General features: G+C 43.5%; 1 protein-coding gene across 1 annotated transcript; it reads right to left on the bottom strand.

Moving 5' to 3' along the window:
* Positions 1–30,905: 30,905 nt before the first annotated feature.
* LOC142576108 (uncharacterized) lies at positions 30,906–34,282 on the bottom strand. The gene is made up of 3 exons (XM_075686061.1): positions 34,203–34,282; positions 31,887–32,145; positions 30,906–30,954 (listed from the first exon to the last, which is right to left on the bottom strand). Coding segments are annotated over exons 1-3 (264 nt in total). The 5' UTR covers positions 34,206–34,282; the 3' UTR covers positions 30,906–30,952.
* Between the last annotated feature and the right edge of the window lie 37,807 nt (positions 34,283–72,089).

Below are 72,089 nucleotides of genomic sequence, written 5' to 3'. Positions count from 1 at the left end.
TTAAAAAAGGCGTTGAAAGTTTTGCTTTATTAAAGGAATGATTGTCTTTAGCGGCGTATATATATTTCAGCTAGGATAATTAGGCACCGTGCGTTGTTTGATTGCGTAATTCTATAGAGAACAACGCCATCTACCACCCCATGTAGGGTGGAATAGATGCCTATGTACAAGCCAATTCGTTGCAAGAGTGATGTTCTTTGTGTGAGCTCTTTGTCCAGAGAGCTGTACCGAGCAGTATCGGTCAGTGAGGCTGTGGAGGAATGCCGAGAAAGCTTCGCTTATCATACCACAGAACTGCGTACGCTCTTTCCATGCGAAAACGAAATCTATTGCTGATATGAGCCGCACACTCATTATTGCGCTGTCGCAATCCGTTAAAGCGCTTTTCTCTACAAGCGACTTTATAGAGAAAAGGAAAGAACAACGACATATTATCGATCTTCCGGCTGTGCGCGTGCTCGCCACGCAATTGTAATTCAAGAAGGTTGTTTTAAAGTATGTTCTTTGTTCTTCGCACTACTCCTGTGCGTGCCATAACTGCAGATTGGCTTCCAGAGGGATCAAATAACGAAGAACTAAACAAGAGAAAGGTTAAAGAAAGCACGCGGCAATATTAATGGTGAGTGGTGTCGAGTAATCGTTAATCACATAGCAGCATGCGCGATGAAACAGCGAGCCTCCGTCAGTAAAGGATAGCCTGCTTGTCGACTGACGATTTGTCAAACGCATTAGCAGGCATGGCAGAAGCGCAGAAAGCTAGAATTTCTTCCTCTCCCACTTTCTCTCTCTCTCTCTCTCTCTCTCTCTCTCTGTGATTCGCATTAGTTGAACGCCTAAAGAAAGTGACGCTGTTGCATGAACAGTGACTGGTATAATTGAGCAACCCGGAGCCATAGGGGGTGTTTCACGGTCCATATAGCTTTCAGACCTATTACAGACAGCCTAGTTGGGGTGTTCAGAACCATTGTGGACACCTTCAGGTTATTAAAGCAGGTTTTTCCAGGTCACATTTTTCAGCTTTTTCCACATTCCGCATTCATCGCAACGCATCCACTTCTTAAAGAGGATTCGATCCCGGCGGCCGTCCTTGGCGCACAGAAAGCGACCTAGTGACTTCCCATCACGCAGATCACTTCCTTGAAGGTGAACAGAATGATTCGGTGGAACACTACACTGGAACTGACATCGAAGAAAAGGAAATATTTTCTGAAATTCACAAAGCCCTGTATGTTAAGCTGCTGCTTAGTGAGTATGGTTTGCTGCTGTCTGAGGGTTCAAATGACAACTACACTCAGTTTAGCTGCCAGTAAGCGCTTTAAGGAATGCCGGCAACTCTGCAGATTTTTAACGGTTTTGTGCATCGATCACATTGACCTCAGCTTTCCTAATAGCGTCGCGTTAACTCCAAAAATAAGCGTGACGCCGTTTATCGCATATTTGAAAGCATTTTACAGTTTTGTGAAATGTGCTTTATAACGTTATAACCGGTAGTCAAAACTTGTGATTCTATTGACAGCACAGATTATCCAGCCCGGTTCTCTTGTGACGGACCCGTTCCTCAAATAGCATTGGACGGCGCACTCTTCTGTGTCAAAGAAAACCTCGACGGGGTCGTTGCCTTGCTGTTCGGCAGTTCCAAAGCGTCCTTAATTTGGTGGGACCATCTAACTGCGCTTTCTTGCAGACATTGCTCAGCGTACTCGCGTTGGCATTAGTAGTGGGCACCAGACGAAAGTACCTTTAAAGCAAATCTTCAAAGAAGTGCCCCCCACCTCTTGAGTAAATAAGCGGCGAATAAAGCGCAGGTGCGCAGCCGTCATCCTGTCATCACTGTCACGCTGTCATCATTTGGCTGTCACCGTACCGCCGTTGTAACACCGCCGTCATCATGCTGTACGATAGCGATGTCGTCAAGTCATTGCAGCTCCATCTTCACCGTAGTCAGATCGTTGTTAGTGTATGGCGCCATTATTAAACACCGTTATCAGCGTTACCGGCATTTTTCTGAAGAATTGCTCAGGCGTAAATTTATTTCCGGAGTTTGCATATGCTGTTCACTTAATTTCACCATAATGTTCGACACTCTTTTGCCTAGAATTTGTTGCCCGTCATTGATACACGATCACGGGCGTTTTCCTCTCTGCTGCCTTTGAGCTATTCAGGGAGAATTCACTAAACTTATGCTGTATAATGCTTATCAAACCCCACGTAACTAAGGCTGATTGCCTATCGTCGATCGCCTACAATAGTCTAGAAAATCCGGTTTAACGAGTTTTTAATTTTTTTCGTTGACAAACATACTTGAGCGTTTGAGTCAACATAAGAAGTGTGCTCCCACCAGAAAACTAAAGGTCAAAGGATTCAAATTAATTAATGCCCGTTACTTCATCCAGCGATATAAAGAAGCCTTCTCAAAAAAGCCAATAAGGAAATTCCCGTATTACACTGTCGCTTTGAGAATAAAGGCAGCGAAAACCTGCAAAACCGTTCACTTCCTTGGAAGGCGGCACACTGGTCAGAAATAAGGCCTGATGTGGGCAGCCATATCGGTCCTTCCCGCAGTTCCCGTTCTACTGTGATACTGAAAGTCTGCAGGGCGCCTAGTCATAGACAGGTTCTGTGGTAAAAAGGCGCAGACACGATGGCAGGTTATCAGGGGGCATAACGTAACAACGTGGCTCTTAATTCGCAATAAACTGCGGGTATTTGAGATATACTGAAGATGAAATTTTTTCGTGATTGTTTTTTTTTGTGATAATGGTAGTTTTTTTAATCCTACTTTTACGTTTGCAAGCTGCTGGTTACAACAGCTGATGCCTGCATAAAGTATCCAGTACCAAGGCCAGCTTTCAGGCAGTATTACGAAACCGACAGCGCAGCTGAATTTCGGCAGAACGGTTCTGTAAGATATCTGAACAAGGGCAAAATTCATTTTGAACTCAAAGCGCGAACTCAGAAAGAAAGGAAGAGAGTGAGGGAGGAGGTAGTACGAATAAAAGCTGGGAGGTTTCTCACGTGAAATCTTCGTCTTCTCTGCCACACCGAGTTTCGTGAAATAAGACATTGCAATATCTTCTGTAAAAGTTACATCGTCTAACAATGCACTAAATACTTGTTTTCATGAAAATATTGTTACTATAAAATACACCTGACAGTAACGAAGAAGATACAAATACGAAATGTTATCTAGTTTCCACCAAGAATTTATTCACGTTTCATTTCTTGAACGTGGAGTTGACATCCCGGTTCTGAAAAAAAAAAGAAATGCGGGAAACTGTTATTAATTCTGGTGGCCGCAACATGTACATAACATAATGTTGAGCATCGCCGAAGCAATCGTTATTCAACCTGGCACCATAATGTAGGTATGTTTGGGTTTGTTAAAATAAAACTACGAAAGCAACCTGGAAATGCATTTTAGTTAAATCAACCAAGAATTTCAAAATTTCAAAAGAAGAAACAGAAAAAGGATAATCCCCCAAAGTTCTAGTATTTGTTTCCTAAGGATGAGAAATGCAGGTTTCCTTTTGCAAAGATGCACGATATCTTGGTACTACTCATTTGCTTTTAATATTTACCTCCGGTGATCAGGATACGAATAAGAACTCTTCCAGTAAAAAGGAAGCATTACCCCCGCTGGGAAAATATAGTTAGATTGCTTGGTTGGCCACTGAACTCCGCTTTTTTCGCAGTTACGGTTGAAGATGAGCTCTACAACCTGCTTTTCATCGCTAATATTGCACTAATATACTGTTAGACCATTTCTGTGCGCTTTCCCTACCATAGGGGAATTTTTCTAACATACACTGTAACAAAGACGATGAACAAGCGGTGACACTATATCTAAGCTCCTTTGTTATCATGTAAGCGGTATGCCAAATATACTCTTATACACACTATTTCTATGAAAAATGTTGCGTCGCTTACTACACTATAACTGAAGGAAAATGAACAAGCTTCAACAAATCAAAGTTTAATTTAACGCAGCTAAGATTTCTACATTTTACAATCAGTGGGTACTTCTGCACGCACTTATGCACAAAGTGGGTGACTATACCACTGATCTGATACGCCCATACAAAATTCATTACTGCTCGTTATAGTTATTTTTCTTTTCGCTCACCTTTCGTACTCTTTTTTCATTGCTCCTGTGAAGGCTAGCCTACAAGGAATATGCTCTGGTCAGTCTCCCTTTATTTCATTTGCTTTTCTATCTCTCCCTGATTTGATAGCGTGAAAAGGACGCTACAAGAAAAAATCAGGCTGTGCTAGATCGGTAAATTATAGCGTAGATGTACACCACCGTTTTTCGTGTGTCCTTACCTTCCTTTTTGCGGGGGAAATTGCTCCTGAACAATGAACCGTGAGCACGTTAACCCGTTACTGCTCTTCAATTTGAAATACCCGCGACAACACGGTCGAGTTGACGTAATCGCCGCGTGACCTTTCTCTGTGCCGCTTTCTGCGAAGGAGCCTTGTTTTTATGTCATGCGAGATGTTTCAAAACCTAAAATAAACAGCCTATTAACGTATTACATTTTCATCATTTGCTTGCTTACAAAGGCCCCGTTCTCGCTACGAATGACATCTTCGTTAATTTCTAAACGCAATATTCCCATCTACCTTGACCTAATATTTTTCCTGGGTGTCCTTTTAAGGAGGGCGACAGCGTGATCAATTTAAGGACCCGGCAGGTACACAAAAAACAGCTGATGGGGGACGAATGCCACGACGCCTCCCGAGTTGGCATCAGTCTGTTCTCTGTAGCTGAATCTTCATCAGTGCCTTAAGGTTAAGTGAGTAGGCATGGACGCTGCCAAATGGAGTTGCAATCAAGAGTCCATGCAGCTCATAGGTGCAATCTCGCTCCAAATGAAAAAAAAAACTGACTGAAGCCTCGTACGTTATTTCTTTAGGCAGGCAAATTCATTGTAAAAGTATTCATTATATTGACGCTCACAATAAAGGCATAAGGTAACAAGGCCGGCCAAGCTTTGTAGCCCGCTCTCTGTTGTACAGATGATTTAATTCGTTGCACAGCCGTTGAGTGTACGTCACTACGTCACACCCCCCGTGGTTGCTTAGTGGCTATGGTGTTGGCCTGCTAAGCAAGAGGTCGCAGGTTCGAATCCAAGCCGCGGCGGCCACATTTCGATGGGAGCGAAAACATCCGCGTACTTAGACTTGAGTGCGGGTTAAAAGACCCCAGATGGTCCAAATTGCCAGGGCCCCCCACTACGGCATGCCTCATAATCATATCGTGGCTTTGACTCGTGAAACTTCATAATTTCATTCGTTTTTGTGTACGCCACGCTTGTTTCTGTTGTACAAAATTGTTTTTTAGGTAGGCATGCACCGCATCACACTATAGTCACTGCTTCCTCTTGGAAAGTAGCAGCGATTACAACTTACGATGTAGCCTTCCCGGTCTGCGGTCCTTGAGAACGACGCTGTAATTGCCATGATGTGTTGTTATGCATTGTTATTTTTGTTTTGTTTTCAAAGGCGATTGACCATTTTAGGGATGATTACATTAGGGGATAGGTAATTAGTTGAGCGCCGCATCCTATACTACTATTGAAATTATGAAGAAATAGGAAAATCTTTTGTCACTTTCGCTACCGCAGCACACTCGTCCGGTGTTGTAGTGACAACTAAGTCGCTCTCCATCGCTGCAATTCTTCTCATCATCCCTCTACTGACTAGTAGAGAATTATTGAATGAGCTTTCTCTAGCTCGAAACATACTTTAAAGTGACTGGTATACGTTACTTCATTTTTTCTGTTCTTTACATTTAAAATATACATGTGGCTTCAAATCTAGCTCTTTCCACCTTTCTTTTTTTTTGGCTCCCAGAGACTATACTCCGGTATAACTTTCTGTGGCTATGAACGAAAAGCTACGGGGCCGAAGGTTCCGCACATGTGTTAGCGCGCGAAGTGGTCGGCCAGAGTTTGACAGTGCTTTTGGTTGCTCGCAACAGACGCTGAATCAGCGCATCTTCCCAGTGCGACGGCTTCGAGTTTGCCCACACGCGGAAGGGAAAAGCAGGAAAATAATTAGAACTTTACATTCAGTGGCGTGTTTTATCTTATTTAACTGTTGCTAATAACATGCTTACGCTTTCGCTTCCCCAGCTAAGACGAACGTGGATGAAAACACGCGACACTTTTCAGAAGCGCTTTCACTTCTGGGCACTTTGCCTCCTTAACTTTCCCTTCATTGCCACAGAAAGTTGTCCGCGAGTATGCTAGGCGGTCCTGCATAAAGCTTTAAAGCGAATAGCTTTTTTTGTCAATACCAGTGTTTAGCGCAGAAACTTCAGAAACAACCGACAGCAGAAGAGACAGTACGCAGTGCTCGTGTACATTTCGTCTGCTGTGCGTTTTTTTCCAGGTTCAGCGCCAAAAACTAGAAGATATGTCGTACTGGGAAGGCCAATGCTAGAAGACTGCACAGCTTTTCTTTTTCTTTCTTGGCTCTTTTAACCGTTCTCGCGGTCTTTCGGCGCTGGGTCCGTGATCGCTGCCCGGACTTAGTAACACGTTCATTTGCTCACTCTTGCTCTCACTCACGCTGGATCTGTCGCTCCTTCTTTCGCTCTTGCTTTCACTGGTACGTTCACGCGAACGCTCGCTCGCTCGCTCGCTCGTTCGTTCGTTCGTTCGTTCGTTCGTTCGTTCGTTCGTTCGTTCGTTCGTGCTACTCGCTTATATTGTCAATCATTGTCGATGGTTTCTGCACATTTTTTTTTGTTAATTTGGAAACTTCTGATTCCTTAGATTTCTGGCAGAAGAAGGAGGAAGAGGATGTTGGTTGGCTGGAGGCGGATCTAGCCTCGCAACACACGCCGTCAATAGCTCCACCCCAGCCCCTCATTACAGAAAAGTTTGTTACCGTTTTTAAGCGCAGCGTGAGGAGGGCGAACACGACTCGCGCAGCACGGCGGAAGAGGACAAAAGCCCGGAGCATATGATGCCATGCCGGGCCGCATATCTTCCGACTGAACACCCTGCAATGAATCTTCGAGGAGTTACGAATCACTGGCTAAGTCCGCATCCCTCAAAGACTTCAGAAGCAGCCGGGTCACCTCCTTCATAAATGTTATGTGTCCACGTGGAAATACCACTTCATTCACGCTAGCGCTTGGAGGGCCTTGACGCTGCAGTGCGCCAAACAAACAAACAAACAAACAAACAAACAAACGAAAATTGCGTTGTAAAACCAGTCCGGTACACTCCAACAAAAAGGGTTTCATATCAACTAATATCTTTCAATTCTCACATAAAGGCAACGCGTTGAGCCCGATCTAGAATAGCCACACCGAAGCACGTGCCGACCCCGTTCGAACACCACGCATCAAGGAGGCATCTGGGCTGCTCAGCTCCTTTGTCACATCGGGCTGGTGAGGTTCGTCGGTCTCAGTTCATGACGTTTGCTTCCGATTTGGCTAACGAAATGTACAGATAAATTTTGAATTTCCCGTCTTTTCCCGGTAATAACACATCATTACACTTGTGCTACTTACACTTCTTGAGGAGGGTAGAGTAGCCGAGACCTCCAAATCCGTCCAAGCTAACGCTGTACGTGTCGAAGCCGTAGCCGTATGCAGGAAAACCGTTGTCATAGCTGAAAGCTGGGGCATTAGCTACTGCTGCGATGACTGGGGCAGGGTAGACGGTAGAAACGGCTGCTACCGGCGCTTGGTAAGCGGCGACTACAGGGGAGCCGTAGGAGTAGGCAGCTGGGTAGCCAATGTAGCCAGCGACAGCGCAAGTGGCCAGGGCCAGAAGAATGCAGGCCTGAATCTAAACAATATAAGATTGATGCATGCGTGACCTATACAATAACAAAGAAGATACAACAAAGTAACAAGTAAATACAGCTAAGAGCGATTCCGAGTGGTGGATATGAATAAATGTCTCTTTAGCTCCGAATCTTCATGCATCGTACCGCAGGTAGCAAATTCTGTATCTCGCACCATAGTGATTTCCTTTCCAGTAGTAAAATTAAAAACGTCCTATCATGTGCCTCGAAGTATCACATGCTTAAATTTAGTAACCTTAGAGTGAAATAACGTATCCCTTGATCCTAAATTGCCTTCCCGCTGATTTTCAAGTTGTTTACTACCAAAATTCACTGTCTGAATCCAGCTCACTGACACAATACGACTGTCTAACGGAATGTGTATTAGTGAATATTATGCGTGAAAAGAGCACTGCGGTACACCAGTATATCAATAAAGCAAACTTGGTTGCAGCGTTACGCACCATTTCTCAAGTGTTCGTACTGTAGAAATCTGCATAGTTTGTTTCATCACAAAGATGAAAATAAATGATTGAAGTGCTAGGGACGCCAACACGCAATGGCAATTTCATTTAGCTTTGTGGAATGAATTTGGTTTATGTGATCTCTACATGTTTTGCGGCCGGTTCCACAAATCTATCCCTACGACAGAATACACTTCAATGGTCATTAATTTTCACATTTTATTGGAGGCCGCAATGGTGTGGAATTATGCTCACACAGCACATTTTACGCCTATAAGGACTGGCTCGCTGGCTGTGAGGCGCAGCTTGTCGGAAAGTAGGGCTTAATTTACTCACTGTGGACCTCAATGAGAGTGAACCTTCATTATGTTCAGGAAGACATGTGGAGATGAATGCGCTTTGATATAACTGTTTTTAAGCTTTTATGGGCTCATTCCAACGGCCGTTTCGGGTGGCGATGGTGTCCGCCGCCGCCATTGTCCGGTGTCCGTCGCAGCTATCGCCGGGAAAGGGAAAACAACGATCCAGTTCCCGCCGGGATCGATCCCTCGCCCGCTGCCTGGTAGTGAGCCACTCTACCACTGTTGCACGTCAGCGCTTGCTAGCAGGCAGCGGAATAATGCCCTATAAACGCGTGCTGGCGTGCGAGCAGACGCGTGATGCGACACGCGCACCACGTAGCGTCGATACGTGCACGTCTTGCATTGCATGTTGCATATGTTAGAGCAGGAAGAACGCCATATAGCAGATGCACATGTAGCAATTAAAGAAGGTTTGGGGAAGGAAAGGAAATTTAAGGAGACTATGACGAACGTTATAAATTCGAATGCAAGGCTCTCTTGTGAAACTGTTGCATCATTTGGGCCAGTTTAAAGTTGTTGTCCATACAAAAAAAAAAGTGCCTTCATAGCGACAGCTTGTTATATATACCGGGTGTTCTTTTTTTCTTAAAGGTCCGAAAGTTTAAAAAGAAATGCCTGTGGCAGATAGCACAATTCTAACTCTTGATGTAAATTACTGGATGAGGTGGCCATTAGTTCTAAGATAAATTAAAATCCTTCATTAAATAATCAACATAATTACGATAATATAATTTAATTGCTTGAGACATGTATATAAATATGCAAATTATAGCGGGTGAGTTCGCAAGGCATATCCATTTGGAACCAATTCTCAGGACTGCACCAATTTTGAGGTATTAATTCTCAAAGCGTCCGACGCATTAGCGTTCCAGTTACGTTTAAAGGCGCCGTGAACCACCCCTCGGGCTTGGTGAAATAATGCACTTCGTGGGTCACATAGTCCGCTGCTGTGAACATCTCAGCCGAGTTTTGCTCTCCCACGCGGCGGGTGTAGCTTGCAAGTGGAGCACGAAGTCACCTTTCTGTCAAACGCTCTCTTTTCCAAACAGAAGCCTGCTCCTCACTTTCTTCTGGACGCTTCATTTCGGTATAAAGTGGCTTCCCGTACGTGACTCCTACCGGTAGCGGCAGTCGGCTAGGCAGCGTAGATACCGTGGCCACGCAGGGTGCCGCCACGAGCCCTTTGGCTAATCGCGCTGCGTCTCGCTGACTGCCACCGCGTTTGGCTTATGTTTAGCGCGTCGCAGGCACCAAAATCGCAAGTCCTCGCGCCTACGTTAAAATCCACAATCAAGCTTCAACTACGCGCCACCCTGACATTCAATATGCCGAGCGTTGGGGCCGCGCCCCACTCCGTCATAGCCTTCGCACTGCAAGGCACCGAAGATGGAACGGGAGCGCAGTGGACGCCGTTTTTGATTGCCAGTAACCCCGCTTCTGCTGAACTCATTGAAGTACTTCTTGCGTCAAAGATCATTTCCTGAAATAGCCTAATTGCACTTCAAATACCTTTCTCCGCTTCGATAAAAAGTGGTTCGGGGCACCTTTCAGAAAATTCCGTTTTATGCATGGAAGCACAATAGCAACTGGAGCACCAACGAATTTCGTTGGACACAGTTTAACTTGATACCTCTAGACTGGTGCAGTGCAGAGAACTTGTTCTAAGTGGTTACACATTCCGAACTTGCCGGCTTTAATTTGCAGATTTATATGGGTGTCATTAAAGTAATTGAATAAAAATTAGTTACCGTAATTTTGCTACGTAATTAGGTATTTTGATTTACCGTAGCAGTAATAGCGACCTCATGGAGTAATTTAGATTGAGGATTAGAATTGTGCTATCTGCCACAAGAATTTTTTCAAGATTTCTGACCCTGTAAAAGAAAGATACACTCGATATATAAGGTAATAAATATATACCTCTGGGTACAGCAGCAAAACGTTACAAGCACCTGCCACAAATCATCTAAATATTCCGCAAAAGATATTTAACAATAATGCCAATGAACAAACTGCTTATAAGAGCCACTATGACCATAGTTTAGTTAAAGATGGTTCCTTACCATCATGAAGGGTGTCCCGTCTAACTTCTGTGTGGATCCTGAGACCGCCTCTCTTTAAATATCGACACGCTGCTGGGCGTTGGCTTCGTGTACGAAGACTTAAACTAGAATAAAAAGAAATAAAAACAAGAACGAACAAAAGCGACAGAACGACCTGTTTACGTACGCGTCATCAGATTACAATGCTATTCAAAGCAAGGTCGGTGACTGGCCTTGGTGGGCGTTGTTGTGAAGCTGTAGCGTGTGAAATGCTTCAGATAGTGTAGTACGAAGTTTGCACGTGCACTTTTCCCACGACATGTTTGCCAAACGTGAGTTCTCAAACATTTAAGAATTCCCACGAGATGTTACAGATGGTACCATATGGAGGCGTAGTGGATTGCCTTGAGCCATATTGTGGTGTTTTAATATTCGGGAAATTCTCTCCACATATGCAGTGCTTGCTTTTGTGGTCCAGTCAAATGGCGTTCATCCGCAAGTTAGAGCGGTTACGACGCCTATTGAGCTGAAAAATATGACTTCTCCTAAATATAAGAGAGTAGCGAGCTGAATCATTATCTGTCTAAATAAATAAGGAAATACAGCGCTCAGTAAAACGTGCACAAATTGACGTACACAATAGGCTGGAGCTCCTCTGTCAACCTGTGCCGCATTGTTTCTCCTTTCCTGTGGCTTTCTCAAAGGTTCGTTTGCAGCGATTAATTTGAATGTGGACGTGAGTTTGATTAGTTGATTCCGGTTGTGCCGCAGGTAGGCGTAACGGCTTGCACGTTTTCTTTACAGATACCTAAAGTTACGGCTACGAACGTTTTAGAGCGTAATTTCCGCACAGTACACCAGAACTACAGTACTACTGCAAAGATTGAATCCAATTTTGAAGGCGAAAACGAGTGTCTCAAGAAAGCTTATGGCCAACTACCCTTTGTCTCCGCAAGTTTCGGCTTCGCCTTCTACTTCCTGTTTAACCTTCAAACACGTCTCACGTCTCACCAACAAGGTCGAAAATGAACGCTCGATATACTGGGTTTATAACGACAGTAGACACATCAAGTATCTGTTTGCCTTTCTGGTGAATGCAAAGAATGACTGCAGAACGCAAGAACTTATTTAAAAAGGAAATAACATTCTTTTAAAGCGCAGTTTTCTCTACCTGCCCCTCCGGCCAGCGCTTCTTTTGTTCAGCGACGTCATGTAAGCTTTATCCTTGAAAGACTAAGTGACTTCATCAGGAAACAGAAAGAAAAGAAAGGAGCGCAGTGATTGACGAAGAAGTCATAAGAAATGAGCATAAAAATAAACACAACAAAAATATCTCCATCATTAGGATTATAGCACTGTGAGCGAACAATGAAAACAAAACAAAAACAGCACTATTTCTATAGCAACTAATGTGCACCTTCTTTGTGCTGAATTCAATCCTCGAGAAATTCGCTGTGGCCCACAGTTTACCACCACGTGAATGAAGAGTAGTTGATATTCACCCGACTACGTTGGGTTTTGCACCACTTGCTGCTATTTCACGCTTGTTGCCGTTAAGCTTAGGTTTGTTGATTTACTTTGCGCTGTCAACTTCAACCATTCATCTTCTGTTTCGACATTGCGAAATTATCTAGCGCCATGTGTAGTCAAATCACGCGTCCTGATGTACTCGCATGCAATGAAAACTGTTCTCGCCTTTTCAGCTCCCAACATCTAATAACAACAACCGGTCCCGAAGCAGCTGGCAAGTTCATTAAAAATTGTTATCAGTGATGGCTCCTAGCAATAAAGTACCCACGCGCATGCGACGCCCATTCACGCGAGCTGCGTACTTAACAAAGTAGGAAAACCCCGATTAAGCTTCGCATCAAGTCGTGAGGTGTTCAAGGATTTCAGTAGCCTATCACTCTGCTCATTGCTTCATTGTTTCGCGTAATCAAACTTCTGAGCTTAGTAAAGTTGACGCACGTGCTGAGCATATGTAAGCATCACGTATCTAATAGTGACCGTCAAGAGAACTTCGCGAGGTGGTAATTGCAGAGCATGCATTGAATACGTGAGTGGGATTAGACGACTATTGTTTAACAACAGCGTCGGATCAGTGAAGGACGATAGGAGGGGACGATTGTATCTCTCTATTGTATACTTTCTACTGCACCTTTTTTTTTCTCACAGCTAAATTGGCATTTACTCTTCTCACTTTCAAGGTGGGAGACCACGTTCAATGTTATTTAAACGTTTGTCTCTAACGTTTGGCAGTACAAAGCCTCAAGGCTCAGAAGATGTCACTGTATTCCCAAACGCTGTTAACAGCAATGGCAGTGGCTTTCGTCACCCGCCTTGGCAAGACAGTGAATGTGAAACTGCATCTTGTTTTTACGATTAAAGGTAGCAGTGAACTCAGATGCTCAAGAAAGGGTAGGTGAGTTGTTGGAACTATCGCATCAGTTCGTGAGGGTGATCGCCGCCCTTTTTCTGCCTTTCCTACCTTTTACGTAAGAGTTGATTACACATGGACGCGGAGGAGCCACATTAACGAAACCTTCAGTTCTCCTTTTTAGGGGTAAATTATGCGCAATTGCGTTGTTCTCGCAGTAAACATAAAGACTTTTTATACTGTTCTGCTGTGTAATATGAAGTAGCGTCGCTAAACATTATCAATATTTTGATTCGCTTGGTTTCCTTGATACGCACATTTCAAAGTTTTTGTTGCGCGGGCTGACAGTTTTCAAAGACGTTTAGCGTGAATGTACTGCGAGACAATTGCATCTTAAAAAGTGAATTCATGCGTGAGTGCGCAGGGGAAAATAATTGTCATCCTTCCTGTTCCCACACAAAATAGTAGTCGGCACCGTGTTTGAACACGTGTATTTAGCTTTCATCATTTGATTAAATAATACATTTATTAAGATCTCTGTTTCATTTCACTGCTGCACGCACTTGCGGTAGTGAATCGAATAATTCGATAAGCGCAGGCTACAAGCTGCATATAAAATAACGAGATAGCTGCGCCATCTGTGGCCTTGGAAACGAATTGCCGAACGTTACGTCTGGAAAGACATTGCGTGCCCGTTGTACAAATATGCGGTGATCGGAAAAACGATTAGCGGTGTCTCCGATAGCTGGCGACACTTACCTTGAGCTAAGGAGCACAATGTTGGGAATGCAAAGCAGGAAGTTGATGGGTGTTCACTCAGCGTCGTGGGGTGACTAAAGGCCAAATTACACTTATACATGGCATATTGATATCATGCTGTGCTTTGCACTATTTTCCAGCACTGACACAATTTTACATGAAGTCATTGCGCTCGTTGCTGTTTTATGCGAAGTAAGAATTACGCAGATCCAACGTGAACACGTTTGCGAAGTGGATGTATAAATACTTTAGAACTTATGGCGATGCGCACAATTTTGTTTACGTTGACGCAATGCATCACTCATGAGCTATGTCGAAATGCGAGTACTAAATGAGGCTTATGCAAAGTGCGACACGTATACTATCAGCGACGTCACAAGAACGATGGTGATTTATGAGGCTCGTAGAAATTAAGAGGGTGATGACAGGTGTAGGCACAGAAAAGTAAGAGACGTATCAACAGGCTTGAGGGATTCTGTAATTCTTGTGTCGCTGTGGCACATACCCATTCAGGAAAAGTCGCCACAAACGGGCATACCTCAATGGCACAGACTGGATTTCTGAATCAAGGAAAGTGAAGCGAATCGAAGAGTTCTGTAAGTATAATTTTCCATTATATAAAACGAGCAGTGTGCGTTTGAGATATATGTGAACCGACATTATATATTGAGGTTTTATGTAAGTATCGCATCGGGAAGTGGCCATTCTGGAGGATTGGCCAAGAAGGAATACGCATCCAGTGGTACATACCAAGCGGATACCGAGAGAATAAAACCAACAAATTAACGTAAATAAAAGAATTCGTTATGTAGAATTTACCGCTCATTTAGGAGAACGTTGTTTTATAGAGATGTCTGGGAGCCATCATTGTATATTCAGGCTTTGTGTAGGAAGTTATATTTTACCGCGAAAGCGTTAAGGAGCTCGTGTCGCAGAAAAGCCGGTGTCGTCGGTGTCGGCGTCGGCGGCCGTGAGCGAAAAATCCAGGAAGGCAATCCATAAATAAAAGCAACTTGCAAGATGGGCTGGGTGGGAATTGAACCAGGCGGAGACGCTACCACTGAGCCGTGAGTAGGATCGTTCAAAGTGGGACAAAAACGCCTCTAGTGAATGCGGTGTTGACTAACAAACGTGCCGTAGAAAGTTATACAGCTGTGTATGTTGGTAATTATGAGCATGTAAATTACAGAAGTCGCAGTTAAACGCGTAGCGAAGTACGTTTCCGCTACACTTCTTCTGCGCTTTCCGTACACGCAGAGCCATCTTGCGGCAAGCACAGAAGACCCCCTCCTCTCATTGAACGGTGCTGCCCCGAAAGGTGGCGCGCAATATTTACACTCTTAAGGGTGTTATCGTGTCCCACTGCTAACACCCTCACCTTTAAGGCTTTACAAAAATATCCGACGAGAGAATTTCACAGGGATAGATATAAAACCCTACTGTCGGATATTTCTGTGCGCCCCAGAGGGTCACATGATTACATAGTTTTCAGCTACGTCTTTTGTCATCGCACGTCTGTTTAGAGCTCCGTTGTCGTCCTCTATAAATTTTTGCAAGGCCCTAATTGTAAGGGTGGTAGTAGTGCGACAGGAAAACACACTTATGAGTGTAAACAATTTTACAGCGCGCTGTGTCTCTCAAAGTACAGCAATTGCTTTTGACCTTGACTTTCACGAATCAGCGAATTAAGCATTACCTGTATAAGTGATAGATTGCCGACATGTACCTATAGACGTCAATGCGACACGATGCTTGGTTGAAACACAGTAATACTTATTGCGTTTGCAAATACAAAACATCTTCGAGTATGTAAGCAATGCGTCCCTTTTCCGTTACTTGCCGCGCCTAACGGGAAAGTTCCATTACGCATTCCACCGTACGGCAGACTACGAGGAGTGGTCACGTGTGGCCTAGCTTCCGACACGAAGACTGCGTGCGTAATCTCACAGGCCGTATTGCGCGTGACCCAGGTCTTGGCTGTCTGCTGTGTGGCTGCACGTACTATGGAATTCACCCCGATGGGTGCTAAAGAAAACCGATAGTGATCGCGTCCGTGGCCCACTACGAGAGTTAGACATCTCACACGGTAACCTAGAACCGTTGCTTCGAGCACTATTGTGCAGCAGAGATTTCAAGAGCAGCTGCAATAAAATGTTGTTTTTTATTATTCAACGAAAACGTGCTAGTGTCCTCTCCAGTCGTCCTCTAAATCGTGAACCGATAGAAGCGAGTGTGCAGCCAAGCAGAACCAGCTGTGAACCCAGCGCACTTCTTAGCACGTTGTGACAGGCCTTCACCAGCCATCCAATTAACATATTGATATTCATTGAGATATAAAGGAAGGAGTGAAGTTTCTGACGCCGTTCAATTTGTAGACGAGATAACTGATGGTCCATTTGGCGCGACAGAATATAAGCCAACTGAAGGGAAATACAGTGCAGGATGGCGGAAGAAACTTAGACGGCGTAGTAAAAGCAGAAAATTTTCACGCAAAGCATGGAGTGGGCCAGTTCAATATGAGCGCAACAGGATATTCTGCAGCTGATCTTAATAATTATGATGATACTATACACAAAAACACGTATATAAACAAAAACACCCACCCTCACAATAAAACACTTGTGTACGTATGACGCAAAGAGCGCCAGTGAGTGTGTAATGCAAGGCAACGCCGTTCAAGAACTCGACAGGTTTATTCGCCGTGGGCAAGCCTGGTACAGGTGAGCGTCAACACTCTAGGTAAGACGTGTACTTGCACTGGATATTAGTTAGCTGGCAATGACAAAAGCCAGCTTAGACGGCATGTGTGGTAGGAACCTTATAGAGACAATCCCGACCCATTAAGAACTATGGCTATATGCCGATGTTGTATAGCGTATGGGGAATGGCGTATGGTGATATAGTGGTGAGTATGGCGTATGGTCATATTGCATCCTCAGCAAAGAAGAACTGGCAGAATAATGTCGTATATGTGCCGAAAGGTCTCGATAACCTAATATTGACACGCAAAAGGTTTATTACAAGCAAAAAAATCCATGCTTCCTGGCAGATGCTAATAGCCAGTGCCTCAGCGATCGGTGGGCAGACATGCTCTATTCATGGCGGAACTGGGCAGTCTGCGGCTATTCAGAATAGAATCAATTTTGTTTGGCATAATAACGCATCTTTAACGCGATCACGTCACTTCAACACGGTGAGTTTTCGCATTTTTGCGACGTCGCGTGACCGACATGCAAAGTGGGTGCACCCCCAGAATTTCTGACCAATAGTAGAGGGTTGGTGAAGGAAACGTGGCGAATCAGAAATAATTATTTTTATTTTATACGGTATATTCATGCATATTCAGTGTCTACACGTCATATCATATGGAGAGCTATCGCAGTTTTCATCACGTCGCATGACAGACATTTGAAGTGGGGGGTGGGTTGAGTATTTTTTTTTGACAAATCAAGGAGGTCTGATTACAGAATTGGAATAGAAAAGCTTGGATAGCCTTACGCTCTAGCGGCCCTGTATGATTGAATGTTCAAGCATAAGTGTGAAACAAGTAACTCCTAACGTTGCGTATGTTAGCACATTCGCGAATATTTTCAGAAGTATATTCAACATGTCTCTCAGGCGGGTTGAACGCTAGCAAACATGCCCAGACATCGCGCTAAAGGCTTGTTCTGCTTCAACGGCAGCATAAACTCCAGTCATTCCAGGTTAAATTATTTCAGCAGGCCTCAACGAATCATTCCCCACATGGAAGCCACTGCATTATTTCAAGTACACCATGACAGCCCGAAAATGCCACCGAGCGGATGTATACCATGGCTTACAAGATGGAGCGTTCGCCCCAGCCACCATGGCGGCGAAAGCTGACAGCTCATAGATGGCCCCACTTACTACGGAATATGGCGGGGCACATAAAGAATAGTTCATACGCAACTTTTGCACGAAACAAACAGCAACGAATAGGGTTTACATTTTATTTGAACATACTGGACATTTGTTTTGATGAAATGCAGCGATTTTTCCTCAAGAAGACTCTGAAAAGAGAAAAAATATATATATATGTACGTGTGAGAATAATAGCTTCAAGAATCGCACGATATTTCACTGGTGAAAACGCCAATACATACAACTTTGGCAAATTGGCATGAATATTTTAATTAAATCGCTTGAAGAACTGTTCTATTAGCTATACTACTTTTCAATGTTCGAACTGATATGACGGTACCAGCATACTATAAATCACGAAGCATGCGCCAACAGGCATCACCACGCCTCGAAGAAAGAAAATAAACGTGATTATAGAAGACATTGGTAACTGCAGTGCTCTATCACTGTAATATCCTCTAATTTCTATTGCCATCCTAAGCTAATGCAGCGCGGTAGCTTACAATAGGAATAGGAGCAGAGCTCTTTGACCTCAAAATTAGAATTGTGTTCTTACATTTCTTGTGCAGAACGGTGGAGTAACCCAGACCACCCAGACCCTGCCCGTAGCTCAGGCCATAGCTTCCCAGTCCGTAGCCATAGGACGGCACACCCTGGCCAAGTCCATAGCCGTATGAGGATAGTGAACCATATGGAGCTTGGTAGGACGCATACGCGGCGGGAGCAGCCACAGAGTAGCCGTAAGGGTAGCCGGAGTAGACGCCGAAGGCACAGGTGGCCAGGGCGAGGAGGAGGCAGGCACGGATCTGAATGTAGAAGGTTATAAAGGTAATGATATCGGCATCACGCAGGCCTATTCAGGATATGGTAGCTCGTAGTGTTAGAATATAAGACAAAGGCTGCGCACTGCTAGAATAGATTATGGTATGAACGTCCTATAAGAAGGATTACTGAAACAAAAACGAGTTCTTTTTCTTTTCGAGTGTGAATTGAAAGCTCATTCGAATGGTGCTAGTGTTCCTCCGAGAACCAAAACGCGACAGTTCGCACATTACTAATCAAGCATATTGCTCTTAATTGATATATTTAAATGCTACTCAATGTTGGAAAGCCTGCTAATAATTTTTCTCCGACGCACTACCTAAAACGTCGATTTCGCCGCTTTATACAAATTAGTACGTGACCACTTATCTTAAAAGTCGTTTCTCTAGTCTACATGTTCAAACTTCGTTCTTTTCAGAGCAGTACAGAATTACACGTTAACAATGACCGCTGTCTCACGTGCTGTTGATGCAGCGATTACCCATAAAAGAAAACAAAATTAAACGCTAAACCAAATCCCCGCTAAAGCATGAAATCCAGAATAACTAACGCGGCCATACTAATTCCATGCTTTCTTCTTTTATAGCTGCGGTAAAATGAAGCGTAGCTGACATGAACATTTCGAAAGGTAGAACAGTGCTTGTTCACGTAACACTGAGAGGTGAAATTTAATAATTTGTTGCAAGTATCGCGATCCAAATTATTACACTATATCTGCGCTTGTGGAGTCCGTCGTCTTACCATGATAGTACGACGCAGCAGGTGTTCACAGAACGGACTGGTTGATGTTCGTGCGAAATCGCGGCCTTTTTATACTGTGAGCCGGTAAATCGCCAGTGGTGTTTTGCGGAGACTCTCGCATTTTCTTGTGCAATGATTTCCTTGCATAACTTCGGTAACGCGTGCACAACGTTACTTCACCTGTCGCAGTTGAAATTGAAAACAGTTTGAGCCTTCGCGGTCTCGATGGCTTTCCGTTGCGACATGTCCTCGAATAAACGGTCTCAATTACGCGCAGTAGCACTCGATCGCTTATATACTGTGCGCTGTAACAGCCGTCGTACGCTTGTATTCTCGTACATTGAATTGAGCGTACCTCTTTTTGACCACTAGTGTCTCCCCATGAGTGCCGCCGTGATCATTGCGCTTTTAGTGCTGCCATTGCAGTGCAAGTCAATGAAATATTTATGTACCATTGCTCACTACCTAATTTTCAGTTTTCATTTAGTCTTTGCAAGAACTTGCGCACCTTAGGCGGGAACATCAAGCATATTTGGATGCAAATTATTGAATAACCGTCTGAACTAGGGAACAGAGCGAAATACGAGGACGCCGAAGAGGCACATGACAACCACGCGTGGCTCTACAAGCTGACACGTTCACTCTGTTGTACAGTAGTGCAAACACTGCGTGCGACCGCTACGCAAAGTGGAGAATGTTGTTAAAAATTATGAAAACCAATAAAGCGGCGTAGATGAACCTAAGGTGGTGTTGTTATTAATTGTTTCTTGTTGTATGTAGATATTGAAATTAGTAGAACAGAGAGTATCGCTGGAGTCAACGTCTCGACAAGGGGAGTTGGATTTCGTCAACGCCACGACTTCTACATTCACTGGCGAAACGCCAATGGATACTCGTGTGCGAGCAGTCATGGAGAATGCACGGTCGGCCCAGTCTTTCCAGAAACAGAAAAACTAAGAAAATATAGTGTTGGTATATTTGAAAGCCAACACTTCAAAAAGGTCGCAATTATTCTCGAAAGGCGAAGCAGCGATTACGCGGTAAATTAGTGGAGCGATAAATTAGTGGAGAGATATAAGAAGTAAAGCAAGTAGTTTTATCAGCCATGTAAAGTTGTAAACATACTCAAGTGCACTCAAGCTGACAAGGGCACATCTCACTCGATGACTGCAGAAGCTCGCTGTCAAAACGCTCAAGTGTGTAAGCGTAGCAGTAGCAGCCAGCAACTTGACCTTTTGCTCCTGCTAGCGTTAATGGGAACTAAGCCGCGAAAACACAGCAGGCGGCGTGCTCTCTAACCATCGCAGATGGCTTTCAAAGTACAGCGGCCCGACGGGGCCGCCCAAGGTAGAACCCGCCCCCTCCTCCCCCTCCCTTGCCTAGGGCGCGAAGGAAGACGGCGCGCTTCCTCCCCGATGTATCCCCGAAGGAAAAATGCAAGTGTCCGTACAGAGCCGCGATATCGCTTCATACGCTTGGAATTTATCAAAAACGAGCAGTGATTTTTGTAGAAATACTGAATGGAAAAAATTGTTTAACTTCCTTCGCGGGCGTTGTGCCCGTATATATTGCACATGTCTCAATGTCACCTTCTTATACGCCAGAGCGAAATGATCAATGGGATGACAATTTGAGCAGCTTGAAAGCCTGGAAACGCGATCTACTGGAAACTTTATGGAGAGCAGGGATACATATATAGCACCGAGTAAATTTCACCACGTGTTTTTTTTTTATTCTCATAGGTATTTTTTGGATTTGCGGCATTAACCAAAGGTTGACAGTAAAAGAAATGTACTGGTGTAGCACTTGTATAGGAATTAACACTTGGTCGCGTTTAAGAGGCTGAACAATATTAAAATTTACATTGCATTACCAACGTCTACTATGTCTGATTCAGTTAACTGTAACGACTGACCACTGGTACTGCAGAAGTACAGCAGGTTGATAAACGATGATGTTGATAAACGAAATACCATATCTTGCATTGAAGATAAAAGGATCGAGACGATTTTTGGGCTAGTTGATTCATTACCGCAGTAAAACAGCGCCAGAGAACACAAGGGACCAGACGAACGACACCTGCACAGGACGCTGTGTACCTGTCGCCTTGCGTACGTGTCGTTGTTCTTCGACAGAAAATAAGAATTTTGCTTTGAACTACCGATTCTGTGAGTGGCATTGTATCGATTTTGCCAGTAGAAGAAGGGTGTTATGCGGAAAAGAATCTTTATATAAATCTTGACTTACCGGGCAATCAAACCAGCGCTCAGGTTATTTTAAGAGCTGATAAATAACGACTACATCTTCCCGTTTGATTGCTATCATTTGGACTGTAAAAAGCAACAGCCTTAATCCGAAAGGCATGAGGGGTGCTAAGAACTTCACGCAGCATTTTATTCTTGTTTTTTATGCTATTTATTGTGTAAAAGTGATACTCGCACTTATGCTGATACTTTTTCTTCCTTAAATCCCACTGAAATTCTTTTAAGCTAATAATTGTTCTTGAGTTTTAACGATTGTTACATATTTCTCTGCTGATTGCACTAAGAGCTGTCCGTATTGGAGACAGTTTATGCTATTTACTGCAAAAACAAAATAGCGTTTACTATTTATAGACTTATTTAGCGTTACTTCGCTTATCTTCTATACCCAATGTGAAATTCACTAGACATTATCCCAAAGGAAAAAAAATGACGCAATGTCTATGTTTTTCGCACATATATTTGTACACATAACTTAGTGAAGAGGGAGAGGTAGTGAAGATATTTCGAGGGTATTGTCTTCCTCTGCCGTTTTTGTTTGTTTGAGGCTAGCCATCCTTTAAAGAAGTCATGTCTTAGTGAAGCTACCGTGAGTTTCTTCGCTCGTTATAAAATTGCTTTTTTCGTACCGCCAAGGAGAATACGGGCATGTGGCGGGCTTAATTTTTCGTTGGTATCAACGACATAAAGAGAGAGAGGGGGACATGAATGAGATGCGAAAGGCAGTTAGGTTAACCACAATATATCCGCTTTGCTACCCTGCAATGAAGAACGGGCAAGGAGAGGCAGAAAAATAAAGCATGCCGACATAGAAAGAGAGGGGGATAAAAACACACACGCACAAAGGAACGCAGCAGTGTCACAACCGTTCGAACAGGCTGTTCGACCGGAGCAACTTTAGTAGCGGCTTCGGTTGCTGAGACCGCATCAGCAAGCATATCCGGATGGTCGGCTCAGAAAGCGACCCGCAGTCGAGATGTGCCAATGCCTACACGAGCGACTGTCTCTGGGAGCTGAAGCGGGGACAATGACAGAGGATATGCTCGTTTCCTCGCTGCGTAACAGTCACAGGCAGCACTGTTAGCCATACCTATGTGCTAAGCAAATGCATTCATAAAAAATAATTCGAGTGACAGTCGGCAGAGAACAGTTGTCGCGAGTCCGGGTAGTCCAGATGGAATGCGTAGTCGATGGGATGGGTTCCGGCGGTGCAGTCAAGTATGCCGAAAACCTGGCATGCTCCACGTGGATCGTGGGGAATGACGCGTGAGTATGCGAAGCTTTGTATCTGCATCGATTTTTGATAGCGGGGTGGGTTGCTTCACGACATTTTGGTGAGCCCTCCTATAGCGGCTTCATCGGCATGTTCGTTGCCCAATATGCAGATGGGGGGGGGGGGAGTGGATATTGGAGCCACTGCAAAGTGATGTCAAGTCCAAGGCCTTTTCTCTCCTGTTTGGTGATATCGCTGCCTTACCCCCAACACAAGTTGCTCTTATGGCCCACGACGTAGAGAAGATGGCAGGCAATGCAGGGCTGTTTTCTAATGGAGAAATATGTTTCATGTTTGTGGTAGACTTTCTTGAATCATACGAAGTCCGCTGCGAAGTTCAGTAATCTCCACGGCACTCGATCTGTCCACATCTGTCACAAATATAGGTAAATTGTTCATAATTCAGAAAAAAATTATCCGTGTGATATGTGATGTAACATGGAACTCCCCAAGTGAACCTCTTTTCCAAGAACTGAAAATACACAAAGCGCATAATTTATACACTTACAGGTTAGTCCGTGCATACGTTAGGGAGTGTAAATCGAATAATTGTTATATCCGTTCCATAGCTAGCCTTAAACAGAACATACGCCATTATCAAACACGATCTCCAGAATATTGGTACGTAATACAGCCGCGCACAAATTATGGAAAGCAAATGATAGCTTATACGCTGCCTGTCCTGCTTAACATACTGATCGCGCATCATAGCGATGTTTTGCAGCCTTCCTTAACTAGTCTGTATAATCATTATTGCTGCTAGAGCTGGTTTTATACTTATGAATTTGTACTTGTAGATCACAATATTACTTTTGCAACGTCATTAGTTCTTAGTATGCATGACTGATCTGAGTGTCGTTTATTTTTCCTGCATACTGCTGATTTCTTAATATGTAACTGAATATTAATTTATATTAATATATTTCTTAATATAATTTCTAATATGTAACTTGCTTTGGTTTATCAATGTTTATGTTTTGTTTCTTTTGCGTTATTTTATTAGTCCTATTCTGCTTTACTGTTATAATTCCCACATGCACTGTTCATCCCCCTGCTGCAGCCACAGAATGGGTTTCAGGACTTAGTCAAGCTGCTGATGCATCTTATTTCCTCAAGAACTCTCTATATTCAAATGTATGTTGTATATGGGAAATAAAGCACTTACTTACTTATCTTACAGAGAGTCGCTCCTGTTGTGTTTACATCTTCGAAGTGGGGTGGACCTTCGACGTGGAGAGGGCACGAACCGTTTGCGCGTGTGAGTGCGTGTTTGTGTGAGAGAGGAGAGGTGCTCTTTAGAGACGAAAGAGAGCGGACGTTGCGCTCTATGCTGCGAGTATTTACTTTGTTCAACTGAACTGCATAACCGGAAGTTTTCTTTAAGTTTTTCCTTCTGAGTTCTGTGTTATCAATCTGTCACACACCCGACGCATAAAGGTCTCCCGAACGTCTGTGGGACATTACTACCCAAGACACAGCTCCTGAAGGCACTCAGGACACCGACACGCGCTCGAGTTCCTGCACGAGTAGCAATTCCTCCCATCCAACTCTACAACCTGAATCAGTAATCCGTAGGTCTATATCCGTATTAGTAATCCGTAGGATTATATTTTCTAGTAGCTTTCTGCCTTGGTTTATTGTCTAGAGATATTTCAACCCTCCCATGCGAATTGGGCTCTTTAGCCTAGAGTCCTTCCTTGTGTTTTTTGGTAAATAGTACACAAGTAGTATCCGTCAAATGGGAGGATTTCTCGAAGCATAAAGGTGAAATGGGCACGTCTCCTAGCTACTCTGCGTTTACTGCTATACTGCGTGTTACTTAATGCTTATTAAACAGTGGATCCAAGTGGTGGAAACTCATAAAAAAAACTTTCGTTACTGCACTCCTTAGCGTCTTCACAGAAGGGATACCTTACATTTATTTTGCCTTACATTTCTTGCAGCGTAAACGTGCATTATGCACATCTTGACTACGGTAACGGCCGTCATACGACTTAGTCTCTTTAAAACTAAGCGTATTTTGCGTATTTATTTGGTCCTATAACATCCTCAAGGGGGGATTCCCAATATTCTTGCAGTGCAAAGTGCCTTATAAGCGCAGTCTTGAATCCACGACAGCCTCAGATGTGTCTCTATGCAAGCTCAGAGCTAATGAGCCACACATCAGTGTTATTCAAGGGGGCACACGGATGTTTGCATTGCTTCTTGTACTCTGTGAACTCTTGTCATGCATTACGTGAATGTGCAAGTATGCACGTCTTGTCCTCCCAAGAGGGGTATTTCCTAAACTTCAATGGAATTGTGTTCATGAAGTTGTGTTCATTTTCAGTGTCTTTATGTGATATGCTTCTTTCTTTTAAAAATGGGGAAGCCATAAATGTCTGCTTAGAAAAAGAAAGTACGTGATAGCTACATGTCCCTGAATGTTCATTCTATAAACATGTCATCACCAAACACATGATTCGGTGCGTGTATGTGGTCCCTAGTCCAAGCTGATTTCAAGTTAATCACACGTAGCATGTAGTGTGCCGAGTTTCCATTGGAATTATTTTTCCCTTTCCCAAACTATAAAAAAGATGAATAATGATAGGTGGTCATAAGTCAACCCTTAGTCATTGCATAACTGCTTACACTTTTCTATCCTTCTGTAAGTCATCACTCTTGCTTCTTACGCGAGGAGAGCGAGTGGCGCATTTTTATATCAAGGGAGACGTGATGTATTATGCAGTTTGCTACCCAGGTTTGGTTTGGAATAGTTATGATTGCTGGCGCCGTTTCGCGCACAACGCTGTAAGTGTGCCCTGATGTGTTTCCTTTCCCCTCACTGGAATAAACGCATTCTTTGTATAGCACCAGACTCGAGCTGTCCGGCTCTTCTTTAGCGGCGTTTAGTACCAGGCCGTTAGGCCTCACGCCGTAGGTCCCACGTCCGGCCGCGCCGTCGAAGCTACTACATGTGTCATCTAGGACATGAAGCAGCCGCCTACGTCTTGGTTCACTCATACTCGTTTCATGAACTTGCTAGGCTCCACGCATGCTGCTACGCAAACATCGATTCCAAAGGGCGTGGGATCAGCCTGTTTTTTTTTTTTAAGCGGAGCATATTGTGGCGAACATTTCACGCTTTGCCGGTATGCACGGAACTTGGCATAGTATGATGAGAGTGTATGACGAAGATAAATGGTGAGTATGGCGCGAATGTCATGACTTGTGTATAATATAGGTCATGAAATAGGCGCCTATGTTTTTGTACGTATCAAAACTGGCATAGTATGACAATCGTGTATGACGAACATAATTGACAGTTCGTGACTTGCGTATCATCAATTCCCTGTCATGTAGGTAACCACATACATCGTGTCGCTTCGTTCACTTGGTAGTACCGCCCAACACTGGTTCGCATAACAGCGATTCCCGTAGAGCGTGGGATCTGCAGACTTTCTTCCGTAATTGCACTTCGATTCGCCGAATAAACCACAACCTATTTAAATGGGCTTGAACCATTATTTTAACCTATATTTTCTCACCCTAGAGTTGAACTAGAACTGAACCGTTGTTACTGAACCACAAGGAACACTGGAGCACTCAAAGAAACGAGATACCTTCGCTAACAATGCATAAGGTTCTAAGCTTTTGCTTTCTTACAAACATCCCGATGATTGCTTTGTGCACCCTATTAATTTTAAATGATGTATTCTGGTAACGTGCTAACCAGTCCTATGAGCAACACGTTACGTAGATGGGCCAGTGCTGGGAGGCAGAGGGTACTATGCTTCGCCGATGGTTCAAGATGCGAAAAGTTTCTTGCTGGAACTTAATCATGAGAAGCCAACAAACACTGACACAGAAGACAACATAGGGGAAAATAATTGATCTTAATGAATGACTTAAAGAAACGAAAACTTAATGAAAAATAGAGAGTGGATGGAAAAAAACAATTTGCAGCAGGCGGCAACCGAACCCACAACCTTCGCATTTCGCGTGCGATGCTCTACCAATTGAGCTACCACGTAGCTGTTTCCCCATACACTTTTTCTTCTGTATTTATGTGTCCTAGTAGAACCCTGGGAGTGTTAGCCAGCAGCACCACTCACAGACCTTGACGGTGGACGTGGAACTTCGTTTGTGCCGCAGGCGCCACGAGAACGTGATCTTTCTTTTTTGGGTGAAGGCAGATGGTGAATAAGCCAAATTTTAGTACCAACGAAGTTATCGGAACAGCCATGGGAGCAGCAATGCCTCGGAGGATATTTCATGACCTAATACACACACACGTCATGATATTCATGTCGTGGCCTGTCATTTATGTTTGTTGTGCACTGTTGTCACGGTATGCTAATTTTTGCAGACACCAATTTCAGGACACCTTCATGAGAGCACCAAGACGTAGGCTGCAAGGTAAATAATACGTACGTACGTACATACATACATACATACAGACATACATACATCCATACATACGTACGTACGTACGTACATACATACATACATACATACATACATACATACATACATACATACATACATACATACATACATACATACATACATACATACATACATACATACATACATACATACTGACAGGTGAACTCGTTTATCTTTTACGGGTGAGCTCAATGTAGGTTTCTTGAATGTTATCAATGCATCTATCCGCTGTCTTTTGCCGCCGAACCTTGTGTAATCTGATTGCATGTATGCGCCAAGCGAATGTTGTAGAACTTTCTGGAAGAGACGCGGCTACCAGTGATTACATTGGAACGTTCGATAGTTCATGTATAAAAGCTGACGTGCTTGATTCGCTGATCAGGTTTCGACTATCGCCAACTGTGTTCGCCACTGTCGCAGGTCTTTGAGCGTAGCCTGTTTTTGAGGGGCACAGGCTCGCCCAATAAAGTTTAGTTTCTTCTTTCAGGGTATTGCTACCGTATTTTTTACGCCGCTACCACGCGACATCTGCTGGTGGTGCTTTGCGTTCGTGAGTTCTTATGAATGGTATTTTGGAATTGATCCCCAAAGGGCATCCAGTTGGCCAACTCACCACCGATGGTTTTTAAGCGGAGCTTGGGTAACTTCATGCCCTCTTGGAGAACTGTTTCTTTACTTTCGTGGTCACTTCATTGCAGCGCAGTTTCAGGCGGTGTGTCGTCCACTTGAAGGGTGGTCAGCTTTGCTTGCTGACGACCGGTCATTGCTGTGGCCTAATCGTCGTATCTTACTGTCTCGCCGCACTTAGCCTCGAACGCCGCTTCTGGGATCAGTGGTTCCAGCTTCTCGTTTACCTTACGCAGCTCCTTGTTACTTGTTTCCAATCGGTATATCGGGGTGGTAACTTGGCTTGAGTATCCCTCTCGCCGGGCAGACGACAATGCGCTAGTTCTAGCCGGGACGACGGTGCCTTTTGGCCTGGAGCTTATCCATGCGTCTATCCACAGAAACACTGGTACATCTCGAAGTTCGTTGCGTCTAAGCAGACGAAAGTGTAAAGTCGGCTGTCTACTGGGATGCTCCTTTCCAGGGTTTCGGCACCTTGTGAAAAACTGCTAACACAGAACTCAGTGTGAAGGAACAATTTAAATGAAAATGATGTTTTGGTTATGCAGTACCGTAGAACAAAGGAAAACATTGCAGCGTAGGACGCAACGTCCGCTTTCTTTTTCTCTAAATAGCATCTCTTCTCTCTCACACACGCACACGCATACAGTTCGTCCCCTCTCGTCGTCGACACTTCACACTACCCCGAAGATGTAAACACAACTGGAGGGACACCCTGCTCTTCATCAATCGCCTAGGGCAAAGTTTGCCTCCGTCGAGGTGGTGAAGCCGAGGGGCTGCCGTTTCCGCTCTCCATTCCGGCAAGAGGAAGGGTCCACTTCGCTTTTTCTAGGAAAGGCATCTGGAGTGCGGTTGTGCGGTTGAAACAAACACAAGAATAGAAAACAGAACAGAGTGAACCCGGTCGCAGTGGTGAAATCGGAAACTAGACCTGCGGTCTGGCTATTGGCAAATTTCTGTGGATGAAAAGGTTCAAGCGAAGATTGCGATCGTCACCCCTGATGGTCTATATCAATTCAAAGTTACGCCATTCGGTCTATGCAACACGTCAGAAACGCTCCAACGCATGACGGACTCTTTGCCTGAAGGGTTCAAATGGTAAATATGTCTGTGCCACGTAGACGAGGTTCTCGTATCATCGCCTACACTTGAGACATATTTCTCAGTAAAATATTGAGTTCACTGTGCTCGTGTACTTCACCGCTCGCTTGAGGTTTCTTCAACCGTAAAATAGCGTGAAACTTCATGTGATCCACACAGGTATTTTTTCAATCGAAGTTAGGTTCACCATGGCTGTTCTGACATAACTTTCAGAAGCATTTGAACAAATCACACGAGGTATATTGTTATGAGCTCTAAGGAGGGGTGCCATTGACGGGATTCACCCTCAACAAATATGTTGCTTGGACAGAACAACTTTGGCTCACTTTAGGCAGCTATGTTGTTTTATGTATGGTGGCCTGGAGTGTAATCTCTTCATTTCTTGTGCAGTGGGACAATAGGATGAACACTGGTTGAAGAAGGAATGTTCCAAGCTCGTTTAGGAAAAAGCCGAGAACAAAAGCTTGGCGTTCTTTAAATCATGTGGATTGCAGGAAATTTATACGAACACTCTTGAAAAGAAAAAAAAATCTGCTATAAGTGAAGTGACAATAAGGAAGTGGTGTCTTCTATTGTGTTAGAGCGAAACCACCGATCATCGCATTAATTCAACAGAACGAGCACAAGAGTGTTAAATGGACAATCATATGTTGAATTTGTTAACAACGGGACGCAGAGACTACCGCAAAGGACGTAGAAACGCCTGGATTATGCCGGCAAGCACGACGTATTATAGGGTACATAGCTATATTTTTAAAGTAATATGAATTATTATGAAGAAAGTTAGTACTTACTTTTATAGCTCAGTTATTTCTTTAGCATTCGCGAAAATGGTTGATGTATGGGCGTTTACAGAAAGTGCCACGCATGGCAAGTAAACCTTTTCTGTTTACGCGATCGATGTCTATTAAGGCGTTAGTAAGTCAATTGTAAGTTTATCCCTAGAAATCTCATACCAGTAAAGAATGCATGTTTTCTTTATATTAACCATGGATCTGCTGCCATATATAAACAAAGATTCTTTGTGACGAAGCAATTATAAAAACTATAAAGCAACTCTACATGTATTTGTATGATATAAAAAAAAACAAGCACAACCTACTAAAGTAAATAAACTCGAACGGACATTCTATTTCCGCTTAGCTTAAACACAATATACCGATTATTAACTTTCAGCTATTTGTGGTTGCTCTTTTTACCTGTTCGATATTTTTATTAGCCATAGATACGCTGTGTCACTTGCATTGTCATACATTATTCATGTCAATAATTGGCAGTCGACAGCGAACAGAAAAACAAATTTCCTTATGTTAAATGCACATGAAACGTGTGTATGGCTTCAGCTTCCTCATTCCTCAATACGCCGTCATCAGGATTATTATTACACAGGTGCTGGTTAAAGGAGCTCCTAATAAGCTTCTTATGATGGATAGCGACAAGGTAGTTTGACCGCTAACGTGCACAAATAATAATCGCTCTCCCAGTCCATGTGGATGAGCCGCTATGTGATGACTTTAAATCTAAACTTATGTGCTTGTTCTGTGTTTTTTTTCATTCCCTCATAATCTTCAATGAGTTGTCGCCAGTAGCGTTGCTGTCGCTCTCTTTTACTTTCAGAAGCACACACACGCACGTACACAAACAAAATGTTGATATTCTTGCTCTACTTATTACACTACAAGGACAGTAAAAACTAAGCTTTTGTTTGTTGTGCTTGCGGCATTGCTCGTAGGAACAAAATGCAGCACTGTTACATTTTCTCTGGAGTTATGCTAGGTAGACGTAACTATGTTTACGCTAAAGAGCAAAAATATCTCTCTAAGAAAGTGCTGTCGGTTTAGGTACGGCTAAGGACTGATATTGTTTGCGCTACGCGGCCTGCATTAGCGAAAAAGGGTAACCCTCAATGATGCCTAAACTCAACTTAGACAAAGTGCAATAAATGACAAAGCAAAGTGTATACGTTTCCGTCACTTTATTCAAGCGCATGTGTCCACGGCGACGTCTCTCTGAAATAAAACAAAACAGCATAATAAAGCAAGCTGTGACAACAGTGTGCAATGACAGGCACATATTGTTTCGTTGCAGTCTAGGAGCTTCTCCGTATAACAAACGTAGCTCAAGCATTTGAATGTATTGTTTGCGAACTATACTTTAAGGTTTCCTAAGACCCTGTCTTTCTTCCTTGCTTTAAGTGTTTCTCGAAATTTGCCGCATGCGTTTTGAAATAACTCGGAATTATTAGTACATTCTCTTTGACAAAGCGAAAAGCGAACGCACATAAAATCCTCAGTGGAAAGCGCTCATACGCAAATCCTCAGAAACTGCCATGGTGATTACGTGCAAGCCGTTCAGAAGCACCTTTCGCGACCTCAAAGCTTATACTACCATTCACATAGAGCTCCAGCTATCAGTAATCCTAGTTGTGTTGCGTCAAACAGTAAGTCTCAGAACTCAAAAGCTCCTAGTTATGTTCAAATTAAGTACCACACTTCATAGGGCAATTTGCAATTTTTTATTCAATTAACAATCACCCAATAAAGAAGAGCAGAGCTGGTAAGGGCAGCTATAAGTTCCTATTTCTTTTGGTCTTGGAAAGAATGAAAGAACGTTTAACTTCATGTCTCGATGGAAATAAAACCCGAATATAGCAATTAGTTTACGCATGCTCATACGACCACCAACTTCATTGGAGAATGTCATATATGTGGTGTTAATTTCTGTGCAACATTCGTTGAATCCGTCCATCTGTTGCTGTTCTTTAAAGAGACATGACGTTTAGCGACGTGTAGGACAACATTGCAATATCGAAGTAGGAAATTCAGCTTCGGGCACCTTATTTCGCTTCTGGCCGTTGTTTCTGGCCCTCATGCTCAATTCCAAGTCTATCCTTGTTTTCAGTATTACCATAGTAAAGAGAATTTTTGCTCAGTTTTCTCACATTTCTTGCGGAGGAAAGTAGAGTAGCCGAGCCCGCCCAGGCCATAGCCATAGCTCAGACCGTAGCTGCCAAGACCGTATCCGTAGGCGGGAAATCCGTAGCCGTAGCCTAGTGCTGGGGCATGGTGCACGGTGGACAATGCGGCGAGCGGGGCATGGTAAGCACCGTAGGCAGGTGCAGCCAGGGAGTAGCCGTATGGGTAACCGGCATAGCCAGCAAAGGCACAAGTGGCCAGAGCAAGGAGCAGGCAAGTGCGGAACTGCGGTTTTGTAGTACAATACAATAAAATGCAATACAATACAATACCTTATTATACACAATGTATATGTAAGAACAATACAAGAAATCCGTGGCTAGAAGAACATCGTATATGTTCGCATTGTAGCGACGTCGCAGCTATAGAAGTATTTAGCGCGATATGTGCAGAAAGTCTGATGTCGGGAACTATTTCAAATCGTCTTATAATGTTTTACTCCTGCAGAAGCATGCGATGCACTCTTTATTGTTAATGAAGTGATCGCAAACTCCTATGAACGAGTTTTCTCGCATTTATTGTGACTTTTCCGTCATTGTCTACCTATGTTGTAAATATTTCAGACAAATTACAGCGAGGCCGGCTCACGCGTGCTTTGCCCTCCTCCTCGATACGAAATTACGATAGGACGATGTTGAAAGTCATTTCAGCATTTACGCAGTTTATGTCTGAAGCACTCCTACTTATTTAGAAATGAGATATCAACCAAAGTAGCCAGAGGCACATATCAGTTTTCTCCACTCTTTAGAAACGTTTCCTTTCACTCATGACTGCAACAATAGCGACGAACAAAGTTCATCAGTAACAACTGTGAGTTTAGCAACTTATATAGTCTGAGGGCGTGGGTACAGAGGGACGTATACAAACGCTGTTTGTTGTCCTCCTCGTACTACTTGGGTTCGCGCTGAGCACGCACAACTTATCCTGCGTAAGAACTTAAACCCATGAGACGAGGAATACAGAACAGTTGTAAGGATTACATTTAGCTCAGCTTTTCTTGTGGTTTAGCTGACCTTTTTGCACGTGTGACCAGAAAAGTTTCTTGGTAGGTAGTATTTTATATAACGGTGTTTCTTTTCCTGCAGTCTATGTTAAAAATTAACGCTAAAGTGTTTTATGCTGGGGTCCGTGATGAAATTTATGTAATGGATGTGTCATTCAGCGTCAGCGAGTAAAACAAGTTTTCTTAACAGCGATGGCACCGCCATCTAGGAGCGGTAAAGCGAAGGGCTGCTATGCTGTACTGGAATAGTACTGCATAGTGACACTAACGAGTGCCGAGAGGTAGCACCTCGGTTGTCACAACGCATGTCCGCTATAGAGATCAGTAAGAGGCGATGGGAAAATTGGTGGAAGAAATGTAGGGGAACTACAAAAACCCAAGTCGTACAAAAGCGAATTTCGCAATAGGGGTAAGATAATTTGGTTGTGGGAGTTCATAGTGTGTTTTTTTTTCTTTTTTTAACCTAGGTGGGACATTAGGCAGTATAATGGCAAGCAAGAGCTTGGGGGCGCAACCCACCACCCCGTTACAAAGGGGACGCTCAGTGCAGCTTCAGCACGCATCAGCAATGCTTACACGGCGCCTACTGCTTCGCCTTGTGATGGCACCAACTAAGAAACATTCTACGCTCAGCGGCACAGAAAGGCAACGGCGTCGACGGGCGAATCTCGCTGGCGTGAAGCATACCGCCTTGGCGGGTGCACAGCACTTGCTGCGAACCCTGCCACACGCACTCCCGAAGCTGAGTGCGTCGCCACCCAACTGGCTGCTGAAGAAACGACGGAGTCTGACCAAAACACCCGTACTGTCGCCAAAGCGACTCGGCAGCTGGACGGCGCTCGCCATCGTGGGCTCCGCGCACCAAGCGAAACTACACATGATCGCCGGCCCGCAAATCGTGCCCCTTTTGCCACAGCGGAGCGTCAGTTCCCGAAGCAAACATTCAACAGCCTCTGTGAAGATGCGCTTCACTTTCGTGTTCTACCGATTCCTATGAAAGAGGGAACAACCATATATTTTAGCTACGCCATGATACGTTTTCGAGGGTTACAGCTGAATTGAATTTGGTGGTTGCTTATAACATCTGAAGTGTTGTCACATTAGCAACTGTAGCACAGCACTATCTTTTCCTACTTGCAGCGATTGGAACATAAAACTTACTAGTTCAGCCATTTTTTTCGTAAATTTGAAGGCTGCATTTATATGCGAGAGTACAATGAAACGGTTGCTCACGGCGCTAAGAGGCAAATTAGCGTAGACGCACAAGGGATGTGCTTACCATGGTCGAAAGGGCAGACCAGCTAGTGAAGAACTAAATCCTGGCTGTAGAGTGCACGGGTCGGCCTTTTTATACGTGGTGGCGCACTTCAATGCTGCCAGCCCCAAGGAGTCAAATATCCCTGAATGCACAGCAACAACCTACCGGCCTGTTCTTGCCAGATCCGTTGAGTCTGTGACGACGTAAAAGGTGAATTAATGGGGTTATTCCCCGTATTTACACCGTCACTTTCTTTTCATTGCCTCAATGTTTCGCATTCGTACTGCTACTTGAGTGTGCTTACCTTCCTATTCAGTGAGAACAGCTGGAGATTCCCGCGGGGCATTTGTCTATTTTATGTGTGCATGGTGCTTAGGGCGACAACTGTCGTGTTGAACACAGATCACGTTCTGCGCTCCTTTGAATAGCGCGATGCAAGGTCAGAGGACCTTGAAAGACGCAGGAGGGTATAGGATTTGCTTTGGAGTGCATTGGATATGAAGACTGCGATCGGCGCGTTTATTCGCCCATGACGAAGGCTGGCTCACGGCTAAAGAGAATTAAGTTAACTCCTGTCGCGATTATGTTTACAGCTGTCAAACTACTGGTTACCAAAGATTCAAGAAGGCGACAAAGCTTTGCCAGAATGGTAATGAAAGAAGTTTGTGCATGGTTCACGTGTTAATATAATATATCGTTCAGTTGAATACAATGAGATGGATGCGAGATTAGCATTTCCTCGCGAGAAGGTGCTAAATGAAGTAAAGAAATTGTTTTCTGCAAGAGCATGAGCTATAATGTCGCTATTCAGTTCCGATTCTTTATCGTCTTGATGTTCAGAGCAGCTTTTGTATTCCATTTCAAGAAAAGTGGGAAAAGAAATATCAATCAGTGAATCCCACGAGAATGTGAATAATCCTATGGAAGCCATTGGCTGATCGCATGCCGCCGAATGACAGTTTTTCCGAACTTCGCCAAACTGTGAAGGTTTCAGCTCTTGTTTCTTCTTAATATTGCTCTCCTAGGTTGTTGAACTATTCCAACTTGTTCAAATTATTTGAAAGCTATAGTACAAAGGAAGACAAGTATGCGTCTTTCAATAGTATCAGAGTTATTCTTAGGGGGATTTTACATGCATATAAAGAAAAAGCACATGTGCAATAGTTGTTATCATAGAAAAACAGCGTGCTTTATTATTTACATATTCGAGAAATATATGACCAAGGAGATCTTTTTTAGAAGAAAAGGTGAAGTAACGGTTTGAAAAAAGCTTATTTCCACTTTCAGTCACATGATATTATGTAGGTCATTAAGTGGGTAGCCGGATCCGTAGCCATACGCTCGCACTGGATACGCAGAAGCTAGTAGCTTATTGTGACCGATGTAAGTCAGAGAAAGGTGTCGCAAAAGTAGCCTTCATAACCTGGGAAGGGGCACGTGGCAAATGCCTGTAGGCTACGAGCACAGAAATTAAACCAGAAGAACAGTGTTCACAAACTCAGTGGCTGCGGAAACAAAAAAAAAAGGAAGCAAACCGATGTACACGCAAATGAATATGGTAAACTTGACATCTCGCCACAAATCTAAATTTATAGGAAGCACTTGGGCGAAGCTGCAGCTCATATAGGTCCAGCAAACTTATATTTCGGTGAGGTACAAAAACTTGTACTTCAGTATCCCAGTATGTTCCTAACTAACGAAACATTGAGTGTTTTTAACACCTTTAGTTTTCTCACTTGTTGCACAAGAAGGCGCTCGTCATTGACAGCCTTGATGCGGTGAGGCCTAGAGGCTTTTACTGGCCAATTGGCGACTCCCAAGCGCCAGTGTACTATGAGACGCCGGCGATTTAATGGATGTTCCACGGCTGCCTCCTTTGCCGCGTGCGGCGTTGCTTCAAGTAATCAAGTAAATAAGAATAGGGTATGAAGAATGTGCACAGGGGTATTTTAATTGGTGATGCATGGCACGCGTAATGCGGAGGGTGTAGATTTTAGTGAGGAAAGCTTTTTGTCCCATTTGTCGTCCTTTTATGTTTATCATCTCTCCATTTAAAAGAAACATAAAGAATTTCTGCTGTATTTCTATGCCGTATATGAACAAGAAGAAAGGGGGTTAACCGGGGGCCCGATTTTTATTAGTCATATCATAAGAAGCCAACAAACACTGACACCTAGGTCAACATAGGGGAAATTACTTGCGCTTAATAAATGAAATAAAGAAACGATGTATTAATGGTAATTTAAGTGGATGAAAAAACAGCTTGCCGCAGTGAAAACTACCGACAGTGAAGATAATTAGGACATAGAGAGCGCTCTCTATGCCCTCATTCTTTTCTCGGTTCGTGTATTTTGTACATTACCTGCCTTGAAATGTCGCCGTACCAATTACCTCGGATACAGGCCCTAGACACCGTCTATATAGTCGCGTTAGATCAAAATGACTGGGACCGTGTGCTACATTTCATTACGTACGCCTTTATACCTCGCAGCACAAAACTACGGGCTACAGTTACTTGTTTCTTCTTCATGCTGACATTTGTTCCCTATGCGCTACACACTATCTTCCCTGTTTTCAAACACGATAATAATTCCATATACGAGATCGTCTTCCTTGCTGAAGAGGCCCAACAAATGGCTTATTTGCGCTCTCTTGTTACACGAGATCTCTCGAGAGCACGCTACTCCAGCCGACACCGATACGTGACATATGAACCTGGTTATTTATTGTGGTTCAGCAAACCAGAAAGCCTGGGTTATGTGAAAAGCTGATGGCGTGCTATGTTTGACGATATGTTATTATGGATCGTCTAAATTGACCTACCACATTGCATACCTCACATAGTACCTCAAATAGTACCTCACATCAAATGGCCGACGTTCAGCAAACACTGACGTTCCCCATGTCGACCGTTTAGAGCCCTATAATTCTCGATAGCCTCTCTCACTCGCCCTGCGGGCTTCGTCTGCGCAGAAACGTTACATCCTTATGTGCGCTTTGAGTTTACGGCTTAAGAGAATATGAGGCATGCAAGAGGGGTTGAGGATAGAAAGACGACGTTCGGCTGGCTGACTCAATCTCGAGAGATACGTGGTTGAATCAAGGCCGTCTTCACTACCACGCACAGCATCTAAATAAACGCCTTTTGGGTGGGACAATGTGACGATATTAGAAAACGTTTCATGAAGAAGAAATAAAATCAAAAGCTGGATGCAGGTAGCTTGATAAGGACAAATATGGCAAACGCGCTGACCCGAACACCGCTAAGCGAACTAAAATACTTAAGTCGCACGCCATAAAACATCGATCAGATATATATCTCTTTCTTTTTTCTTCTTCTTTTGCTTGTGGAAACCACTGCTTCGCAAGTTTCTGACACAATTCAAGACGAAGCTTGAAATAATCATGGTAATATAAAAGGCGCAGCAGCAATGCATATTCAGTCGCATTTACTTATTATTATTATTATTATTATTATTATTATTATTATTATTATTATTATTATTATTATTATTATTATTATTATTATTATTATTATTATTATTATTATTATTATTATTATTTCTTTTTCTTAGGCTTGCGAATGGAATGTAAGCATCTTAAAATAAAGAGCGGTATTTCAAAGAAGCGCTAATCCTTCCACAACAAAAATGCTGAAATGTTTCGCCTTCTTCGGATTCCTCAAATTCTTCGGCGATCTCATGACTGTGAAGAACCCGCCGCAGTGGCTTAGCGCCTGTGGCGTCGCGCTGCTGAAGATATGGATAGTGCTACGCAGGCCGTATTTCGATTTAGGCGAAATGCAAAAAGCGCTCGTGCACCGTGAATATGGCCCCGTTAAAGAACACCTGGTCGTCAAAATGAATTGTGAGTCCCTCAGTACTGCGTGCCTCATATTCATAGCGTGGTTTTAGCAAGCAAGACTCCAACAATTTTATTAATTTCATTTAACCATGTTTGAGAGGAATATCAGCAGTTAAGATTGCTACCCACGACTACGTGAGTACGAAGATTTGATCACAGTTTAAACCAAGATCAGCAACGAAGAAGCAACTTAGGTACTCTACCCAGATTAACATAGTCGCGTATTGCGGTGCTATCGGGTTGCGGGTTTATTGCGGCTGTTTCGAAACGAAAGGTATTGCTAAATAATTTTACACGGCAATTTTATTACGCAGTGCGCTAGCGACTGCTCCAGCAGATTAGAATTAACGAGGTGTCACGCGCCCTTTGCCGTACACTCGTGCCTTGTAGTTGCACGCAATTACATGCTATCTCTGAGATCGCACACAGCTATTCAAGTATTTCGGTCACGTCTTGAAGAAGAAGACAGCGACAGTGTGCAGGTTATATGTTTCCTTACTGTTCCCTGTAAAGCGGCAAACCCTTTTATAAAACAAAACAAAACAAAAATGTGCGGCAGAGATATTCAAGACTGCTTACGTATGGGAATGCAAAAGCTTTATATTCCCGTTGGCGAAATGCTTGTTTCCGCACGTTCCTTTGTCTGCGAAAGCTCTCACCTGCTTTCTAACTGCGCTTCGATAAGGCCAAATCAAAACGCGCAAGCGTCTTAATGTGCTCGCTTGGCCGCGAGCAGTTCATGACTTCAAGGACTGCTCACCGACGTTCAATTCGATGTTACTGCATTTTTATATTATACCCTCATTTTATGCACTCATGTCGTCGTGCGAATTCCTCCCCGTGGCGATTGGGCTGTGCCGTCGCGTGCCCAATCACACACGCACAACTCAAGGTCACACGTTTAGTCAGCTAGGTGGCTGCGACGTGACCTGTGCAATGACGCATGCACTATAGGCACACCTTTGGACAACCAAAACCACGGGGCCGTCGTGACGTCGAGGAAGCGTGCTCGGCTCGCACCCCGGACGCACGGGTTCGATGCAAAGCCAGAACGAAATTTACAAAACTCTCTTTCCGAAGCGTATAATTTTCTTTGCTTACAGGCAACTCCTTGTCAAATTTGACGTCAGTCCGAGCATTTTTGATGCGTTTTTATTCTATGCGCCTTCGGCCAATTTTGGTACCATCGCTCGGTGGCGAAGCCGACGACGTCCGTTTTCGTGTAATGGGCATGTATAGGTTCCGCATTAAAAATTAGAGGATGCCTGAAGCACTTCTTATGAGTGGCGAATGTGCCTTTGAACTCCGCATAGCGGTTCTTTAGTTATGAACACCTCGTAGGCAAGCGAGCGCGTTGAGACCAACGACGTTTACACGCTTCGCCTGCTTTGATTTGGCTTTACCAAGTCGCATTATAACGGAGGCGAGAGCTTGCGTGAGGAAAGAACGCGGAGATAACACAGGACTCCGAGAGCGAGGGTTACGTGGCCTCACCACAATACCCTCTCCTCTAACACAATATTGCGCCAGCGAGTGTTTCCTTTCGCCCCCTTTGCTACATTGTTGTCGCTGGGCTCCGTCCAGTTCCGAAAAAGCGAGCGCGAGCCAGCGTCCCCTGTGCGCGAGGCGTGGCGTCGCACCTAATGGGAGGTTGGGCTGCTACAGAAGCCGCCGGCTTTTTCTCTTATCGGGCCATTTGAGGCATTCACATCAAAACGACGCGAAAAAGTGACTAGAGCACAATTGCTTTAGAGGCACTTGGTCAGTGGTCGGAGAGATTACAAGAGAACGGTGGCTTCCGGCAACGACACATGAGGCAGCGCTAGGCGCCTTGTGTTCAAACTTTCATCGCGAACCGTACCGAATCGTGTGGACATCCGGCTGCTGTTAAAAATAATGCGGTTTTAGGTGTCGGAAGCACACTGCGATTATAAGGCAGGTCCTAGTGGGCTTCTGCATAATTTTGTCCGCATGGGTTTCCTTGAGGCACTACATTCTAAATAAAAATATATTCGAGCAATTCCACTCAGTGAAACACGATCTCCAGTGGAGCTGTATATAACAATAATGAAAATAAAATATCACATCAACACAATGTTGCACAAGTATGCACTTATTTACGTTTATTTTAGTAACATTTATTTCCTGACCAAAGTATAGTTATAGTTTTGTGGTCGCTATGATAGACGGCCATGGATTCTGCGATGACGCTGGCAGTCTTAGCGAACGTTACATCTATGCAATGCAGATGGTGCGCCGTGTATACGTCAATCTTCGTGTAACATTGCAGGCTGAAGCTTCCCAAGAAAAATGCCAAGATCCACTTTCTGTAGGGTCGAGAAGCATCGACGTTAAAGCCACCCACAATGACAATGGGATTAGTGTCCATCGGAAGGATCCACCCAAATCTGTCATTCATAAATTCTTCTAGGTCCTTGGTTGACGTTCCAGGATGAACGTACGCGGCGGCGACAACGATTCCGTCCCCAGTAGGTACGGTGACCGCATTAGCTTGAACCACCGGAAACTGCCTTCTTTGGCAACTCAGTCCAGTCTTTCTATCCAGGGTGAGGGTGCAGGTAAGGATATTTATGGGCACCCAGTCCGCCATGCACTTGATCCCCGTCTCAGAGCAGCATGCGCGAGGGACTCGGCTTTGATCGGAGTAAGATGGTGCGTATGTGGCACATCAAATTTCCCTCGAATGCGCACTGCATCGCGCCCGTAGCCTTTCCTGCACTTAATCTCTCGAGGAACACCGACGGCACCATTCATGTAGGGCTTGTCCCGAGCGAGCTGAATCTTATGGGGCAAATTGCTCATTTCGACATGCGTCATACCAGCCACCTTGGCCTGTGCGCGAACACACTCGTCGTAAGACCTGTATCCGAGGTTACACATCAACAGCTTCTAGCCTGGTGTTTGTCTGGATCGCCGAGAACGCGACGCCCTATTGACCCACAACATGTCACAGCCAGGCGTAGGAGAGATGATGCAGCTTCACCTCCGGGCTGAACACCTTGCTGTGACGGCGAGCATGCCTAAATACCTCGTTAGCGCGAACCGGAGACACTTGTGGCAGATGGCCGCACATTATGATGTCCAGACCACCGAACGGGTCGTAGTGCTTGCACGTGATCTGTACGTCGTTCGCCTATAAAGTCAAACCTGCTACAGGCTCGTACCTCCTTAAGCAATGACTCATACCCCTGTAAACGTGGCTCGTACCTCCTTAAGCAATGACTCATACCCCTGTAAACGTGGCCCACATGATGACAGCTTTTGCACACGCACATCCCGAAACGCTGAAAAGTAGCCTAAGACAACTCCGCTGCAAAACGCAAGAATTTCACATTTCATCCCATCAAATTGTGGCTACCGTGGCCGTGATTGTTTTCGGTAGTAAACGTGTCTGACATCGCGTCTACATCTTTTACTGCAGTTTACCCGTGAGCGTAGTATCCGCACTGTAGATAGCGGACTTCGCCGTAGAGAAAGCTTCCTTCGAGCGTGTGCTTCATGGCCTCGTCAACCTGCTATAGCGGCCATATTACCTAAGTGGTCGACAGGATAGTGAGAAATGGCCTTACTTAATTGAACGGGGTCACCGTACCTTTATGGTCTGCTTACCACTAATGGCGAAAAAAAAGAACAGGCCTCCAGAGAAAACAGTGATGATGCACATTCTACGACAGCATTCATTGTACAATGTTTTGTCTAAATGAATAACTGCATTAAAGACAAATGAAAAATTCTCATCAAAAATTGCTTATTGCTTTCCGAAGCCGTGCTCATGTAATCATGTCACTAAGCGCAATTAGCCTATATTCAACCTCACCGAAGAAAAGCGCACTCGTTGAATCATGTGGGCTTGCTAGTATTTCGGAATTCTTGCATCAGGTCATAGCAGATATGATGGGCAAGTGGCTTCTTTTTTGTGTTCCTCAAATCTTCCAAAATGTTAAGATGTGTTGTTTCAAAGAAACGCATCCACTAAAGAGACCGACCAGGGCTTTTCGGTAAAGCGTCAATGAGAAAATTTACTGGAGACGCCATGTAAGTAGGCTCTAGCATATTGAATCATCTGCAATACATTTGGCCAGCACAACAATAGAACACATTTTAATATACAGACTGTACATAATTTACTATCAATGTGAGTCGCACTAAATACTATGTGTTCGGGCAAATATATTTCTGCACCTTCCAAAAAGCGGGAAGTTTTGCCAGAAGTGTAAAGAAACACGGGAAGTGCTTTTCTCCATATTTCCCTGATATAATTAGGTGTTGCATGAAAAAAAAGCAAGAAATAAGTTTTTACGCTTTGATCTTTATTGCAGAATGTCGGACATTTCTTTGTTCAGAAATCCGGAGATTGTTCTTCAGTGTAGTTCCTGAAAGAGAGAAGAAGCAATAAACCTGTAAGCACAAGAGCTTGAGGACTTACATATGAGCAGAGGCCACACATACTATTTTCCTGAAAAATGACCCCATTTTCAAGAAATGGCTTTAGGAGCCACTTCTTTCGATGATGTCCTTCTCAAAGTTCGAGCTGCTACAACAACATATGCATACTAAGTAAACAAGCGATGTACAAATGGGAATCGCAGCACCTCGAAGGAGGAGGGGGGGGGTGAATGCAAAATTTCGCTCCTTGAGCAGTGCACTGACTGTGATATGAAGCTTTAGTGTTGCGCTCGAACTTCTCGTAGGGTGTTCTAACTATACCCGGGACATGCCTCTAACGTGGTCGTGACATACGGGGCGGCCGGCAATATATATGTCACCTTTTTAAAGCTTCACCACTTCGTGTAGGGCCTTCTATGACATCACGCAGGCACGGCAACACTGCCAGTGAAGAGCCGGGTCAGTAAAATGCAATCATTTCGACGTTTGAACGCTGTTTTAGGCTTTGAATACGTGTAAGTCCGAGAGAATGTAATATGAAAGTCATTCGCTGAGAATATTATTTTTCACTGCACTTGTTTGTGGGCTGCCATCATCAAAATTCAAGGGAATAATATAGTCAGCAACGTAAGACCCAGTACAAGCAACTATAACCATCAAATAATGTAGCAATAGAATCCGCACATAAGGAATGGCTAAGCAGATATAGCATACACGCACCTAAATATACGGAGAAACCGACAGTGACGTCTACGGCGGGAATACGCGTGAAGTGTCCATATAATTTCTATTACAATAAAACAGAATAATTATAAAACTTCGTTAAATCCTGAGCTCTATCATTCCACTGTTTTGTTCGAAACGCACCCTTCGCTAGCGGAGTGCGGCATCATTAAAATTAGAATCATGTGGAGAGCTCCTTGCGCATAAAAGTATAGATTGCGCTTACATTTCTTGTGCAGAAGGGAAGAGTAGCCGAGACCACCGAGACCTTGTCCATAGCTCAGGCCATAGCTTCCCAGACCATAGCCATAGGTGGGGGCACCATGTCCAAGTCCATAGCCATATGAGGATAGAGAACCATATGGGGCGTGGTAGGACCCGTACGCGGCGGGAATAGATGCAGAGTAGCCATACGGATAGCCGGAGTAGACGCCGAAGGCACAGGTAGCCAGGGCCAGGAGGATGCAGGCACGAAACTGAAAGCAATATTTAAACATTACATTTTTTTCTGTGATGGTGGAGTCCGTCATCTTACCATGATAGTAGGACGGCGAATCTGTTGGCAGGAGCAACTGGATGATTGTCGCAGTCAGCCAGGGCCTTTTTATACTGTGAGCTGGAGAATAGCCAGCGGTGTTTTTTCTGTGGCCACCTGCCTTCCTTGTGCAACGGCTCTCTTTGCATACCTGCGCAACGCGTGCACCAAAGTACTTCATCTGCCTCAGTTGCAATTCTAAAGCAGCTTTAACCTTGACGGTCTGACTCGCTTTTGGTTAGGATATTCCTGCGACGATACCATGAGGACTACGTGCAGTCGCACTCTATATTTTATTAGTTCCACACTGAAACGAACATTTTAGAGTTGTTTAGTTATAAACCGACTCGTCCATAGCGCCTCTTGACCACCAAGTGTTCCCCATGTAGTCTCGCCGTGATCCTTGTACTTAGTGCCAGCCGTGTAGTGCTAGCACTGCTAGCATTGTAGCTACTAATTATTTATACATTCATTTATGGCACATATGTGCACCACGAAAATGCTTGCGTTCTATTAAATGTGCAGAACACATCGATGATAAGCATAATCGGACAAAATTAAAAATGATTTGCCGGAACTTTTTCTCGCAATGGGGGGAAGCACCAGTAGAAAACTAGAAGTGCACTTCACCCCAAGCCACTAATTGCTTCCCTTGAAATTTGTAGGGACAAATCTTGTCTTATGTATACCGGAGGTTCATGTTCCATTTGAATTACATCACGTGTGTGTCACCACTACGGCCGGAGATCAGGCATAGGTCTATATCCTGTGCATGAGCGAGAGCTAGCGACAAATAAACTTTTATTTTCATGTTGAGGCATGTTGCCTGTTGTATGTTGATTTTCATGTTTTTATTTCATGTTTTTATTTCATGTTGAGGCATGTTGCCTGTAGGCAGCATGCCTAAATACACGTATAATCATCTCTAATAATTACAGAGTAACACTATTCAATTTTGTTTCTGCAAAAAGCTACAAGCTCTAAACGGAAACGTATACACAGGTGAAGAAAAATCCAGTAGACAATGCTGTAAACACTGCCTGTAACCATCGCGCGAAATAAAATATACAGCAAAGTGTTATGAGACCCAATGCTCTGGAGAGAATGTAAAAAAAACAATAACATTCTTAAGCATTATTTGTAGATATCGCATGTAGTGATTTACAATAATGTAACAAGGAATATCGCTGGAGCTGGCGTTTAAAGTAGGGGAGTTGTCCTCATCCGGGCAGCAATTGATTTCATTAGCAATGTTCATGCACGCTTAGTTGACTACACATGGCCGTTTCATATTTGTTACAGGGAGTGAACATGAAAGGGAACTGCTATTGCTTCTTCCTGTTAGCAAGGACGCCAAATCCGCAAACGGATACATACGTGGCGGGCCAGAAAAAAAGCCACGGTAGGCCAGAAGTAAAAGAAACTGACTTGCGTCAGGGCGTGTTCGATTAAGGGTGAAGCAACGAATACTGGAGGGCGGCGAATATTAACGTTTTCAAATACAAATCTAACAAGAATAGTAAGTATCAAATACAAAATCAAATACCGGAAAGCGTAACTTAGACGCATATTTCTATGGCAGGGATACTTATTTCGGCGTAATTAAGTACAGCGGCTGTTCTAGCTGGTGCAAAAAAAAATTAAAAAGAGAGACCCAAGTATTGCGCACAAATGATCAGGTTTACACTTAAGATCACAATTTTTTCACAATTTCTTTGATCTCTGGAGCCTGTTGGCAAACAAGCTTGCAATTACAAAACATGTTAAACAAGTGGCTGCCGAAAAAAATAGAAGTTTTGGCAAAACGAAAAAAAAAAATCTGCTGAGGGATCGCGTGTCGTAGACAAACTTACAAGGGCCCTTTGCAAGGAAATCGTAACTGGCTGCATTCTCAAATATGGAACTTCGGCACTACTAGACTGCCAAAAACACTGAAAGACAGATTTCAAGAAAAACCACAGGTTGCCATTCAGGCGTCCGCCACAAAACTAATGACAGAATTTGCACTACTTTCTGATAACTTGCTAAACCTTTTGGACCAGACGGGGAACGGTAATCAGACTATGACGGTCTGTTGTTGCAAAATACGTCTTTAGTTTCTGATATTCGAAGACATGGAATAGTTCCTTTCCGATAAAAAAACGAATATTCAGACTGTAATACGCTATTCGTATAAGATGCTTCGATATTCGCAAACCCCCTTCCCCAGCTAACAATTACACGTCAGGACGAAAGGTCAGGGACAAAGAAGCGACACTCACAAAACTAACGAGGAAGCTCATAAAATGTGAAGCCCAACTTCTGAGGAAAGCTATAACACGGGGGAAATTAGTATAAGGGATATCATCACCTCTGCGGTAATCATTTGTAAAGCCGCAGAAATTTAAATGCTGCTGGTTATATTTGTGTCAAGGGTGTAAAAAAATGCGTTCAAGGCCACTATTTGAAGCTATTATACATGTTTGTTTGAGCGAATTAATGTCGTTGAGTTATTATTCTGCATATTTTCTGCCTGTGGGCGAACAAAAGTGCGACTGTAGAATACAAAGTATAAGTGAGTCGAAATTGCGAGGTGGCCGGTCACAATTCCATGAGGCTGCTTTCGGATTTCTTTCGGCCATGTCCGTACGGTCTGTTTCTCTTTAACATAACATTCACTGACTTTCCCCTTTAACCTATATATTGAGCCAAACAGTGAACGAATGTTGGGTTATAGATACATCCACGGCTGAGGAATCTGAAGCGTTAATGTACAAGTGACGTTCAAGAGATAGGAATTGAAAACCTACACATGCGTGATGCAGAAGTTGTAGAATGAGAAAGAAAATCGCGTAGACCTCGATTCGTCAAGAAGCAGGCGTTGCAACAGCACAGTGCGAGTGTACGGAATTCCCCTCATTTTTGGTTGTCATATTCACCCCGCAATCACTTAATATTATAATGTGAAGCTCACAATTAGGGCGGAATCAAAATACAGGCAGATTTTCTAATATTATGTGCGCGCTACCACATATTCGCGAAGGCGTTACCCGCGAAAAAAATTCAAGCCTCCGTGCGGCACAGCAATTCGGTCTTTCACCCTATTAATAAAAATTAATTTGTTCTCTTTCTTTAGGAGTTTTGCATCATTTCAACGCTTTACAACTCTGTGTTTTCATTCGCCTTTTCAGTGAGAACACCATTAGATTCTCGGTGAGCATTAGTGTACTTCATGCGTGTATGCTGTTTAGAGTGAATACTAGCGCATCAAACACAGCTCACGTTCTGAGTTCATTTGAACAGCGTGATGGAAGATTCGAGAACCTTGAACCACACAAGACTTCAAGTCAGGCTTCTTCCGCTTGCTTTAGAGAGAAACAAATATTCACGGACAGTGCGGCAAGCGCGTTCAGATGCCAATTATGGAAGCTAAAGTGCATTCACTAAGCATCGGGTGGTTAAACATTGCTAATTATCTGCGGTAACAAAGACGTTTACCAAAGTGATAGTACCAGTAACTGACGGCTACATAAGCTTCAAAAGGCTGTGAGAGTGCTCGCATGAAGAGTTTAAGTTCGTTCGTGGTGTACGCGTTCATTTTGCTTCTCATTCCACTGAGTGCAACTCGATGTCCATGATATGCGTATTTCTTGACCACAAGGTGTTTGATGAAGTATCCAACATATTTTTTATGATAATGTGAGTACTTGTGTGTCTCTCTTTATTATTCGTTCGTGGTGATGTTGGGGCCTTGTGACGGCACCGGCTCCTCCTCTTAAATCAAGAGCTGTGCACTGAAGGATGTACGAGTCTTGAACACGGGATAGAGAAGGAATGAAGTCACAACACTCGTAATGTCACATAGCGAAACACAACATAATACAAAAAAAGATATGTTGCTTACCACTTCCCGAACCGCAAATATTTTTTTGGAACTACGAATGAATTCTTTTGTTGGTGGCACATAACTAACACGCTAATCGCGAATGCGCGAAAGAGTCGCGGGAACACGTTAGCAAAAGGAACTACGCAGCATCAGAGGGGGGCTTGCTTTGCGCAGCTCCAAGCCCGACGCTCAGGAGTCCATTTTGGGTGGGCTGAGAGGGTGGCGGAGGACTACCTCGAATAGACCCCTGCCCAGCCCTACACCGCCGCCCCTTTCCTATAAAAGTTATAAATTTAGTTGTCATTATTGCTACTGCTACTACGAAAAAACTACGGAAATGACGAAAAGTGCCTTTTGAGAAAGCCAGGATTTGACGTGATCACAGTCGCACCCTTATTAAGATCTAGGCACATTTGCGTATTCCGAGCAAATCTTCAAGAAACTGCACTAATGCGCTTCATAACTTCTGCTGCAGTTTTTCTAATGGCAACACCCTTGAGATTTTAACTAGTAAAAATTATGGGCTTCGTATCCAGAGCATGTGTTAACACTGTAAAATTTAGCGAATTTGCAGGGCATGCCTGTTCGTGGAAAGCATCCAAAAAAAAAGATTCACCAAAAACATGCGTGGATGCCCTTTCCATTTATCGCATACTTAGGGATGTCTCTACCCTAACCGACGCGCCTTCGTTAGGACAAGTTTACCTTCTACGTAGCTCTGGCTGACTGAACTATGAAGTTCCTGTGCTTCATTTTCCACTTTTGCTTCTGTCGTACATTAGCAAAACCTGCTGGTGGCCTGAAGTTACGTGATATATTTGTCTCACTTGAAATATAAGTAAGTCGTGTGATAGGAATGTTTTTGCTAAGTACGATTTAAGTATGCGCTGTGGAAAAAGAAAAATGGAAGAAATAGCGCTAGCCTGATGGCCTTCATATATGAAAGAACGAGCTACAGATCTAGTAAATATATCACAAAGCAGACATTTTCTGACAATACGACGTAAAACAGGAGTGTCAAAGTAGTTATACAAACAAGAAAGAATGCCTTTGTACACTTTAGTGGAAGTAAGTTGGATGGATTGGTGGCATCAAATCCGTATCTGTAGCTTATGCTGCTGGCGACACCTAAAAATAAGTTGGAAAGACTGGAGGGGAATCTGTAACCGTACGACAGCGGGTAATGCACAGAATATAGTTACGGGTGATTATTCTAGTGGTTTGAGTAGCCAATTCGTAAGCGTAGGTGTCGCAACGTTGAAAAACGTACGTATCTATATAGGGCTAGCAGCAGATGAGCAACAGAATGTAAGCTCACACAGTGGTTTTTACTGACCCGGCGAGTAAGAAAACGAAGGTGGTGATCTCGTGTATGCGGAAAACAAATGTTTTCCACATTACTTTTATACAGACGAGATATGATCAGAAAACATGTTGTAGTCAGAGCTGCAGACTGTAGAGAAAGCTGAACTCGCTTCCTAATTTTGAATGTTCATAGCGTAACGCGTCCGTATTACAAGATGGGATGAGGAGTGAAATGTCAAGTTATAGAAAAGTCCTCTCAATGTGCTCGTTCTTGACCAAGGAGCGTTTGGCTTACATTGACGGGATAGTATTTATGCCTTACCTTCAAACCAATTAAAATGAAATTTGAGCTTCGAAGCAAACGTTATTACTCACTTGAGATGTACACTGATAGTTCATATTTCGCAAGGCGAAGTAACCTTAGATTCCTGAACCTCAACATAGAGAAGTAAACTAGAACGGCAGGCAGGTAACTTAAGAAACATGTAACTCAGAAACAAATTTTAAAAATTCACAAATGGCTAAACGGATGGAAAACGTAAAGAAACTGTTTGAAAAGTCTAACAATAAAGAAAATGTCATAAGCCAACAAATACTGACACCGGGGACAACATAGGCGAAACTACTAGTGCTTAATAAATGAAATTTAGAAACGATAAATTAATGTAAATGAAAGTGGATGAAAAAACAACTTGCCGCAGGTTGGCAACGATCCCACAACCTTCGCATTTCGCGAAGGTTGTGCGATCTACTTTTTCATTTGCATTAAATTATCGTTTCCATATTTCATTTATTAAGCACTGTAGTAATTTCCCCTATGTTGTCCTCGGTGTCAGCGTTTGTTGGCTTCTGATGATATTACTAATAAAATACGGGCCCCTTGGTTAACCCCTTTTCTTCTCGTTTAATGAAGAAAATGTGTGCGTTTTGCGTGTATCGTTAGTGGTGCATGTATTTATTGCCTTATACGTCATAAGTGCATGCCTGAAATTTAAGAAAGCACCTTCCAAGATAAGCGCCTGCTTCTACAGGAATGAAAGGGCTGGAAATTTCTAATTCTGTAGGGATGCATAACTTTAATTGCACTTTGTTTATGGTGCTACGGCAAGTAGTCAGATAAAGTGGACACTGATGACAACGTGCGTTTATCTCCCAGCTAATTCCTTAGAAAATGACTGGTGTGCACTTATGCGCTTTCGTCAATTTGCCTGCTGGTATTTTCTTTTTTTGCTCTTCCGTGAAAACGAGACATTACTAAATAATTCTGCTGGGTGAAGTTATTGCACAGCGTGCTAGTTATTTCTGCAACTGATTAGAATTGACGATGTAAGACGCAAGGCGATGTTTTCACGGCATGTGGCTAGCATTAACACGCAATAAGTATTAACGCTGCTATCAGAAGCACCGACGTTGGTATTCCAGACCTAAGAAGTTCGATTCTTGCCACGTCTGCAAGAAGAAGCTTGCGGAGCCGAACAAGTTGGGTATTTGCGTGCTGTTCAGTGTAAAGCGACCAGGTTTTCTTTTTCAAGTAAAAAAAAAAAAACGAAGAAACAGGGTGCGCGCGCTGGATAATCCTCGCGTGAGTTCGTTGTTGGACGTAAAAATCACACAAACACGACGCGCAATGATGCAGTGCGAAGCTAATTCGACACGCAATGATGCAGCGCGAAGCGTTTGGAAGTCGCTTCGTCTATGTTTTGTTAACATACGTGTCCGACGTTGGGATTGCACTTTTCACAGCTATTTGCTCATGAATGCACTAACTACTACTACCAACAGTAGTTACGTTGTATTGGTTCTTACCTTCACAATCATGCTTCAATACCTCCTCGGACTTACATGCAGGTCCGACAAAGTAGTGGTAAATCATCTCAGCCAGGTCGGTCCGTTCATAAGGCGTGGAACGTCTGAGTTTGTTCTAGTATTAGCGCCGGAGATAAAGAGGATAGGATCCGCCATCGGTGATGCGGAGATGTAGCATAGTAGGTGATTCTGCAACGCTCCAGCTAATTACGAGCACATTATGCTAAATATTCTCGGCCTCACCACGACGGGGCTCATTATTCACCATGGGGGCTCACCATGATGAGTTCTGAGTTGCCATGGTGAGCCCAATGGGGGCTCACCATTATCATCATGGGGGATCATTATTCGAAAACTATTTCAAAAGTAGTCGATGTTCGATTCGATTCGCTTCTGGCACTATCCAATTCCTATTTGATTTGATCTCGAAAATCACTATTGGCGCGACCATAATAATTTACAATTGATGTGCACCGCAGTAAGTGTGTGTACAGGCAAATATATTTATCGAAGCTCGAGAGAGCCATGAATGCTGCAAGGGACGTAACACTCCGCGATTACTACATTTCTTTTCACTTGCACCTGTTATAAAGAAGTAATCTACGGAACAAATGAAAACGAATGCTATAAAATGTATTGCTGGATAGTGGAATTTGTTTCTTGTGATAAAATTTCGCAGCTTCCTTTCGAGGTAATATTGAAAGTAAAAAAAAATGCACAGGCTCAATAGCTTCAAGCCCTACACTTGACAAAAGATTGCACAGACAAATCTGGGAAATTAGCTTAAACGTCTTGCAGGAATGCTTTCAAAGGCTGATTCTTTGCGTAGCTTCTTTTGAACGTTGCAGCTGACATAACGCAAGCAGTGTACCACGTAAATGACCCATGCGAATCGCAATATTTTGAGGGAGGAAAAGAAAGTTCGTATATAAAATATTGCTAGCTCCTGCGCTCGATCTGTCTATTATATTCTAATTTTAAAACTCACTCACAAGTAACAGAGCGTAGCATCGTTAGAGTGATTGGGTTCGAATAACCGCAGCAGATGGTGAAATAGATAGCTAAGCAGACAGCGAACGCCTTATGCCTTGTTCCACTTATGACGAAACCTTCCAAAGAGACAGCTTTGCGAAAACAGCAGTGAAATCAAAAACAATGCTGGCAACCTAAACGTCCAGATGAAAAGGCGGCGGAGCAGAATGTCAGCAAATTCTTCCGGATAGTCGTCTGCTCCAAGCAAAGCGTAGTCATGTTTTTCCATTGGTCTAAGTAAGCTTACGTTGCCTTTTTCGTAGGTTCGCACGTAGTGTTAAAAGACGACAATAATATTTATTATGTTAACTTTATATACTCGACATGAAGGGGTGTCACGTCGCAAGGACGTCTTCCTTACGGTTCCGGATACGTTCGGCCACTTGAGTCCGTAGTTATTTTCTTAGCGGTAGGCTGGACAATTTCCAAGGCTGTCACGAATTGCAAAACACCTGGTAAGCATCATGAGCTCTGTTCTTCCAACGCTTCTTATATTTCTTACGCAAAAGGCTAGAATAAGGAGGCCACCGGGACCATAACAATGAAATAATTAATCAAAAACATAATTTCACGAAAAACTGTTCCCTTTCTATAGTAAGACCAGGCAAACCACCGATACTGTATACAGTAAGTGAAATGTACTATGTATCAGAGACCGTCCCTGTTAGAACTCAACGTGGAATATTAGTGGCTCACTTTCAGTTTCCCTTAATAATATTAGTAGATCAGCTTTTAGCAGGCTAATAGCTTAATATCAAGTGTGAGTTGTATGTGTAGCAATGTACAAGTCCCTAATTCCGACTTTGTGGCGACTACGTGTAGGTGTGCTAATATGTTTCATTTTTACGCCTAGGCGTGTTTATCATTGACATGTATTCTTTGGCTTCGCGAGAAGTAGCCGGCCATACCCTACATGGGATTCTTTCCTACACACACATCTGTTTTGTTTTTCTTAAAAACTATGGTCGCATATTTTGGTAAAAGCCATTGCGTTATTCGCCACTTTATCCGGAAGAGCACGCTGCATGCAAAAGCGACACTAAAGGACGGCATTTTGACGTTTATTTCTTAAACTGTGATAATCCTGATTGACGAAATATGTGAAAACAGCTTATGGTATTGTGTACGCTTTCGTGTTGCATTATTTCATTATATAATGAGCATTTCATCTGCCACATTTTTTTCAGGGGAGATTTCTTTTCCCACTGAGTTCGTACCTGTCACCACAGTGACGATTATGCCACTGACGAATGCTTCACTTTTTCGCTTCCATACGCTTGATCATGTTCTGTAGCTCTCCTAGTAGACATAGTTTACTCTCTACATGCAAATTGCCCGCCAGCTTTGCTACCAAGGATAATTAGGCACGGGGACAAATTCGCGGTACCATAGAAGCAATGTGGCTTGATGAATAAATTTTTCTACTTTGGACAACGTCAGATACGTAAGCGGGCAAAAGATAAACGTAATCACGGGCGTTTCTCGCATCGTAGATGCCTATCTGCCAGTGATTTTTACATATGTATGGTCGATGAGCATTCCCCTTCATTTTAGCTAGCATGGAAAAGCAGAGCGATAGTATTCAGCCCGATACAGTGAAGCCACGGTGGCTGCACCACTCGCCGTGGAACTGGACACAGCGGATATCCTCGAAACTGAACTCATCGCCTATAGCAGATAGTGGTAAACTTGCGAGGGGTAAGTGTATAGACGTGCACGGCTTTTTTGAATGAGAATGATTGGACAGGAGCGCCGTGATTTCTCAGCGCTCTTTTTCGGATTTCCTTAACGCAAAACCGGCCTATAGAACACGCAGTACACTCAAGGTAACACTGCCAACGCAATAGAGAAAACCATATCTCGACATCCGTAAAGCGAGAACATTTCCGCGAACGATTACTGCCATGGCCACATTGGCTCACTTGGGTGGAATTTTTCACAACTGTAGTAGAACGACGATGATGTGGGTTCGAAATTGGTAACATGGCTTTGCGAATTCTCATGTTGGTGCGATATTTCCTTCGCATGTAAATACCTCTGTCGAGCTATTAAGCTGCGGTTGCGAGGTGTATATTGACTGTGAGGCATCATATACGAGGGTGAATCAGAAAGTCCTTGCGTCTATCTTTTAACGAAAATTTCTGCTGTAAATGAAAAATCAACATATCGATTCCCAACGGTGGGCCTTTCTTGGACCGCCATGACGTTATCGGCGGGCACCTTTGCGGCACGCCGCTGCTGCCAGTGCTTGAAGATGGCGGCTGCGCTTCCGACGTCCACAGCATAGAAGCAACGAAGTGTGATTCGTTTTCTATGCAGCAAGGGACGATTGCCCATTGAAATCCACAGGCAAATGCAGCCCACGTATGGGGAAGGTGTTTCGCTTTGAGAAGCGTGAGGTGATGGTGTTGTGTGTTCGCAAAAGGCCATGAAGGCTTGCATGACAATCAGCGTCCGGGGAGCCCGCGTGCGTCGCTAGCTGACGACAATATTTCTCAAATTTAGTGCTGCGAGGGGACAATTGTCTCAACCGGGGAGGGGGGGACTATGTGGAAATGTTGTGTAGTATACGTAGAATGCACATATTTGTAATTACCTTTGTGTACCTTACTTGTCTAATAAAAAATAGAGCTAAACACTTTTCGATTCGCCCTCGTAGCTGACCACCCGAAATTGGAGTGTCATTTATTCAATTGAACGCGCTTTATTGAGAAAAAGAAAGCTGCTAACTTTTGTCTCAAAATTCGTTTTTGAAAACAAAAAAAAAATGTTTATATTTAAGAACTTTCGCTTTATTGTGTGCAGACTAAGAGCGATAAACCCATTGCGATAATTTTTATGGTAGACATAATTCATAGCCAGCCCAAGAGAAGCATACAGATTCCAATCTAGCCATCGAGAGCTCTCCATATGGCGACGTGACAAAAGGGCAGTCCCTCCAAGTTGATAAACATACCTGTAAAACAGCAAAAAAGTATCTACCTGCAGGAGTTCGTTAAAAAGCAGCAAGGTGTACATGTGCGGCGTCTTGACATCCAAATAAATGGACTGTCGTGCCTCGCGCAACGCTTATCGGTCATGTGATCACTCTTGCGCACCGAACAGGCACAGAACGAATCGGTAATGTGTCCCTACGTCGCAGGGACACATCCATCACGACTACATCGTCGATAGTTCAAGCGCGGCGTCATATTATGGAAAAGAAGCACGGAATGGGAAAAAAACTGTAATTCGTGCACAAGGGAGCTGGTATGCTACTGGCTGGTTCAAGTATAAAAGGACCCTGAGAATTCTCGTAGACTCATTGGTGTCTCATTTAGAGAGCTATTATCGACTCCCAACATGGTAACGTCTAACACATATCATGTTCTAGTGGTCTGAATTTCTATCAAGGATAGCTTTACAAACTTCATTCCATCTAAAAAAGCTTGTAGCCGCCATCTTTCTACTATTGTTGTGACATTGCCAAATAGAAAGCCTCTGAAGCATCGAAGATGTTTGATAAGGCATTCTCTAGAGCTCTAAGTAACCTCCTTTTTTTTGGCTTTGGCTATCTACTTTAGACTAGACGAAAAACAAACTAAATAGTTCGCAAAGATGTAAATTTAAACTGTCAATACGATGTGAATTCTGAAAATTTAGCATATTCTCCTAGTCACATGGCTATTCTAGGTGAGAATTCACTGATGTGCTATACTGGCACTGCTGTTTCTTTTACTGCCAGCTCCGTGCTTGCGTCCTCCTCCTTCTGGCAACCTGTGCCATTGCCGGCTACGCTGGCTACCCAGTCGGCTACTCTGTCGCTGCTCCCGCCTACGCTGCTTATCATGCTCCACTAGCCTCAGTGTCGACCGTTCACCATGCTTCCGGTCTTGGCTATGGTGTTCCCGCCTATGGCTTTGGAATCGGCAGTTTCGGACTCACCTATGGGCACGGTCTAGGTGGTCTGGGCTACGGCACCTTCCTCCGTAAGAAATGTGAGCAAAACACTTGATTCTTCCCTTTCTATAACATTTTCTGCTCATCCGTTCATGGGAAAATTTGTACCACTAAAATGCTTGCTACAAAAATTCCAAATACCTTGAGAGGCTTTAAGAGACCTTAAGATATGATATGATCATTTGATTTCTAAAGTACTCAGTGGCGGTAATATTAGCAGTCGGCTCAAACCCGCATAATTAACAAAGCGTCTCCTGTCTTTACTTTTATGTGCGCTGTGTGTATTGATAACAACATTATCTCAAGTGTTCATATCTACTACTATATCAAAAACTTCACAAATCGAAAGCCCAAAATGGCCTTGTTATTTCCTCAGGTCAACGTTTATGGAGGCTTATATTTGTTCGTATGGTTCGCACTTGCATTATATTCCATAAAGATCTGTTGTTGTTATTTTTTTTTCAGAAACTCAACACTGGGAAATCAGTGACTGTGGAAAGAAGGCTTGTTATAATATCCGAGTTGAAATAAATCGCTATCCAATACTTCCTGTTTCTTTTCCTCTGCAAGCGGCACTGCTTCTCGAGGCAAAGAGCCTGCAGTAACAATGTTATGTATGTGGTGATGGTCTAGCATTTGGTATCACTTGGCTTTTTAAAAAAAAAACCTCTTAAGACACGCATAATTTTGGTAGGCTTTGGGTTCACTCAAGTAGCTAATGAGTTAATACTTACATAGTAAACAATATTCATGTGTTTAACTTGTAGTGCAAGTATTTATGAAGCTGTGCGTGCTCTTCGCAACCATTCTTTGAGACGATAGCCAGCAAGAAATTTTGTAAACATAAGAAAGGAACCTTTATAGAGTTGCATAGAAATTTAAAATCTTTATTGATATCACAAACTTCTTCTTTGATGAAGAAGTAGTTTAAACATTGTAGTTTTTTTTTGGCTCGTTGTGGTTTGCCATCGAAGAAGTAACACCATATCCATTTCTGATGGTGTTATTGTTTGCAGTGTTTACAGTTTCTTACACTGCCTGCTTCTATGTAAACACGTAACTTATCTACTGTTGGTGTAGTCTGACTATAGGTGCCGTCAAAATATTATTACTCAGGAAGCGACTGGGCTAAGTAGCTCAATACAATGGAGCAATTAAAAAAACCAGCAATCCATATCATACGCGTGAAAGAATGACTACCTAAACAATGAGCAAGACGACACTTCACTTGAACGATGCCACTTCTGAATCCCTAGTAACTACTGTCACTTCCTGTCTCTGCAAGCCCGCAAGTTCGCACATAAAGTGGTGGTTAAGATCATTGGTGACACGGCATTGATTGATTGATTGAAAACATCTTTATTTGTAGGATATTCGTAGAACTCGTGGGTGGGCCGCCTATTCCGGTAGCCCACTGGTTACTACTGCTGCGCTGGCCCTCCCCACCAGCCAGTGCTGACGGTCAGGATCATCGCTGAGCAGAATAGCCTCCCACTGCTCTTTTGAGGGATTTGGAATGGGGTCAACTATGGGATTAAATTGGCAAGCCCACACCATGTGGTAGAGGTTAGCTACCTCTCCACAGTGTGGGCATTGCGGGGAGTACAGTGTAGGGTACCACTGGTGTAACTTAGCTGGCGTTGGGTATGTATTAGTTTGGAGTCTCCTAAGAGTGTTCTCTTCCAACTTATCGAGGGATTTATGTGGTGTTGGGTACTCCTTCCTGGCTGTTCTGTATGGTGCGAGATGGTCAGCATACACTGCTAAAGCAGTTAGGTCCCAGCACTCTTCACGGTCATCAGGGGGAGACGCCCGGTATAGAAGAGCTCGGGCATGCCTGTGAGCGGCTTCGTTTCCTCCTGGTAGTTCCAGGTGACCGGGAAACCAGATGACAGAGGCTTGGCTTCAGCAAGCCCGGCATGTGTATCAGGAACTAATCCTCTATAGACGTTGCCCTCGACAATGACATCATACTGGATGAATTGCGAAAGCCCCGATTATTTTTCCGTGGGCTTCGGCTTGAACCCAATAATACCACTTGGGAAGTCTGTACTTATAGAAGTGGAAGCGAAAGACGTTTCGATGCTCAAACATTGAGACACTCTATAGCGTGACGTTTCATTCCATGTCATGGTATTCGTTAATGGCCATCTGCTCAATGGTACTCGTAAACCAGAAGCTTATCAGCAGTTCCTATATATTTTATATATTGACAGTACCTCTAACCATCGTGAGCTCTATTACGCGATGCTCCACCAGGTATCCCAAGCCATAGCCAGGCTCCGAAGACCCTAGCCCTCTAGGGGCGACCAGCTTAGCCGCGTGTGTTTCATGTGCCCTATGTGGGCGGTCGTTCGGTTTCAACTGGGAGTGAGACAGAGCGCCGCCAGTAAGGCGTTCATTATACGACTGTATATCTTAGCGTTGTCTGAATGCTACACCAAATGTGAGCGGCGTGCACGAGCTGGAGCTGTCACAATTCCAGGGTTGCGCAACAGTATCAGGGAGCGCGGTCACACGCCGCAATACGGAATGAAAGGCTCCCAAAGATCGTGCTACCAGGGCAATGCTGCTTCGGTGCATTTAGCCTCTGAAAGACAACCAGTGCAGGGCGACCACGCACGTAAAGTAAGCCGAGCTTATTTGGCGTAGCCTTCGCAACCCTAGCAGCGTGTTGGTGTGCACCCGCCGCGGATCGAGAACGCTTGGCGGGGCCCACCAGCAAAAGGGCTGACTGGCAGAATCGGAAATAAGTACGCAACGTTCATGTCGCTCTCCGACAGCTTCTGTCCGCGTCTTCTACTGCCAACGTGAGCTTGAGCGGACAGGATAGAGGGAATATAAAACATTTTCCTGAGCCAACGCACATTCTGAAATTTATGGGAAACGAAGCGTTCATGAAGTGGTTATTAAAATGCTGTATATTTACCACTTTCGTTCCTGCCTCTTTGGCGTCCAAGAAACAGGTGCGCGCATGCTCTGTCGTGCATATTCTCACAAATATTATATAGGCATGTGCTTCTTCATTTCTTCTTATTATTTTTAGAGTAGGCCAATGAACCTGGGAAAAATATCACGGTCCTTCTTTAGCTGAACGATGCAGTAGCATCCCCGCTGTTCTGCTCAAAATATGGCGTTTCCCGCATTCCACGCATGTGTTCTGTAATACCACTCTTTAATTATCGACCAGCCTGCCATGATTAATATGTCCCTGCCGCGTCGTCTTGCGGCATATGCCATTTGGTGCGTAAGAGTGATCCCATAGTTGATAAGCGTACGTACCACGGGACACAACCGCGCATATTCATTTAGAGGTGCTGACGTAATGCGTCTACACTTGGCAGCCTTTTAATCAACTCCTGCACATCGATGCTCGTTCGATCTTCTTGCATTGTGCAGGTATATCTATGAATTTACAGTGTCTGCATTTTTTACTGCCTCGCTATGTGGATACCTTGTGACTACCAAATGGGACTCCATATGCTTCTTTCACCTCAGCAATGCACAACATATTCTATAAAGATTATCGCAATGGGTTGATTACTGGTGGTACACATAGAAGAAGGAACTAGGTAATTTGGGAATAAAACGTTTATTTTAATGAACGACGTATCTTGAGACGAGAATTAGCTGCTATTTTTATATAAAGCGATTTCAGTTGTATGAATGGCACTGCGATTTCCATTTGTCCATGCTTTATGAAATATAAAGGCAAAGTGCAACTTACAACTGCAATGTAATACCTCGATGAAAGTATTCAGATTCAAAAGAATATAGCGCAGAAACTAGAGCCTGGAACGTTATATTACCAATTTCCTACCCGCGTGTACTTCACTCTACCACAGCCCGGAAAATTAGTGCCCCGATGGGCCAGCGGGGCCATGGCAATAAGCGCCAGCCGACTTACTGAAGATGCCGATATGTCGACATACGATTCTGTCTATTGGATTGATACTGTTAGCCTCACTGTTCCGTATGCTGGATCGGTAGTTATTGCACCAGCCTAATCTGGGAATTGTTGAGAAATTGCTGAGCTCACGCCTGACCACTGTAATTGGGAAAGGCGTGTGCAGCATGTGTACACTTATTGATCATGCTCTCCACTCACTGGTATGCGTGGTAGGTTTGAATACGATGGTAAACAGCAGCCACAGTTTATTGGTGTGGTGCACCCATAACGATGGGAATTAACGCCATCTTGCCAGTAATTAATTTCACTTTGCTTCTACAAGCCAGCTAAGTAATAGGTCCATTCCATGCAAAAACTGCTTGACATATCATGCAATGTTCCGCCAATAGACATGAAAGCTTTCCGTTAAGTCATATACACAAAACTTGTTAGATACTACTCACGGGTACCATTACTTGTTCTCTGGCAGCATCACGCTTCAAAACTTATTTCGCTTATCGTCGGGAACTTGCTTTGCTTGACATGGCCTAGGACTCATATTTAATACATTAGTGCGAGCAAACTTCAGATTTGGTCACCGGAACATGCCAAGTCCACCTCTGTTGCTTTCTTTCTTTTCTTCGCTTTTTCGCCCTCTTTTTAAAGGCTTTTTAAACGACTCAGGTTGTTTCCTTTGGGAAGACATGTATGTGATTTTGCGTTTCCATATTATAAAAGAGTTAATTCCCACTCTTTCTCTCTCTGCGTCACAACCTAGCAAAAAAAAATTTTATTGGAATGACAATACCAGTTCAAAGTGCATGCTATGTAAGGCTATGCTGGGTTCACAGGTATCACCGGAGTCCTTCAAGGCATTGAATCATACCTATTAGTAGGCATTTGCTACAACTAAGCGCATCTAAAGTGATTGTGGTTGTTCCGCACGCACCAAGGCTGAAGATTCACGAAATAGGCGCGCGTGACGGAATGCAAAAGTATCGACGCTCAGAATAGGTTGCTGACGCGATCCCTCTCAGAGAACGCCTCGCGAAGAACCAAAGAGCAGGAAGTGGTTAATGTGAACCTGGGTCTGCCAGAACAACGCAGTGACAACTGGATCTGCACAATGACGGCATTAAACATTGTATGAGCGCGAGGCTGAAACTCTGACGAATGCGTTTAACAGCCCCAGGTGTTTTGTAAAGGTTGCTTTTGAAGTTTAGTTTCCTATGAGGCCTCATTTGCTGGTACCTAATATTTTGGCTCTACTTTGCATTCTAGAGGGCATGTGATACGGACGGCATTGATCGTGCAACAAAACCACGTTCTAGTGCGCAATACTAACTGCGGTGTGCTGGTTATAATCGCATGCAGAAACAAGACAATCACACTGCGAATGAAAAATATCAGTGAGAAATGCTTCACTGCGGTAGCGTCATGTCAAATCGAGTACCACTGAGGTAACCGTGACAGCTATACTAAAATGACAATAGAAAGCCGAAGTAAGTGTTACACCGATAAAAAGAAATAGCAGGGAGTTCATGCGGGAGCGACTGACTTTCCGCAACTGTCTGTTGAGCAGAATGTAAGCAAAGTGTAGGCAAGCGGAGAGGGTATTCTGTGGATTGAGTAACAAATCTGCATATAATTAAACAGAAAGTATGTGGAAGAAATACATGCAGTAAAGACACGTGATTGATAATCATTTTATTCGAAGATATTCCTTGTGCCAAAAGCTATGATGACAGTTGCTGTTCCGTCGTGCATGAATCCCTGGAAGCAAGAACAAAACACATGGTCAGCTTTCTCTTCACAGTTCTTTTGCACTCTGACTTTGCGTCTATCTGTGGTAATGCGTGGATATCGCCATATCATTCAATTCAATGTAGTGAACTATGATGCGTATATCTGATCCCTTTTGTGGAGAATTTACATGGTAAATAACGAAACATCATATATCACATAAAATATATGTTTCGTGGAACCCAGCAGGTGCGTCCCTTCATAGGCTCTACAAATCTTTCTATCTTGCGTTTTCAGCTGGATTCTTATGGTATCCGGTCAACCGGTGAACTCTTTATTTTGTATTTTCACCTGGATCCTTTCATGTTTCGAGAAATGACGCAAGGGATAATTATCTTTTTATCGTAGGACAGACAATGACATGTAATTACACTGTTTGTAGTTAGCGTAATCTCCTTTCCTTCCTGGACCCATCTTAATTAGAGGACGTAGCAATGACACAGGTATCGTCACAAGATCAATCTAATAAAAGTCGCAAGAGCCCCTCAGAGCCGAAAATACAGCCATTTTCTTACATTACTTGTGTAGCAGGGTGGAATAGCCAAGACCACCGAGACCTTGTCCGTAGCTCAGACCATAGCTTCCCAATCCGTAGCCATACGCTTGAGCGCCATGCCCAAGTCCATAGCCATATGAAGATAGAGCACCAAGGGGAGCGTGGTAGGACCCATATACTGCTGGAGCAGCTGCAGAGTATCCGTAAGGATAGCCGGAGTAGACGCCAAAGGAAAAGGTGGCCAGGGCCAGGAGAATGCAGGCACGAATCTGTAAGGAATGATGGGGGCGTAAAAAGTGAAACCATAGAGTTAATTCTTGCTGAAAAATTGAGGCTACATTGATGTTGGAGAGAACCCGCTAACTTATACATATAGGCTTACTGTAAGATGTTCAATTTAGGTGCATCTTGCCAAGAAGTAGGCGCTTGTAATGTTCTTCACAAAATGAGAACGTTTAAACTCTCAGATCGAATATGCTTTCAGTTGATTGTACGTAACTTCAAATATAAAAAATATTACTTATGAATCTCGACTGCCTGTCCACATTGAATAGTAGACTTCTGATATAGGTAGCAAATATTTTGTAACTGTAAAATCTGGATATAAAAGTTTACCTTCATATCACCATAATTGCATATTCTTACCATGTTGGAATCCAAGAGCAGATGGTCACTGGAGCAACTGATGGATTTCCAAGCACATTCACACTCCTTTTATACTGCGAGCTTCGCAACGCACCACTGGTGTTTTATGCTCTTTTTTTGAGCAACTCTCAGGTTTCTTTAGCATGGCGCTGCAATATTGCCCAACCTGTTTACGTTTGAATTTTGCAACAATTTTGGCCTTGGTAGTCTCAATGGCAATGGGTTTCTTCATTGCAAGATCTCCATCTAGAGAATAACCGCTAGTGCACGCGTACGCTCAAGCGTGAGGCACGTATCACTTACTACGTAGACAACTACGCAATTCTATTCCTCATAGTTTCGTATGAACATTGAGCACTGGAATACGTGCGTCTTGGTTGCTTTGGAAATGCGTCTGGTCCACGTTACCGTTGCTTCCTTGTAAATGATTGCTGTGAAGAGTATATGCTCTAAGCTTTTGGGGGTTTATATGCCTTATTCTGGCGATGTTCATTAAAATAACGATCAAGGACGCCGTGGCTACAAGCACCTGTTCTTTTTTTTTTGGTACAGAATAGAAAGAATCTCTAACGGTTCAGTGTTGAGTTAGGCCAATTACGTTTTAAAGTGATAGCAATACATGAGGACATTACGCACTTTGGAGGTATTTTTATTTCCCCTAAAAAAGTAGTCCGAACACGAAGGCAGCGCAGTCTATGAACGCGTCGCGAAGCGCTAGCTGGCACGAGCGAAAAATTCGACAAACTCTCACATGACACCCACCTGAGGCATTTCTGTTTCAATTTCAGTTTCAGTTTGTTTATTCAGACATATATTGCCTGGGTTGAAAGGAGTAAATGCAGATGAACTCTGCCTGAATAAGGTCACTCCACCCCATACATTTGCTCAGAAAGAGTGAGAATAAAAAACGAAAAACAATGGCTTCGTACATTGAAGAAACACAAAAAATATTATCATGAACAGAAGTATCATTGCGATTAGGCATCTTAAATTGAATAACGGAATCACACAATAATGCAACAGCAATAACCCATAACAAGACAAACGCGTACATAAATGGCAACATAATAAAAAGTACAAAGTTTGTGCAAGCTTAATACAACATGTAACATAACCATTCCTAGCAATGTATAACTGTTAGAAAACGCAGCAGAACACAGAGGTTATAGAACAATAAAAAGTTTTATTTTACTCAAGAACTTATTAAGGACACAGTACCAGATTGTAAGTACCATTGTAACATTTGTCTTTAAACTGTGGGTAGAAGTACATTTTTCAATAAGTTCGTGGATATACCTATTGTGGCGGAGAAGGTTACGTACAAGGTAGAGCAATGCGTGATTACCGTAAATGGTTCTGAATAACGGTATTCTAAATCGCTTGTGTCGGAGATCAAAGGGAACATTAGTAAGGTAGCCCCCCCCCCCCCCCCCCCCCACTGAGCCATATAACTACTCAATTCATTTCCAATTTCTTTTCGAATATACAAGGCGAGCTTCAGATTAAAAAGTTGGTTAACAGAAAGCAATTTAGGCTTGTTAAAAATGGCGCAGTGTGTTCAGCTGGTTCCAGATTTTGTATGCAGCGAACAGCTCTCTTTTGTACAATTTTTAATCTTTCAAGGTTGGTTCCTGAAGTCGTACCCCAGATTAAGAGACAGTAATTCAGATGAGAATGAACTATTGAATAATATAACTGGAGCTTTAGCCAGTTTGGTACCAGAGACATAAGTTTATATAAGACAGAAATTGATCTAGACATACTGGATGTACTTTGTTGATTTGCGGTGTCCAACTGAGGTGTTCATGAAAAGTACACCTAAGAATTTAAACAACGGGGCACGCTCGATGTCATTATTTTTAAATCTAACTGAAATGGTGTAATCTTCGCGTTTATTTCTGCCTCTGAATAAAATATATTTAGTTTTACTAACGTTTAATTCTAGCTGGTTACACTCAAGCCAGTATGAAAGCGATATCAACCACTTGTTCGCCGCGATTTCTAAATCTCTTAAACGGCTGCCAGAGAAAAAGAAGCTGGTATCATCCGCTTACAGAACTACAGAGGAAGCTTGTGGTACCGGCACGACATCATTTATGTAGATAATAAAAATTAGTGGACCGAGCATAGAACCTTGTGGTACACCGAATTTCAAAGGCTTTAGCTGAGATTTATACCCGTGAAGTAACGTATACTGCAGCCTGTCTGTTAAATAACTGCGTAATAATTGTAGAGCTAACCCTCGAATGCCGTAATGTGGTAAGTTTTCAAACAGTATATTATGCTTGACTGAGTCAAATGCTTTTCGGAAGTCAAAAAAATTCCTAGGGTGAACACCTATTCTTAGCTAATTTTTCTTTGATACTAAGCAAAGCTGTTCCTGCAGATTTTTTCGCGAAAACCGGATTGCTCATTGATAAGCAATTCATGTTCATCAAGAAACTTGGTTTGTCTTGTTTTTATTATATGCTCTAAAACCTTTGAGAATAAGGGTAACACCAAAATCGAACGATAATTGTTAAGATTATTGAAAGGACCAGCTTTGTGCAAGACCGCAACCCTAGCTATTTTCATATTAACTGGAAAAATGCCTGTCAGTAGCAACTTTGGCAGGATAAGCATGTGTGAGATTGTGTCCCAATAACTACGGCATTGCAATGCTGTGCAAGAAGTCATAGGTTCGATGAGACCATTGGTTGCGCTTTCTTTTATAACAATACCGGCGAAGTTCGCAACATTAGTGGTATCCAACCGAGAACTCTAGTTGGGCGTGCATGTCACATGTTCAACGAAATCGCTACTTCTTACAAGATCCGAGGTATAGAAACGTCACTTTGATAAGTCAGAGAGTAGAAATAGTCCCCATTAACTAACATTCGTTTTTCAATAATATAGACTTGTCTTGAGGTGTGCAGTTGGAGGTCTTGCAGCGACTTTCTATCTTTATGGAAGGTGAAAAACAAGGCAGGGATGTAAACAGGACAGTGTCTGATTGACTACCGTTCGCTGGTAGATGGGAATAGGTGAATTGAGAGATAATAATTCGTAGTCAGTTCACGCACTTGCGCGGAGGGCAGCACTACGTAAAATTTGTTCACGCAACCTAGTCGCCTTCAGTCAACACAATTGCCTCAATTGCCTTGTCGGCCGACGAGACCCCTACCAATTTTAAAAGACTGTCCTCCCTAGATCTAGAATCTAGAATTCTCTAGATTTTGCAAAATGTTGAGAAAAACGTGGCTCTTCAGTTTGCAATTATTCTTTCCGTAAAGAAAGAAGATTGTTTGTATTAAATTTCATAGTTTAACTTTACTACTACGCACATTTTAAGTAGCTAAGTAATAAAGCCACTTCACTCATGCTGAAAAGATTTCGCAGCGCAATGTGTAACGTTAAGAAATAATGGCGGACCCCCTCTCACGATGAATGTAGGCGTTAGTATGATTAGTATTGAAGCAATCTAATGACACGCAATGTTGTCAAGGTAAACGTGTGTCTGCTGCCGCGCTCCTCTTTCACACTTCCCGTTGCACATGCAATGAATAAAGCATGGCGCAGGTTTATTTCTGCTGAGAAGCAGATAAATTAAAGAGATGATTTTCGTCATTGTAGAGCAGTATATACCCAGAGACACATACCTAAGTTCCCGAATTGGCATCAGAGCGTTCCATTCTAGCGCACATAATTTCTGGGACTGAAGAAAGTTGGTATCAAAGACATTCATTGAAACAGAGTTGCACAGACAAGATGCTTCAAGGCGGCGTCAAAGAGCTTGATTGAAGAGCGCTACGTACTTGATGCCACATATTCAGTGCTGCATCCCCAGTGATTCATGTCAGTGTCAAGGAGATTCGTTGAAGAGCAGCCCATAGGTACGCAGTGTCACGCCACCCATTCATTGGGCCATCTTTGTCGGGCGTTTTGTTTCAAAACCTGTTTCAGCAGCCCGATGTGCTACCCGTTTGACCGTAGAATACACGCGATCCAGGTTGCCGGAAAAATGGTTAGAGATACGGGTAGACAGTCAGGTCCCGCAGTAGTGCTCGAAGTTTACAAAGAATGCCAATAACTTCTTTTTCTTTCCTACTTTCCGTTATTTCTCAAACGCACGCTGTCTACTAACTTTGTCGTCACAGTTTTGTGACAAGCCACTTCAAATAGTCGAAATTCATGTTAATGCTGGTACCTGCGCCGACAAAAAAATAAAGAAAGGGCCTTGGTTTAACGTAGAAATACGTAAACTTATAAGGAAAGCGACACGAACGTATAAAAAGTTTTCTGCCTACACCAGTCGGACAAATCAGAAACGCTTGCAAGAGATCCATAATCTATTGAAAGCGACAATTAAATCTGCACAAGATACCTTCTTTGTTAAATTAAACAAGCACTTGAAAGAAAACCCAAAATCGCTTTAAAAATATGAAAACGAAACCGAAAAGAAGACATATCCCCGCAATTTTTAACGATTAACGAAAAAACCTTGTCGTCAGACTATCAGAGGGCGGAATAATCTAACCATCACTTCGAATCCACGTTTTCGCAGGTATCTGCTGGGGAGAGTTTGCTTTTGAACAACGTAAATCTGGGCGATATGCTACCAGACATGAATTCGGTTTTAGTGGCGTCGATTCCTTATTACGCCATTAAGATGAAAGAAAAGCAATTGGACCTGATGGTATATGACCAGTGGTCATTGAAGAGTGCCATAGCATCATTGTTTCGTATTTAACGACCATCTGCAAACTTTCCCTTGAAACAGTTCATCCCCCAAGATTGGAAAAATTGCAAGCGTGACACCAGTTTTTAAATCGGATGATAGAAAACTCAGACAAAACTACAGGCCGACTTCACTAACGTTGATATGTTCCAAAATATTCGGACACATTTTACATAGTAAGATATCCGCATTCCTTCAATCAAACGCGTTCTTTACACCTTCCCTGCAAGGATTCCTCCAACACACAATTAATAGAATTTAAGCATTTTTTATTCAAAGCCATTGATAACAATAGTCAGGAAGACAATGTTTTAAATATTTTCAAAAAGCTTTCGATACTGTGTCCCATAAGCTCTTAGATGTAAAGCTTGTGCATTAAGTGTCAATGAAGACGTTCAAAATTAGATACAAAACTACCTAAATGGAAGAACGCAGCCTGTAGACCTAAACAATGCCGCATCTTCACCAATGACTATTTCTTCGGGCGTTCCTCAGGGAAGTGTACTGGCCTCTACATCTACATAATCTACATAAACGACATTATCAAACTAATTATATCACACATAAACATAACCGGCGTCCGAAAGCGAAATACGGCTTTTCACTGGTGACGCGTCTCCGGTGCCTAGAGTGGACTCACTCCGAATATTGGGGATGTATATCGAGTCTAACGGTTCCAATGGAACCGCACTCAGAAAGATCACCGCCAAGACGAAGAGTTCTCTCGGCCTCATTCGGAGGATCGCCAACAGGCACCGGGGAATCAAGGAAGAAAATCTCATCCGCATTATACATGCTTTTGTTCTCTGCCACCTTTCATACTCGGCGGCCATGCATAATTGGCATGTGGCTGAGAGAAACAAGCTCAATTCACTCATCAGAAAGGTTTTTAAGCTTGCCCTCGGCTTGCCTGCAAGCACCCAAACCGAAAACCTGTTGAAGCTCGGAGTCCACAACACGCTCGAAGAGATTATCGAGGCACAAGAGCACTCACAGCTGCTCAGGCTATCCGGCACCCCGACGGGCCGCAAGATACTCGACGAGATGGGCCTCAATCCTGTCGACCAGTGCCCTGACGCCATGCGGATTCCCAGCGACATCAGGTCTCAACTGCACATCGCGCCCCTGCCCCGCAATATGCACCCCGCAAACAACGTCGGCAGACGTCGGGCCAGGGGTAGAGCTCTACTCGAGCATGTCCGCAATAACCACATTAAGGCAAGCTTCGTGGATGCCGCGGCATATGTCCAACAAGAGGCATTCGCCGTCTCCATCGTAGACTCCAATTCAAGGCTCACTTGCTCCCTACGGTACGCACTTCAAGGCCCGTGGTAGCCGAACAGGTTGCAATCGCGCTGGCTGTGCTCGATGGTCGCAGAGAGGCAATATATAGTGATTCCAAGGCAGCCATTAAGGCCTACCAAACCGGCATGGTCTCCCCCCAGGCCCTCCGCATTCTCCAAAGCGCCAAAAGTATCTCTCCGCATTCTTTATTTTGGTTTCCCACTCACTTGGGGTCGATTGAGGGTTCTCCCTCTAACCCTAACGAGGGCGCACACGAGGCCGCGCGAGGACTCACTGACCGCGCCGCCTCAGCAGTCCCTCAGCCCCGCGGGGAACCCTTGCTTACGTTTAATGAGATCACTACGCACTACTATCTGTCAAGACGGGTCTTCCCCCTCCCGCACCCCGCCTTATGTAGGGCGCGGGCGGTTACCCTTCGACTTTTACAAGCCCGTGCGTACCCTAACCTCGCGGTTTTTCATGCCATATACCCCGAAAGATATCCCAGTGCGGACTGCCCTGCCTGTGGACTAAGGGCAACATTGGACCATGTGTTGTGGGAGTGTGAAGCCATCGGCTCCTCCTTCAGCGAGGATAGGTGGGCTGCGCTCTTGGGCAGCCCCGAACTCAACGACCAAACCCTGTCCTTCCAGAGTGCCCGCGATCGGGCCGTCAAGCTCGGCTTGGCGGTCCCTACGTGGGACTAGCCGGGTGGCGCGGGATCTCCCCTGCGTCTTCTCTGGACCAAAATAAAGTTACTTCACTCACTCACTCACTCACTCACTCACTCACTCACTCACACATAAACATATTTGCCGATGACTGTGTGAGTTAGCGAGAAATTACTACTGCGGAAAATGGCATAGATACATTGCAAGCAGATTTAGATAAGGTAGCGAACTGGTGTAAAAGATGGTACACGAATTTAAATATTCAAATGTGCTGTAGCGGAAGGTTTTGCAGGAAACTATATCCAAATTTCAGCACCGATATAACATAACTCTTATTGACATATAGTCAGAATTCAAGTATCTAGGAGTCAATTTCAACGAATCACCCACTTGGCATACACATATTGACAGTGTCATAGCAAAAGCTAGTGGGTTGCTACATTTTATTCGCAGAAATTTCAAACAGGCAACACGTGGAGTTAAAGAAACTTTATACTTCTTACATGTTAGAAAAATAGTTGATTATGCCTGTGTAATATGGGATCTCTATCAAGATTACCTGATTAATAGACTGGAAAAACTACAGAACAACGCAGTAAGGTTTGTTTGTAATGAATACAGCCCGTGGTCTAGCGTTTCAAAAATGAAGGCCACGTTAGGATAGGATCTGCTACATATACGTAGGCAGAAGCTCTGGCTGTAACTATTGCACTAAATATATACCAGTCAGACAGGTATCCATCGCTATAACTATCATCTGGGACCAGATTACCTATCGGCTCGCTGTGATATCAACAAGAAGATCTCAACCTCTAACTGCAAAACAAAGAATTTTTACTAATCTTTTTTGCTAAAATCAATTAGACAATTGCGTTTGGGAAATCATAGCGTTTATCAATCAACTGCGTTTATGAAATCATAGAGTAAATGTGTCAAATAACGAGCTATTGTATGCTGTGTAAGCGCTCTTGTAAAACAATTGTAAGTGTTATATATCCTAATAACCTGTTTGTTTCACTTTACTTGAATGTCATTCTCTAAATGCTATTGCAGTGCTTCTGTTTATGAGTATACCTGTGCCAAGGCTTTTCTGTTTTACTGGTTGTGTTTTGTTCCCCCCTACGTAGTGCCTTTATGGCGATGTAAGTACTGCGTAAGTAAATAATAAATAAGAACACAAGGTTGAGGCGGAGATTTATGTGCATTGCAAGGAAGATGGGCGCTGGAAGTGCCTTACAGAATGTAGCAGTGTCAAAACTGCGCCACTTGGAGAACGAGAAATGGAACGCCCATTGATGCTGCTGAGCATAGACTGAAATAAAGTTCTAGTAACGCTGGTTAATCGGAGTTGTTAATCATCCATAGAAACGATTCCATACATTTGTCTTGATGTTATCTGTGGTGTGATACGGGCACATGTTCTCAGCAAGAACGCCAATGTGTCTGCGCACTGCGTTTGCGTCAACAGTTGAAGCCAGACTACCGCCCTGGGTTTTCGGCAGAGCCGATTGAAGCGAGGGTGACTGTTCGTCCACTTGTATTTGTCGCTTCTTGCACATAATTGTCTTCACGTCTCTGTGGTCTTCTCATCCTCCATACGGAGACAGCGCATAAATAGTCGATAGCTTGACTGAATGACAACGCTGTCGCCGACGCCAACAATGACAGCGCAAATGTGCTTCGAGCATCCCCATATTTGCACTCGCAGTAAAAATATATAACTAAAAAATGTATATTTCGCGTGCGGTGACCACAAATCAATGCATTTGGCTTGGAAATAGAAATATAGCTTGATGACTGCAATGGACAGGCATTCTAGCGCTTTTAAACGAAGTTGTTTTCCCAATGAACAGAGTTCGTTGAGTTTATTGTGTGAAATGTAGAATCCCGCTAGGGGAACCTGGGAGATCAAGAGCTGATTTTCACTCCATGTCCTTTATTCTTTCTGCTTATGCATTTCAACAATCTGCTTGAACTGGAACGAGAGCTGACGTGGTATAAAAAAAGTGTGTATGCAACTATAATGGACAAAGCCAAATAAAAAGTCATAGGTGTCATTTAAGCGCATGGTCACACTTGATGAAGGTCAATGCTTTTCCCGTTATTCTTTCTTTTTGAAGTGGCTTAGAATATCCGGCCTGCACCCTGTGACCGAGTATAAAGTGCATCTATATTTGTGTTCGGCACACAGTACGCCGTTGCTGTTTCAACATTACAAGAATAACTGATTTTGTTGAAAGCAACAACAGTAATAATTACAGGTTCCAGCAAAGTCATCAATTATCTTAAGCTCTCGATGAAATTATAGTGACTTTGTAAGCATGCGCGTTTGACATTGAATTGCCTGTGGTGTAGTTTGAGGAGAGCCCTTTACAACCGTGGCCAATGCGCCCAAAGGCAAAAGAAATTGTGCCGGATGGGTGCTTGGGAAATGGCTGGTTCAGATGCAGCCGAATACCAGCTCGCGGTGTCCTACGACTCTACTTCTCTCTGGACGAAAGATTGCAGCACAAGTTGCATCTGATGTCCGTATAGCATGTGGCAAACATGAGTTGGTTCATAAATTCTTTCTATGATGGGGAGTCCGGCTGCTAGAGAAAGTCCTCCTATGGTAGAAAGCTTTGTTTAGCCGCAACTTTCGCATACGCGGAAGGTGACGTTCTCGTTGTCAGCTTGCCAAATTGACGGCGTCTCCAGTAATCTAACACCAGAGGTCGTCGGGAATGGCGAAAACGAAGATATAGCTGCGGCGCCTTGCCTTGCTATGTGGAATACATGCTCCCGCTGAGTAAATTTCACGCTTTCGTTGTTTCATTGAGACAGTCATTTTGTGGTGGGTTGCTTGACGATTTCTAGCTTAACATAGCGGATGGTGATGATGTACGGCGCCGATGAAAACGGCAAGGCAAAAAGTGGTATCTTCTGTG

The sequence above is a fragment of the Dermacentor variabilis genome, chromosome 3 (genome assembly GCF_050947875.1).
Source record: "Dermacentor variabilis isolate Ectoservices chromosome 3, ASM5094787v1, whole genome shotgun sequence".
NCBI lineage: Eukaryota > Metazoa > Arthropoda > Arachnida > Ixodida > Ixodidae > Dermacentor > Dermacentor variabilis.
The sequence above is the reverse complement of the archived record's forward strand: the minus strand, read 5'-3'. Positions and strand labels throughout refer to the sequence as shown.